Below are 60237 nucleotides of genomic sequence, written 5' to 3'. Positions count from 1 at the left end.
ACAGAGTTCATTGTGAACAAATAGACTGACCGCTTGCGTGGCCAACATATGCCTACTCAGGACAGCTAGGGTACCAAACTGTCCCACCACAAACGCCCACGTGGATCATTATGGATTTCTTTGGGCTTTATCTCGCAGTAGTGAGGTGCAGCATGAATGAGACTCTGGCAAATAATAATGCAATGGCTACAGGAGTTCTTAATGGTTTTGGTCAAATTTCTGAAGCTGAAGTGGTTCAGAAGTGGCTGCAGTAATTTATCATCCATTAGTCAGATCAAAGTCTAGGTCTTATTAGAATTGACTAAACCTCATTACATTAGTAGGGGTGAGTAGCCAAGTCTTACCCTTTGTTTCCTTCCATTCAGCTGCGCTGTGTGAAAAAAGTGTCCCAGTGAAAGCAAACACCTCTGATACAATATTGGCCCCTGGGAAGACCCATCTCTTGGCATCGGAGAGAACATTTAGCAGTTTTCAAGCAAATCTCCTGCAATTCTACACATTTTGCCATGAGGCAGAGAGAACACTGCAGTTTTAAAACTTAAATTACAGTGCATTTATGTAAAAAAAGAAAAAAAAGAATTGGGGGAATACAAGAAGTATTGAGTTGAAAAATATATAATTGGTGGAGTACTGTGGATACCAATATCTCGGTGAGCCTCCCAGGCCCATGGTTAAGAACATAAATTGTAGATTAAGATGAGGGAGGACTATTGTATTTTTTTATGAGCATGGCCTTTTTTCTATTACAGCATACTGGATGACTGTCATTCATATTCCATTCACCCAGCTCAATGTAACATTGATAGGTTTAGGCTACTACATGATACTCAACTTAACCCTATACACATCATGAGGTTGCTACAACCTAGCCTATTAATTAAAGTTTAAAATGTAGGTGCACAGGTCGAGAGAAATGTGAGTAATCAAGGTGAGAGATAATGACACATTAAATACCGCCTTGCCTGCATCTAGCTAATCTAGGGTGTAATCTGATCTGGTCCCACGGGGGACCAGTATGAAAAAATGTATGCACTCACTAACTGTAAGTCGCTCTGGATAGGAGCATCTGCTAAATGACTAAAATGTAAATGTAATCATTAGTCCAACAATTGCAAACAAGAGTTTCTATTGGACAAATTCAGGTATGTTTATCCTCAATTATTTCCATTTGCTTCTGTTAAATAATATTGTATTACACATTGTAAACTTATTCCATGGATCCCTTTGCCAAATGTAAAAAAAAATAAAAATACATTTTTAGGCATTCAGGCTGGCCTAGAGCCAGATAGCCACTTGAGACATTTTGAGAAGGGGCATTCCATGTAGAGAGCAGGCCCCAAAATCTCAAACCAAACCTCAATCATAACACCATCTGCTAGTCCAGACAAAGTGACATCAGGGGGGAAATCCCAGAAGATGGTGACCAATGACTCTCCAATGAAGGAAATGTACATCCTCAGCATCCTTAAACCCTCAAACAAGGGGCGGGGTGAACGACCCTGGTGCTCAATAGTGTAGTTAGTCTGCTAACATTTTGAATTCCTGCTTGCAGTTACAACACCAGGAAGTTTGCATAAAACAGATGCCGTCAGAGGTCAACGGAATTGACTGAAGTTACTTTAGAAAAGTATTTAATTTAAGTAAATAACACATACCATAAGTAAATACATGTCTGAGACAGATTACCAAGTATAACTTTTTATGTAAAATTGCATGCATTTTGAAAGCAGGCCTTTAATTGGGACGTCTATCTGGCCAGCAGAAAGGATGTTTTACCCTAATTTTGAGAAACCACATTAACATGGCAACTGGTTAAGTCTTCAGTCAAACTGTGGTGAATGACAACCAAATTCCAAAGAATAAGCACCTCTTCAAGCCATAATAACAAACATCCACTGGGGTGTAACACTGATCACACAAATATGCACAAACAACCTCACTGAAAGTTACCACAGTTTACAAACATTTCTATGCACTATGCCTAACTACCTATATTCCCAGCAATCTCAACAACCTCAAGAATGGCACAACACCAACCTCGAGAATGGCACAACACCAACCTCGAGAATGGCACAATGGTATTTTGTTCTCCTGTTGAATGACACGTTGAAAATGAAAAGTAGAGGAAGAGGCAGTGACTCAACATAACCCTCTGCTAACTCCATATCAATATCATAGTTGTAGGGCATCAGTGCCATAACTTGAATACTCAAGATACAGGTCAAATGTCCTAATACCCCTGTCACAACATTGACTAATTGCCTTACTAACTAATAGTAATGCACAAAAATTGCTTATCAATTAAAAATAACATTGAAATCAGTCTGATTTAACCAGGTCATTATAATTCCTAACATGAAAATGGCCTTTCAGAACATGCTATCACATTCACATTTTATATGACCTTGTGACAAGCCCAATAATAGGTCTGAGGTGAGTGACCACATCAAAAGCATGCACCAAACAGACACAGTAACTTCCTTACTTCAAGAATTGGGGGATGATTTGCTCTGTCCTTCATATCAGAGGTTGAATGGTTATTCCTTTACCTCTACTACCACTCAGGAAAGGTCAGCATGACATTTTGGCCACATCCAGGTGGACCAGCAAACACAAAACCAGTTTCCTTCTGTTTTCTTTGGCATTTAATCTCCCGGAGTGCAAATAATCTCAAAGGGAGGGATATAGACATGATTCATTCATACATAAAATAGATTGATCTTACAATCAACCTCTGCATATCTGATTGGCTAAGCCTTATAGCCGTTTCCAAATTCCGTCCATGAGAGCAGACTGAAAAACAAGACCCAAAAGGCCTATTGTAAAATGAAAGCCAAAATCAGAGCGGACTTCGTTATCAAATTTAACAGTAAACTATGCTAATATTGTTAAAACTCACTGCTCCTTTGCCTCTCCCACATTAAGTATAACAGACAATGTGACAAGGCATTACAAGAGATTAAAAAAACACTTTATTTACAAATTTGTCTGCCTCCGTTTTCTCATGACTAATAGAGAATGCTATTTCTCTTCTAAAGTGTGGCTTTTCCTTCGCTATTGTCCACAATCCTGTCATCCTGTGTAATAGATATGGACAATTTGTCCATCAAAGGAACTCACTTTTTAAGCACAAAATAAACAGCTGCTGGAGACTCAAACATTTTTTAGGATTCAAATCGATACAGAAAATTAAAAGAAAATCCATTTCATTTGTGGCACTCAGTTAAAGCAAAAATACTTCAAACGGATCGCTTAAACAAATCACACAATGCAAAAACAGTTGAGCTAATTCTATCAAAGGGTTTACTAGGCCATGCTTCTCACGCTTGAAAACCCAGCGACTGCTCCTGTATGAGACCGTCTAAAGCACTGATGCTAGACGCATGATAAATTCTAAAGAATCCAGCTAGGTTTAAATGACATGTGAGTGAAAACCATGGGGTAAATATTCACCATAGACAGTTAACACCATTCACCACAATTAGTGACGTTTTTATAGGCCTAATAAACATACCAGGGCCTAAAGATAGATTCAGTGTTCATAGATGGTGAAGAGGCAAGGAAACTATGTTCTGTCAACTTTTCGGCAGGAAACTAAGAAAGCTCTCACCTGCTCCTCATGTTAACACAACGCAGCACAGTCTCAAAATGTAAGTTGTTGTAAATTACAGTTTGTGTATGTACAGTACATGAGGGTTCTAGAAAGCATAGCGTGTGCGGATGTCCTCCAGTTTTTTTGAGACCTCAGGGGGGGTACGGTCCAGCTCCTCAGCAACACTCTTCTGCTTGTGGGGGTCCATGGAGTTGAACTGCTCACACAGATCTCCATCTATCACATTCTGCACACACACACACAGACAGGAGAGAGGGTCAGACACACTAGGTAAGACTGTCTGGATGGCCAAAGAACAAGGCTTCTGATTTCCGCAATCCTGTTCAACAGAGACCGCATGCAATCTGTTAATAATTCACAGCATGTCTACTGAGGTCTCTTCACAGTCCCTAAATCCAGAACAGACTATGGACGGCGCACAGTACTAAATAGAGCCATGACTACATGGAACTCTATTCCACATCAAGTAACTCATGCAAGCAGTACAATTAGATTGAAAAAACCCCAGATAAAAATACACCTTATGGAATAGCGGGGACTGTGAAGCAACAAACATATTCACACACGTTATAGATATGTGGTAGTAGAGTAGGGGCCTGAGGGCATACACTTAATGTTGTGAAATCTGTTATGAATGTATTGTAATGTTTTAAAAATGTAACACTGCCTTAATTTTGCTGCACCCCAGGAAGAGTAGCTGCAGCAGCTAATGGGGATCCATAATAAATACAATACAAAAACTGATCCAGCCAAATGTACTGGACTTGAAGAGACCACACGCAATAGTAGGTTCCTGGCATAACTTTTCACCCAGAATATTTGGTATCAGATTCCATTTGTAAACATATATTGGTGTCCTCTGGACACATTCCCTCTACATCGCTGGGAGTATAAAGTGTGTCTTTCTTTGCCCCACCATCCTACGGGAATAGTAATGCAACCTATTCAGGTAGTACCCACCTTTACAGGGAAGTAGTAGGATCGGAAGCTGAGGTGGTCCCTGCCACACAGAGGGGGGAACTCTGAGCGCATGTGCATCTCTAAGTGCTGGAAGAAGTCATGATCCTGAGGACAGAGAGGCACACCATCAATTAATTTTCGCCATCAATTAGGCCTGTCCTGACAAAAAATTATAATTGTCGGGCTAAAGTCGTCTGTTCTTTCGAACAATCGATTAGTTGAAATTGTAAAAGGTGTATTTTTCCATATATTCAGAAAGTATTCAGACCCCTTGACTTTTTCCACATTGTTACGTTACATACTTATTCTAAAATGGATTAAATTGTTTTCCCCCCCATCAATCTACACACAATACCCCATAATGACAAAGCAAAAACAGGATTTCCAGAAATATTTGCACATTTATTAAAAATAAAAAAACTGAAATATCACATTTACATAAGTGTTCAGACCCTTTACTCAGTACTTTGTTGAAGCACCTTTGGCAGCAATTACAGCCTCGAGTCTTCTTTGGTATGACGCTACAAGCTTGGCACACCTGTATTTGGGGAGTTTCTCCCATTCTTCTCTGCAGATCCTCTCAAGCTCTGTCAGGTTGGATGGGAAGCATCGCTGCACAGCTATTTTCAGGTCTCTCCAGAGATGTTTGATCGGGTTCAAGTCCGGGCTCTGTCTGGGCCACTCAAGGACATTCAGAGACGTAGCCTGAAGCCACTCCTGCGTTGTCTTGGCTGTGTGGTTAGGGTCGTTGTCCTGTTGGAAGGTGAACCTTCGCCCCAGTCTGAGGTCCTGAGCACTCTGGAGCAGGTTTTCATCAAGGATCTCTCTGTACTTGGCACCGTTCAGCTTTCCCTCGATCCTGACTAGTCTCCAAGTCCGTTGCTGAAAAACATCCCCACAGGATGATGCTGCCACTACCATGCTTCACCGTAGGGATGGTGCCAGGTTTCCTCCAGACGTGACACTTGGCATTCAGGCCAAAGAGTTCAAATCTTGGTTTCATCAGACCAGAGAATCTTGTTTCTCATGGTCAGAGTCCTTTAGGTGCCTTTTGGCAAACTCCAAGTGGGCTGTCATGTGCTTTTCACTGAGGAGTGGCTTCCTTCTGGCCACTACCATAAAGGCCTGATTGGTGGAGTGCTGCAGAGATGGTTGTCCTTTTGGAAGGTTCTCCCATCTCCACAGAGGAACTCTGGAGCTCTGTCAGAGTGACCATCGGGTTCTTGCTCCCCTCCCTGACCAAGGCCCTTCTCCCCCGATTGCGCAGTTTGGCCGGGCGTCCAGCTCTAGGAAGAGTCTTGGTGGTTCCAAACTTCTTCCATTTATGAATGATGGAGGCCACTGTGTTCTTCGGGACCTTCAATGCTGCAGACATTTTTTGGTACCCTTCCCCAGATCTGTGCCTCGACAAAATCCTGTCTCGGAGCTCTACGGACAATTCCTTCGACCTCATGGCTTGGTTCTTGCTCCGACATGCAATGTAAACTGTGGGACCTTATATGTGACTAGTTTCAGGAAACTAGGCATATCTTGCACATCACTACTTCACATTAGAGGTATTTGAATGTAAACATTTTTTATCAAACATTTTTGTATGTATTTTTTGGCAGAAATGCCTTCTGGAACATGTGAACTTTCATGTGCCTTAATATCAAGCTTGTATTACATCCATAAATACAAATAAAATTGTTAAATTACGAGCCTAGTTGGTTTAGCCATGGAAAAATATAGGAACCTTCCCGCTAGTCATGATTGGCTGAGATAATGGATGGGCTGGACATGCCGGGAGATGAGTTTGGATTGGTCTGCATGCTTCTGTTTATATAACGTGAGCTGCTCAGTATGTGTTGATAGTCCTTTCAACCTCGTTTTTGAAATATATAACATTAGCCACTGAGAACTACAAAAGTTTTGCTACTTTTCTTAACATTGATGCCCTGAATTTAGCAGGCGCTAATCAACAGATCAGTTGGATAAAGTGATTTGCTACTTTCTGCACACTCCACGGTCAGTGTGAACCAGAGTGACTTGACAACGCTTGCCAAACAATATGTAGCTACAAACAAAACTGAGTTAAATGGTTCCAGTCTGCCATGAAGCGTTCATCCATGTATAAGGGTAAGAGTCTAGCTAAATTTTCAGATATTATACGTTTCTAATTTTGACAGGAAGTCATTTTCATTGCAAGTTAAAGCGTACTGTTAACTAGCTAGCGAACGTTAGCTTGCTGGCTCGCTAGCTAGCGTTACGGGTATGATCTGTGTAGTAATATTATTCAATTCAGAAAACCATTTGCATTCTTAGTTATAGCCTAATGTTAGCTAGCTAACATTGAACCTGGTTGGTTAGCTTTAGCTACCTGCAGATTCATACTACAGCTATGACAATGTTTGTATTGGTTGGTAGTAGTAGGAGTTGGGATTATGCCAGTTCATTGTTTAGCAAGCTAGCTACATGTCTAAACAAAATACATCTCTAAACAAAACTCTTTACCAGATGATTACATGACCCATCAAGTTAGCCAGGTGTGTCTGGGGGTGATTACGGCCATCGTTTGTATTTAATGAACATGTGTGCATGTCTAGACAATAGTGACCCATCCACTTAGCTAGATGTTGGTTGGTTATAGCATTTCCTTCACATGACCCATCAATTTAGACAAGCATGTCAGGTAAGCGTCATGTAATAATTATAAAATATTTGTATCTAGACACTTTGTTTTTGATATTACTACTATGCAAGTAACCATTTCACTGTACTGTTTGTATCCAGTGCATGTGGCAAATCAACTTTTTATTTGATTTGCTATAGTGTGGGTTTACCAGAGATGGTAATGTGAAGAACATGACATGCACCAAAGTCAGATTAGGATATTGGCCAATTACTAGATAGTGTATTTTTATCTGGAGTTTTTCCTTATTGTAGGCTACTACTTTCACCACTTTGTCTTGAAATATTTGGTTGTTTACTAAACTAATCACTCTGTTTAGCAAATGGCCTCACATGTGAATCCTTAAAGAGATGGGTGGGGCTAAGGCTTAAGAGGGTGTGAACGATGCCGAATGGGTGTTGACAAAGAAGAGCTCTCCAGTAGGTGTACCAAAACATTCAAGGACCATTTTCTCAAAAGTGGGGTTACAAGTTTATCAACTTTCAAAGCATAATTATTTTCCCATTGTTCTTCAACTGCAGTCTATGATATACCATTTCTAGCTCTGAGCCTCTACTTTTATCCAATGTAAAAAACACAATTTCAAAATTTGCTACATTAGATCGAATCGAGGCGGTCGGTCACATAGACAGGTGTGTGCGCCTTTCCAATCAATTGAATGTAACACAGGTGGACTCCAATCAAGTTGTAGAAACATCAAGGATGATCAATGGAAACAGGATGCACCTGAGCTCAATTTCGAGTCTCATAGCAAAGGGTCTGAATACTTCTGTAAAAAAAAAGGTAATATTTGCAAACATTTCTAAAAACCTGTTTCGCTTTGTCATTATGGGGTAGTGTGTGTAGATTGATGAAGAAAACAATTAATGGGTGGCAGGTAGCTTAGTGGTTAAGAGCGTTGTGCCAGTAACCGAAAGGTCGCTGGTTCTAATGACTAAAATGTAAATGTGATGCAATCCATTTTAGAATAAGGCTGTAAAGTAACAAAATGTGGAAAAAGTCAAGGGGTCTGAATACTTTCCGAATGCACTGTAGACACACCTTATGTGTTTTAATAAAATCAACTATATATGCATTGAGCTTGTCGGATGCTTTAAGCGCACTGTTTGATGAAATAAGACACAAATGACTCGAGGGAGCCAGAGATCAAGATAACCAGAAGAAAAAAACGTAACCTGACCATCCTCCTGCCGCTCCTATTGGCTTTACTCTCCTGAAGTTGCCGGTATTAGGTTACATGAGGACTCTGCATCCTTTCTCATGTGGAATGCCAAGTTTTTTCACAGAAAATCAAATGAGATTCAAGTCTGGGCTTTGGCCACTCAAGGACTTTCACATTCTTGTTCTGAAGCCATTCCAGCATTGCTTTGGCTGTATGCTTGGGGTCATTGTCCTGTTGGAATGTAAATCTTGGCCCCAGTCTAAGTTAGTTTGAACTCTGAAGCAGGTTCTGATCAAGAATTTGCCTGTATTTGGCTCCATTCATTGTTCCCTCTATCCTTACCTCCCTCTATCCTTACCAGTCTCCCAGTCCCTGACGCTGAAAAGCATCCCCATTGCATGATGGGCGGCAGGTAGCTTAGTGGTTAAGAGCGTTGTGCCAGTAACCGAAAGGTCGCTGGTTCTAATCCCCGAGCCGACTAGGTGAAAAATCTGTAGATGTGCCCTTGAGCAAGGCACTTAACCCTAATTGCTCCTGTAAGTTGCTCTGGATAAGAGCGTCTGCTAAAATGACAAAATAAAAAAAATGCTGCCACCAGCATGCCCCACAGTAGGGATGGTGTTAGACAGGTGATTATCTGTGCCTGGTTTTCTCCAGACATAACGCTTTGCATTCAGGCCAAAGAGTAAAATGTTTGCCGTCTCAGACCACATAATCTTTACCCTTATGCTCTGTCTTTCATGTGCCTTTTTGCAAACTCCAAGTGTGCTGTCACGTGCCTTTTTATCAGGAGTGGCTTCCGTCTGGCCACTCCCATAAAGCACAGATTGGTGAAGTGCTATAGAGACTGTCCTTCTGGCAGGTTTTCCTATCTCAGCCAAGGAACTCTGTAGTTCTATCAGAGTGGTCATTTCTTGGTCATCTCCCTGACCAAGGTCCTTTTTGCCCGGTTGCTCAATTTTGTCGGACGGCCGGCTGTAGGCAGAGTTTGGGTAGTTCCATATTTTTTCTATTTCCCAATGGAGACGACTGTGCTCTTGGAAACATTCCAACACTCTAGAAATTGTTTTATACCCCTCCCCAGAGAATTGTGATGAGTCATATATATCTAGGTGATCTACGGACAGTTCCTTTAACTTCATGGTATAGTTTTTGCTCTGACATGCACTGTCAACTGTGGGACCTTATATTGACAGGTATGTTTCTTTCAAAATCCTGTCCAAACAATTGAATTGGCCACAGGTGGACTCCAATCAAGTTGTAGTGACGATCAAAGGAAACTGGATGCACATGAGCTCAATATGGAGTGTCATAGCAAAGTGGTGTGAATAGATTTACATGTTAGTAATTTAGCAGACGCTCTTATCCAGAGTGACTTACAGTTAGTGAGTGCATACATTTTCATACTGGCCCACCGTGGGAATCGAACCCACAACCCTGGCGTTGCAAGCGCCATGCTCTGCCAACTGAGCTACACAGGACTGTAATTTACATATTTCTGTATTTCATTAATAATAAATCTGCAAAACTTTCTCAAAACACGTTTTCACTTTAAATATTTAATCCATTTTGAATTCAGGCTGTAACAACAAAATGTGGAATAAGTCAAGCAGTATGAATACTTTCTGAGCGCACTGTATGTGTGTGAGTGTGTGGTGTGTGAGGTACCTCGTGGGAGGTGAAGGGCACCAGGATGCCGATACCTCCAGACAGAGTTGTGTAGACCAGAGACTCCGAGCCTCCGGGAATCAGTGTGGTCTTCTGCAGTGACAGCACCGTCTCCCCAATGTGGTAGTTCATAATCACTTCAGCCTGACACAGGGGAACAGACATGGAAAAGGGTCAGGCACAGACAGGGGTTTACAGAACAATTCTCACTCATGACACAACCAGAAAACATTGCTTATATGCACCCTTTTTACCAATTGCCCACAATAAGCCCAAGTGTAGGGAATTTCCCACTGACTACCTAAACATCTTCTAGCTCTTAAAATCTTCCAATAAACAGCAAAATGGAAAACAGCAAATTGGCCTGGAGAGCTTCCAAGGATTGGAGAGCAGGTCTGGGATGAGGCAAACCACAACTCCACCAAGACACAAACAGTGATCCAGAGAGCGAGACAGACAGACAACAGTTCTCCCATGATCCTGTCTCTATAGAGCTGTGATGCTGTGACAGAGGAGCAGAAAGCCTGTACCTTCTGAGAAGCTCCGTTCAGCAGACCTCTATCCCACAACGCTTTGTTCCCAGTTGGGTCCTCATCCACATCGTCGCTGGTGTTAGGGGGAAGGCGCACCTGAGGGGGTACAAAATGTAAGTTTAAAAGCCTTCAAAATGTTTGCGGCATCATTGAAATATCATAAATTGGATAAAACTGTTAATGAGTCGTCTGGCAAACACTTCCTTTTAGAGAAAAGGTAGTATCCGATATAATACCCAACACCTTTGTCAGAAAGGAACAATAAAGAGTGTACACGTACAATGCTAATGTTGCCAAACTTGTCGGCTGAAGCCATTGTGTCGTAGTCCAGCAGGCAGGCGGTGGTGACCCATCGAGGGTGGGTGTCGTCAGCGAAGATGATCAGCTGATTCTCGTTGCGCTTGTAGCGCACCCAGAACAGACTCTCCTGTACGTCAGTCACTATGACCCGCTGACCGATGGTGTGGATACCAGTCACCAGGTTGGGCACATGCTGCAAACGAGACGGATGACATCAACTGAACACCTCTGTCCTCAATGGACTGCCATATGGATTTTATTTGAAAGTTCTGGAACCTAAACAAACGGTGGACAGTGGTAAATTGTCCTTTGGTACAATGGATGATGGATGGATGATGCTGTGGCCTTTTATCTTTGCTTTTAGAAGGAGATTCTTACAAATCAATCTTCTCCCCAACTTGACTGCTGCACTTAGATCGCTAATAATTCTAACAGTGGTTAACTTAATTCCTTTGAGACCTTAACCTGAAGTGAGTATTTTAGGTTAGTCAAACTAGGCTGGGTGGTATATTGTATTTTACTATACACACCGGTATTTATCCACACAATGGTGTGGATTTTAACTGTACCTTCTCTAATGGTATTTAAAAGTTTGATTTGTTACATTAAATAATTCGCTAATGACAAAATATATAGCAATCATCAGTTTTATCAGCAGTAAGAAACTGCTAACAGCTGAGAACAACTAGCGAACTTGCAAGCACAAGTCAACAACTTTGGGAGTAGAGACCCCTGGAAAACATCACACTGCTGTCTCGTGGCGAAAGTAAAAACTGCAATTTAATAGAGGTCAAAGAGGAGAATAATTATTCTGATAAATAAATAAATAGAGGCATACTAAGACAAAAGAAATGTGACAGTGTGTACATGATAAATTAGTGCAGGAAATGAATTGATTACATTTCTGGAAGTTAATGCTGGAATTAAATAACTATGCAAACGGTAACCACTGGTTGAGTTTGTGGCTACAAAAGACGATTTATATGCAATGTTCTACAAATAAGACTACTTCAACCAAAAATAATTGGACAAAACTGACAGTGAAGTTTGGTTGAACAGAATAAAGCAATCAGAATGGAGAAAGCCCATTAAAACCACTTACAATTAATTTGCACTGCTCATAAAGCATATTTAGAACTATTATTATTCAGAATCATCAAATACCATCATAAATGGACACTGCAAGCATAATACAAAAAGCAGCAGTAAACAAATCAATTTTCACTACATGTCAATAATATGTCATAATAAAGCATTTAAAAACATGAATAAGGCAGTTACCTATGTCTAAAAATCCTAATACTGTAAGTTATGAACTGTACACGATATGAGTGCAAATGTAAAGGAAGTGCCGTGCTAAGAACATTCAACTGAAATATAAAAAGGTAAAACATTTTTCTTTCGGCTACATTGAATTTTCACTGAAGCAACTGTGGCGAGAGGCAGCATGCGCGCATTGGCTGTATTGTGCCAGCTGCAAATGTTGTGATTGATGGTTGAAAACTACCAGAATTCTGTGGCTACAGCCCTACAATCGATAAAAAACATAGCTAAATACCAGTGAATTGAGAGCACATTTGACAGAGTATTTTGTGTAGATCGTTGACAAAAAATGATAATTAAAATAATAAAAAAATGCTGAAATAGTCAAGGGGTGCAAATACAAAAGACAGCTGCAGGAGCATCAATCTGACCCCTTGACAATTCCTGGTCTGAGAGCTTGTTAGCCTTCCTAACCAGCCACTTACCACACTGCCAACTGGTCAGGTGTTTACACAGTAGAGTCAATAGTTTCTTATACATCCTTGTGTGTTTGTGTTTTTCTGTGTGTGTGAGACGTCAGGCTCCCTGTCTCACCTTGTTCTCACACTTGCGGAGCAGCTTCTTCTTGCCCAGGTCATAGATGCGCAGAAGTTTACCAACGCCCACCAGCACACGGCCCTGGAACGGAGCGATTGCCAGAGGAACGTCCTCCACTGGAGTCTGTCAAAACAACATTCCTTTACCATATAAAAAACAACTGATCTTGAAGGTCATTAACATACTACCTTGAAAGGACATTCTGTAGAGCAAGTCAAAACATACATTTCTGGGAGTTTGGGTGGATGAGAAGTTGAGCTTCACCACCCATTGGGAGAACCTTGTCAGGAAACTCGAGCTGCGTATTGGGTTTTATTACCTGCAAAAAGCTTGTTTTTCCCTTGCCGCCAGAAAATAGATGATTCATTGTACTTTTACATTTTAGTCATTTAGCAGACGCTCTTATCCAGAGCAACTTAGTTAGTGCATACATCTTCATACTTCTCTCTCTGTGTTGGTCTATGGTGATACTATTTATGTGCAAGCCTCAAGGCTCTACACGGAAGGCTCTTAACTCTGTATCACACAGCCTTTTGTTTTGAACTGACCATGGACAAAGGCCCTTTCATTACTCAGCCCCCTGGTCTTGGAATTCCCTCCAAGCCAACCTAAAACACCAGGACCTGGTGTCCACTGGAGAAGTTCAAAGGACAAATAGATGAACAGGTTGTTGAGACATGTAGTTGTTTGTAGTTGTCACTAGTTTGGGTTGCCTTATGTAAGGAAGCATGTTGTTTAACTTCACACACACCACACGCATGCCTGCACACACACATCCACTGTTTGTTTGCTGTTGTATTTGTGCTGTTGCCAGTGTCTTCGGTCTGTGTTATCAGTTTTGTCTTTGTATTTTTATTTGGCCACAGGAGGCCTTTTGCCTCTTGCGTCAAACTCAATCAGCGCAAGGGCCATATTAAAAAAACAATGAAGTCACTGGCCAGACATAGCCGCCTATGTTTTTAGTTTTTACAAAATAACTTGCATACAACTACGACCCAAACTGGCTAATGTTTTATTAGAAAAAATATGGCCCTTTATAATGTCCACTTATGTACATAAGATGCTGTAGATAGCATTTAACATATTAAAACAAAATTGATAAATAATATTTGTCCAGCCTTTGCTGCGATGCTTGCAAATAATATGCTGCAAAAAAAGTATTTAACTCCAAATAACAAAAATGTAGCTAGTTTGTTGTAACAAACTTATTTTTTTGCTTTGCATGGATCACCGGTGCAGTTGAATGCAGCATTGCTGTATGGTGCACTTAAAATGTCTTATAGTTGAGTAGCCAGCCTAGGCTATTGCTCAAATGTTGCTGTAATAGGCCTACTTGGTTCTCCTTTGCATGGTGTTTTGCTGCAGGTTTTGTTTTTTGGTAATTCATTGTCAACCTTTAAAAACAGAAGCCAGACTGCAACATTTTAGTAGCCTAGCTAGGACTGTGGTATGTGTCTACACTTTCCCTCCGCTTCTTGCGGTAAATGAGACACACGACAGCAGCACAATTGAAGATTGAAATCTTTTTTTTTTTTTTTTACCGATGCGAGCACATCAGGCTGTAATTTCATAAAGTAGACGACTCAACTGTTGACTCATTTATACTCTTGTGTACTATTGTCCTTTAGTAGTCATTTATACCTGCATGTGAATCCTTTATCTTATAACTTTTTGACAACCAAGATGACATTTTGTGTAGGCCACAGCAATGACCCTTTGGAACGGAAACTTGGCATGGACATTTAGCCTACATCATGTTTAAACTTTCGTTCCGGTAGAAGATTCGGTCAATGCCATTAGTGATGATGATATGATACAGTGCACTGGCTGGCTCATGTGTGGGTCTGGGAGGAGGGGTGGATCTGTGGGTGGCAATGCACTGCCATTTGGCATGCAGCATGTTGGCAGTGCTTGCTGTGACTTGTAGTGCAGCGCATCCTGGGCTGTATGCAGGGCCGGATTAAGAAATCATAGGCCCTGGGCCTTTTTATTTTATTGTTTTGTTATAGCCCCCCCCTCCCCTCCTCGTAAACAAATCCGTGCAACAAGATGCATTTCGATGCATGGTAAATTTACTTTAGAAGAAAAGGCCTCTTCATAATAAAGCCATAACGTTTGCCGTGTGGCATAGGCTACAGTTGAGCTGAGAATTTTTGGGGATTTCCACACATGGGTAACATAACTTCACAGGGTCTGAAAAAAAATCTACCTTTTAAAAACGCATTTCATGTAATTCTACGTCATTTCCATGACAGAAGACAATAGCTGAATCTTTTTTAATACCACACAAATGACAAACGAGTGGCTACTCTGACTGACAAACAGCGACCAAGCTGGTCTTGAATTCAAACAAACAATAGCCCAGGCCAATGAAGCGACACACAGATTGTACAATATTAGGAGGAAATATATATACAGTATATATCATAGGCTACAGTAGGCTACTAAATATAATTTCCAGTGGCACACACTCACCTAATGATGACGATGACACCTAATGATGAAGATGAAGCCATAGGCTACGCACGGTGATGGCCGAAGCGCTCGTCGTGGCAAAAGCCTATCTCATGATGAGCTACTTCGAAAAACGGTGCTGCTGTTAGCTAAACATTGTTTCTATTGGTTCTACAGAGAGATTAGTCTTCACTTTTCAGCAGTAGGCATTTGCTTTCCAAAATGTACGTTTTTCCCACGATTGTATTTTTAATCTGCACAAGGCAAACCGACAGCCACAACCAACCATAGAAATATAATGCATAGATGGCAGTTCCCATTCAAGTCAGGACTGGCATCCATTGTTAGTGTATCCATCAGTTTAACAGTCAAATTGCAAGGGTAAGAGGTTACAAAACCCTTCTATGGATTATATGTCTATGGCCACAAGGCAACAAGCTGTATATTTGGCTCGCATGCTGCCCAAACTGCGGCCTACCCGAATCTAGGCATACCGGTAACTGCCAAAACAAAGGAAACACTTGAGTAAATGAGGGATACAAAGTATATGTTATGGTGTGGGGTGCATTTTCCTGGCATTGTTTAGCTCCACTTGTAGAATCTATGCCAAGACGCATTGAAGCTGTTCTGGCAGGCTATGGAAGCGGGACAAAATTATTTGACAACTCAAATCATTGCGAGGGCCGGACAGAAATGTGTCACGGGCCTTGTGTTTGACACGTGACATAAAGGCTTCATAATTCAAAAATGTAATGCTGACATATTATAGGGCCCTATAAAATCTGGTTTTATTTTTTGCCTGATTCCATTTTCAGTTTTTCCCCCAAATTCCCTTTTCTCGGTTTTGTTTTTCCAGGTTTCCGTTTCCCCCCATTGTTTTCAGGTTTTTGCTCTCAAAATAACACCTTTTTAAATAAGAACTTGTTCTTAATTGACTTGCCTGGTTAAATAAAGGTTAAATAAAAAAATGTAAAGTCTAAAATACAGACAAGACCCGCTGAGACTGGAAAGACAAAGTTCTGTCAGTCAGACTGCGTCCCTCAGGGAGTTGGGTAAAGGGGAGGGGGTGGAAGCAAGAATGAGAGTACTCTGACTCTCAAGGGGCAATTATGACCATTCAGAAATAACAGTCTGGGAATTCCTGTGCACACAGCTGTGGTCAACAAGACCCAGAAACCACTGGATTAGTCATATCCTCTGTCACTCACTCACCTTGTGCATAAACTCCAGTTTGTCCCCTCCCCCTCCCAGCCGATAGGTGTAGATGAAACCGCCTCCCACAGAGCGGGGGTTAAGGATCATGTCCCGGGCCACCCCCACCAGCACATACCAGTCATCACCTCCGCTGGCAAACCGACAAACAGCCACACTGCAGGGACAGTCCACAAAGGGAAAGTAGGAGAGAGAGGGAGAGGGGTATTAGCATGTGTTACAAAGTATTATTCCCCATGTCAATCTCTACATTTTGTGTGAACTGTGTTAAATGCTAAAACCAGAGGTGTTTAAAGCGCTCTCCATTATTATTAAGTCAGAGAAGAGACATGGAGACTCATCACTTCAACAGCACAACATCCCTCTCCTCAAACCTTGCCCTAAATGACAGGATGACCAGCTCTTATGCAATTACACAGAGAAAATCTTAACAGGAAAACCAGCAAAGCCAATTATAACAACAACATCCTCCTAGTAGCCTTATAGAGAGCAATAACATTTTTGTAGGCACTAACGCAGGCTAACTCCGCCATGGCTCGATGGCCAAAGCATATGGGAAATTGAATGTTTTTTTGGGGATAAACGCAGAAAGTAAGGTCTGTGTTAAACACAGGCTTAAGAGATCTTATACATTTTGTTCTATGAGATAATCTTCATCAGCCAACATCACTTGTGAATTTTGAAGCATTTATGTAATCAAAACAAGCACATAAAGGCTTCATAATTCATAAAGGTCAGGTTAACTGACTGATATTATAAGGCCTTATAAAATCAGTTGAAATTTAACAGATATTTATCTTTGGTTTTTCCAGGTTTTTGCTCTCAAAATCATACCTGTTTAATAGAAAAACAACTAAATTGGATGTTCTAAGTCCACAACAATGCTTAAATCACATCAGGAGACCACTTTTGAGGTCTGGGAAAAATCTAAGAAATTCAGAAATGTGGGTGCAGTTACCCTTTAATGGAAGTGTGCACCAGCCAGAAACCTTGTGATTGCACAAAAAAATGCCAATTGATTGATGCAAATACTCATATTCTGTCCGTACTGTGAGACGCCTAAGACAGCGCTACAGGGAGATAGGACGGACAGCTGATCGTCCTCGCAGTGGCAGACCACGTGTAACAACACCTGCACAGAATCGGTACATCCGAAAATCACACCTGCGGGACAGGTACAGGATGGCAACAAAAACTGCCCGAATTACACCAGGAACGCACAATCCCTCCATCAGTGCTCAGACTGTCCGCAATAGGCTGAGAGAGGCTGGACTGAGGGCAACATCACCGGCAACAACGTCGCCTATGGGCACAAACCCACCGTCGCTGGACCAGACAGGACTGGCAAAAAGTGCTCTTCACTGACGAGTCACGGTTTTGTCTAACCAGGGGTGATGGTCGGATTTGCGTTTATCGTCGAAGGAATGAGCGTTACACCGAGGCCTGTACTCTGGAGCGGGATGGATTTGGAGGTGGTGTCATGGTCTGGGGCAGTGTGTCACAGCATCATCAGACTGAGCTTGTTGTCATTGCAGGCAATCTCAACGCTGTGCATTACAGGGAAGACATCCTCCTCCCTCATGTGGTACCCTTCCTGCAGGCTCATCCTGACATGACCCTCCAGCATGACAATGCCACCAGCCATACTGCTCGTTCTGTGCGTGATTTCCTGCAAGACAGGAATGTCAGTGTTCTGCCACGGCTAGTGAAGAGCCCGGATCTCAATCCATTTGAGCACATCTGGGACCCGTTGCATCGGAGGGTGAGGGCTAGGGCCATTCCCCCCAGAAATGTCTGGGAACTTGCAGGTGCCTTGGTGGAAGAGTGGGGTAACATCTCACAGCAAGAACTGGCAAATCTGGTGCAGCCCATGAAGAGGAGATCCACTGTAGTACTTAATATAGCTGGTGGCCACACCAGATACTGACTGTTACTTTTGATTTTGACCTCCCCTTTGTTCAGGGACACATTATTCAATTTCTGTTAGTCACATGTCTGTGGAACTTGTTCAGTTTATGTCTCAGTTATTGAATGTTGTTACAAATATTTACACATGTTAAGTTTGCTGAAAATAAACGCAGTTGACAGCGAGAGGACGTTTCTTTTTTTGCTGAGTTAACATTTAATTGAGAAGGTTTTTGGGAAAGCCTTTCCATCTACCAGCAGATGGTTATCATTAGCATTATCACCAATGGCTACACAAAGTGTAGACTAGACATATATGCACAACACACAGACGGGCATTCCTGTGCTGCTTCAGAAGGTTCCATCCAATTGAATCTACATTTCCACCAACTGGACTTGTTGTGGATAAAAATCAGTGTGTGATGATGTAGTCCCCACAAAATCTCATTTTTCTCTTAAGTTTTCAAGTACTGAATAAAAATCTAAAGTTCAATTGCGTTTCCATCGCATTTTTGTCAGTTAAATAGAAAATGTGCCTACTCTGGTCTTGGCACCTGTGCTCTAGCCAACAGCTGGCAGATACAATGCAGGTAGGTTGTGCGGGTTGTCTAGTCTACATGACGAGGTTATTAAGTAGATTACCGTGGATAGGAGCGAGAATATTGTTATTTGTCAAACGAAAGTCAAGCATCGATCATCATGTCACCAGAATAAGACCCTCAATCTTTTTTGGGAAAGGAGCATCAAGCTCATCACTGTGCACTTTCACCACCCTGTGAAGTTCATAACTTTTCATTTGTAGCCTAATAAACTGCATGATTTCCCGAGTGGAAGTGGGAGGACCACACAACATATCATCGTGTGACTCCAAATGTACTTCGATATGATGATTATTATATCAATATTTGCGCATAAAGGCCTTTCCACAGCCATTTCTCGCATAATGAATTTGATCAACACAGAAAAGATCCCACCATCTCAAATAAACAAATGATATGTCTGCATTTATAAAATTACTCGGAAACGTCCTGTTTCCATCACAGATGTTGTAAAAAACAAATGGTATATACGATATGACTTTACTCATAAAAACTATGGATGGAAACGTAGTTCATGATGCATTTTGTTCATGTCTTATGTTTAACTTGGGCAAGTTAATAAATGTTCTCATAAGTTCAATACATTAAGTTGATTTTCTATTAACTTCAATAAATTTTTGAATATTGTTGAATTCCGTTTTGTCAGGATTCTGTGATTCCGTCCACTTTTTCAGCAACGCAGATTTTATAGGGCCATAATATTATCTCATAGAACAAAACGTATGATCTGACGTTATTTTGGGCGTTTATCACAAAACCACATTCTTTCCCCCTATAGGAATGGCTGAAAGAACCAGAAGTAACTCATTTCCGTTTTTTAGGACTACAAGCTGGCGAGCTCTATTCCATCCATCCTTATCCTCTCCTCTGTCCTCACCTGAAGGCAGCCTCATTCTGCTCCAGTTGGACCAGGTCCAGAGTGGTTCCCTGGATGGGGTTGACCAGACGCACCAGAGAGGCCCACTGGCCAGACCCGGCCTTGGGCGCCCCAAAGATGGCCTCTGGCAGGTTCTCATTGAGGAAGGCAGCAGCCATCTCTGCTGCCAGCTCCCTCTCATCCTCACCAGCTGCCTCAACCATCTCCTACAGAAGGGAACAACACAGAAGTGGTGTCAGTTACAAACAGAGACAAAGAAAAGTAGGGAGGAGGGGGTGAGAGAGATCTACATAAGTGTAAGCAAAGTATTTCAAAGTATCAGTCTAATTCCCTATGTCAATGTCTACATTGTTTGTGTAATCTCTGTATATATGCTGGGATCAGAGGTGTTTTAAGCTCTCCATTATTATTCTGTCAGAGAAGAGACATGAGAAACTCATCACGTCAACAGCATAACACCCCTCTCCTCAAACCCTGCCTTGAATTAAGCTTCTTCGGGTTTAGGAAAGTGCTATAAAAAAACAATTGTAAATTATTTCTATTGAAGTTTTGCCTATAGCTACACTTTCATAATATCAGGCCACACAATTTACACAGCCTGGGTATACAACATATAGCCTCAGCCCTCTCTCCCTCTTAGTCCATTGCCCCGTTGGTCAGGACAGAACCATACCTCTGCCATCTGCTGCTTGCGCTGGGCCTTGGTGGCCTCTGTGTAGGCATTGTGATCAGTCTCTATGAGTATCAGGTTGTTTGTCTCTGGGTGAATGACAAACTTGCGAGGTGTATACTGCAAGGGGAAGGCCACCTGGTTAAACACGGCACCCAGCTTCTCCAAGGCCAGAATCCTAAGAGGGAGACAAAGGCAGTGTCAGAAGATGTGTACCACGTAACAGGTGTGCCATGCCACAACTCGGCCATAATGGGAACAGAAATAACATTTCAAAAAGTAAATGGGACATGTCCCTCATAAGTTAAATATCAGCGTTATAATTGAGAATGAGGATGGTTGAGGGAAATGAGAGAAAAATGAGATGTGATCTCTGCCTATATGCTGAGATCAGAGGTGTTTACACTCTCTCCATTGGTTTGTCAGAGAAGAGACATGAAGACTCATCACTTCAACAGCATAACTCCTCTACCTTCAAACCTTGTCAATGAAGACATTTCCTCAATATATACTGAGTGTACAAAACATTAAGGATACCTTCCTAATATTGAGTTGCCCTAATTTTGCCCTCAGAAGAGCCTCAATTCGTCAGGGCATAGACGACAAGGTGTCAAAAGCGTTCCACAGGGATGCTGGCCCATGTTGATGCCAATGCTTCCCACAGTTGTGTCAAGTTGGCTGGATGTCCTTTGGGAGGTGAACCATTTTTGATACACACAGGAAACTGTTGAGCGTGAAAAACCCAGCAGCGTTGCAGTTCTTGACACAAACCAGTGCACCAAGCACCTACTACCATACCCCGTTCAAAGGCACTTCAATATTTTGTCTTGCCGATTCACATCTGAATGGCACACATACACAATCCATGTCTCAATTGTCTCAAGGCTTAAAAATCATTCTTTAACCTGTCTCCTCCTACACTGATTAATGTGGATTTAACAAGTGACATCAATAAGGGATCATAGCTTTCACCTGGATTCACCTGGTCAGTCTATGTCATGGAAAGAGCAGGTGTCCTTAATGTTTTGCACACTCAGAGTAGATGTGTTTACTTTCATGTTCTGTGTGTACCTCAGAGTGTTGGTGGAGATTGCCACAATGCCCTCTGGACACTGTTCAGAGGCGAAGCCAGAGGCATACTCCAGCGTCTCATAGGACAGGGGCGTCAGATGGAATCGGGACTGGTAGGAGTAACTCAGCCAGGAGCGACTAGACATGGCCAACACCTGAAGGAGATGGAGAGTTCAGAGATCAAAGAGAATAGTAATACACACAGCCTCAATGTTATGTTTCAGTTCCATAAAACCAACTAATCGGATTTCACTTACAGCTTCCTGTCCCTGCATCCTGACACGGAAGAGCTTCACAGGTCGCGACCCCAAGTACCGAGTACGAGTATCAGACAGGTCTCCAGTCACTGGGTCCAGCACGGTCCTGAGCAACACACCATTCTGAGGAAAGACAGACATGTTAATGTCACAAATAAAGCTCTAGCATGTCTTCCAACAGAGCACAAAATATCATGTAATACAGTGCCAGAAGTAAACAGGCAGTAACACAGATAGTGTATGTGTGTGTATATACTGTATGCTGAGATCAGAGGTGTTTTAAACTCTATTATTTGTCAGAGAAGAGACATGAAACTCAGCACCACAATATCCCTCTACTCAAACCCTTCCTCAACACATCAGAGGACACATGCACTATATATACAAAAGTATGTGGACACCCCTTCAAATTAGTGGATTCGGCTATTTCAGCCACACCCGTTGCTGACAGGTGTATAGAATCGAGCACACGGCCATGCAATCTCATTTTACATTTACATTCTCCATAGACAAACATTGGCATTAGAATGGCCTTACTAAAAAGCTCAGTGACTTTCAACGTGGCACCGTCATAGGATGCCACCTTTCCAACAAGTCAGTCTCAAATTTCTGCCCTGCTAGAGCTGCCCTGGTCAAATGTAAGTGATGTTATTGTGAAGTGGAAACATCTAGGAGAAACAACGGCTCAGCCGCAAAGTGGTATGCCACACAAGGTCAGTGAACAGGACCGCCGAGTGCAGAAGCGCGTAAGAGTCGTCTGTCCTCGGTTGCAACACTCCCTACCGAGTTCCATACTGCCTCTGGAAGCAACGTCAACACAATAACTATTTGTCAGGAACTACATGAAATGGATTTCAGTGGCCGAGCAGCCGCACACAAGCCTAAGATCACCATGCACAATGCCAAGTGTCGGCTGGAGTGGTGTAAAGCTTGCCACCATTGGACTCTGGAGCAGTGGAAACGCATACTCTGGAGTGGCAGTCCGACGGACAAATCTGGGTTTTGGCGAATGCTAGGAGAACACTACCTGCCGAATGCATAGTGCCAACTGTAAAGTTTGGTGGAGGAGGAATAATGGTCTGGTGCTGTTTTTCATGGTTTGGGCTAGGCCCCTTAGTTCCAGTGAAGGGAAATCTTAACGCTACAGCATACAATGGCATTCTAGATGATTCTGTGCTTGCAACTTTGTGGCAACAGTTTGGGGAAGGCCCTTTCCTGTTTCAACATGACAATGCACCCGTGCACAAAGCGAGGTCCACACAGAAATGGTTTGTTGAGATCGGTGAGGAAGAATTTGACTGGCCTACACAGAGCCCTGACCTCAAACCCATCGAACACCTTTGGGATGAACTGGAGCGCAGACTGCGAGCCAGGCCTAATAGCCCAACATCAGTGCCCGACCTCACTAATGCTCTTGTGGCTGAATGGAAACAAGTCCCCGCAGCAATGTTCCAACATCTAGTGGAAAGCCTTCCCAGAAGAGTGGAGGCTGTTATAGTAGCAAAGGGGGGACCAACTCCATATTAATGCCCATGATTTTGGAATGAGATGTTCGACAAGCTTTTGGTCATATAGTGTATTTTACCTGCAGTCCAATGTTGAGGTAGAGGAAGCCGACAGTGCCCTTCACTCCTAGCTCATCTTCCTTCTCCACTCCTCCCATCTCCACTATACACAAAGACTCAGGCTGGGCTGGCAGGGCCTGCATACTGAGGGGCTGGAGACAGTCCTACACCACAAAAACACAGAGGGGTTAGTGGCACATACACAGCTTCGAGAGACACAAACGCATGCTAAAGAGACGGCAAATATCCACAATGGCATGGTGTTATTTGGATTTGAACAGTCCAAGAACATCTGGTGCTTGTTACAGACTCGCAGAGCAGCCAGTATGAATCAGGTCCATTCTAAACAGATGGACAAACAGATCGCACAGTGAGTGTCGTACCGAGGGGTCCAGGGAAATGATGCGGACGGTGTTGTCCACCAGCCCCACCGCCAGGAAACGGGAGCGCTGCTCGCCAGGGGGGACATTGGCCAAGCTCATACACACCACGTCAGCTGACATCTCCTTCCTCTCCGTGTACTCATTCAGCTGGCCAGACTGGGGGGAGAGACATGGAGATAGAGAGAGGGGAAGGTTATCATAAAACATCTACTGTCAGAAGATATATAAACTTGAAACTGAGCAGGAGAGACTTCTGGATATCCGCAAAAAGCAGATAAAACTGGGTCAAACTGAAACAAGACCGAACTTGGCTGAGAAAATAGACACCCAGGGGATGAAAGTATACTCACAGGGTCCATCTCAAAGTAGACCAGCTCTCCTCCGGTCAGAGCGATGACCACCTGCCTCTGGTTGACTGCACAGCGCACAATGGTCTTCTTCCCCGGAGTCTTCCACTCATTCACACGCTTATCAGCACGGATGTGACGGATCCCATCAGGATACACCTGTACAACAGGGTTATTCAGTTTATACAGGGCTGGGGAAGGGGCCTGGCCTGGGTGTCTAATGTGTGTGTGAATAGTGCGGAGATCAGAGTTGTTTAAGCTCTCTCCATCGTTATGTCAGAGAAGAGACATGAAGACTCATCACTTCAACAGCAATATTAAATCTGTCATACACTTAATTTCCCTTTTACCATCAGCATTGTATTCCCTCCAGAACATAAGGTGCATAGGTGCATATTCAGGCCCCTGTGAGAGGCGTGTGTAGTGTGGGTTTTAGACTGACCTGCACCAGAGCATCCTCCCCCAGCAGAGAGCAGGAGAGGGTGGGGGTGGTCCCAAGGAAGCCAGAGTCTGTAACTTCCTCTACGGTCTCACCAATAGACAGAACCAGGGTGGCGTTGACGAAGGACACGATGATGTAGGCGTCAAACTCATCTGGAGGTGGAGAGGTGTTTAAATGAGTAGGAGTTTCACACCAAGGGGATTTCTGGACCGTTAGTTTTATTCAATAAACCATGGTTTAGTATTAATCTGATACATGAAGCAATTAATCAATATCATAAACTACATTTATTTATTCACAAAGTATGTATAATGCTGAGATCAGAGGTGTTTAAACTCTCTCCATTGATATTTCTGTCAGAGAAGAGACATGAGAAACTCATCACTTCAACAGCACAACAAACCCTGCCCTGAAACTTCAGAGGAATCTGTCCTAATCTGATACATGAAGCAATTACTACCATTCTTATACCCTTATTTTGGTTTTTCACTAACCCAGAGTATGGCATTACAATCTTTAAATCTACGTCTGTAACCCAGTGTGTAGAAGCTACAATGTCTGACTTGTGCAGGCTAACCAGTTGGATGAGCCAAGTGTTCTGTGTAATGGATGAATGTCAGAGTGAAAGTGAAGTCAAGCCTGCACAGCACTGTCTCTACCAGGCAGCTGCAGAGGAACTAAGCCACTGCACTACACCATGACGGGAAAAATCTCTGAAATCACATGACTTCTGGGAATAGTCTGGCAGAGTGACTTTGTCCCAGAATGCAAAATATCATGCACTCTGATGCCAGACTGCAACACACTTTTGATAAAAACAGTATTAAGATTAAAACAATGCCACTTTACAACCATGTCATACACAATAACTGCAACCAAACACTGCAGAAGTAGATTGTAATGAGGTAGAAGGCAGAATAACTTGCAACTACAGAAAAACATTGATGTATTCATTAAATAAATTAACAAGTACCTTCAATGTGTCTGCGCACAGTCCACACAGCATTTGGGTTACCGGGCAGCTCAGACACAGCCATCTCTGATACCTGGAGGGAACAATCACTGATCAGACTCATTTTAATCTAACCTAAGCATTTACCAGTCTGTTACCTGTGCATTAACATGTTAAGATCTGCTGAGATCAGAGGTATCCACATTCTCTCCAGTGCTGTGTCAGAGAAGAGACATGAATATCATCATTTCATACAGCTTCTTAAACACTTTAAATATGAGCTGGTGTGAGAGAAGCAACAGCACCAGAAACTTAAAACCCAAACTCTGTCCCAACTCGGGTTTCTGGTATGCATGTGAGTGAGTATCTGCATGACTTTGTTAAAATGTTGCCGTTGTTCAAATACTACTGTGGCATGTGCCACACCGAGAGAATGTGTGTGTGTGTGTGTGTGTGTGAGCACTTTCTGGGATGTGAATGTGCGATGGGAGTAGGAATAGCAGTACACATACCTCCAGTCCATGTCTGAGGACTCTGAGGGTGGATTTGGGTCCCCTGCCACAGGCCACATACAGCTGGGGAGTGTCCTCATTAGCCAGGTCAGCAATCTACACAGGGAGAGAGAAATAGATGAGGCGAGTGAAAGAACGGGCCAGCGGTGAGTAAGAGATCAGTATGTATTCTAATAGAGGACAGAATATAAGAAGTAATACAGTGCCAGAAATAAACAAGGCAGTCTCACATGTGGTGTCTGTGTCAGGTTATAATGCCAAGATCAGAGGTGTTTAAACTCTCTCCATTGATATTTAGTCAGAGAAGAGACATGAGAAACTCATCACTTCAACAGCACAACATCCTTCTCCTCAAACCTTGCCACAACACTTCAGAAGCATCTTTGTGTGTGTGTGTGTGTGTGTGGGGGGGGGGGGGGGGGGTGGAAGGTTAATGCAAATCCTTCTAATAAAAATGTGATTAAAAAAAATACAAGAATCTTTGTACTCCAACTAACTCGCATTCAAGCAAGTCAAAATCAGGTTCATCGTGCCAAAAATAGTGGGAAAACATCTCTACCCCAGCTAAAGCTGTTACAGTTCGGTAGAACAGAGGAAAAGGTATGTCACTCCACAAAGTTAATCCATTACATAATCCATGATAATCAAAAGCTAAAACCGTTGCACACACACCAATCACACAACACAGAGATTCACACACACACACACACCTGGCAGGACATAATGGGGGAGAGGTTCTCCTGCTCGTCCACCAGCACCAGGTTCTTGAGGGGGCGTGGCTGGAAGAAGAAGGTATCTCCCTCCTCCAGGGGCATGGCAGAGGAGAACTCTGGCTCCTCATCGTCATCTCCCAGATGGGCTATCTGGTACAGGTAACTAGCAGAGCGAGAGAAGAGAGAAGACAATAAACACAGGAGAGCAAGAGACATGGACAAAGATGGGATGTGTGTGGTATTGAGAGGGATTACAGTGTAATGAATTACTTACTGGTTGCCAAACTCTGAGGACACAAATAAGAAACCGGTCTTCAACACGCACATGGCTGTGGCTACAGGTATGGTGTCAAAGTACTTCATCCTGATCTCTGTAACCTGGGGGATGCAAACGTTTATTTGAATGAGAAGGAATCCCAGAATATCCCATCTTGTGAACACTGACCTGAGTTAGTGTGTGTGTGTGTGTGTGTGTGCATGCTGAGATCAGAGGTGTTAATGCTCTCTCCATGTTTTTGTCAGAGAAGAGACATGAAGACTCATCACTTCAACAGCACGGTTCTATTTCTATCTCCCACACATCAGATGACCACCGCTGCAACCTTCCCCCAGTTCCCGTCTCAGACTGCACCCTGCTGGCCTCACCATCTCCTCATCTGTCTCCAGGGTGACCTTGAAGATGTCCCCCTGCTCCGTCTGGGCCAGGAAGAAGAACATGGACTTGGTCTTGTGGGTGGCTGAGCAGACGAAGATCATGCCTCGCTCAGGGTCATCCAGGTCATTCTGTGCTCAGGCAAAATAAAAAGGATTGAGGGCACAGTGCGGATAGTATCAAATCAACTGTGATCCATACAAACATTCACATTGTTAACATGTATGACCATGTCTGGTTAGCCAAGTTATTTCAAAATCCATTTTTGCATTTACAAAACGTAACAGAAACTCACCCTCCTGCGTGGGATGGGACAGCGGATGTCAGGCTGGTCCCCAAAGTTTTTGTAGGTGATGTAGTTCTCTGAACAGATGAGAACTCCACTAGGCCCATCAGAGCCTCCAGGAACTAGAGAAGACAGGGGGAAAGGGTAATGATCACACAATAGGTTTGCACTGTAGCGTAAAAAAAAAAAAATCCAGCCTTAGAGACCACTAGCAGAACAGTTACGACAGTGGGATTGCTTGTGTTGAGATCAGAAGTGTTTAAGGGTCAGAAAAGAGACATGATAATCTCATCATGTCAATACAAACATTTTCTGCAGTGCTGTTTTATCTCTATAGTGGCAATATGAGGACCTATCTTCACCCCAGCAGCAGGAAGAGAAGAGCTAGTGCCTTCGGAAAGTATTCAGACCCCTTGACTTTTTCCACATTGTTACGTTAAAGCCTTATTCTAAAATTGATTAAATAAATACAAATCTTCAGCAATCTACACACAATCCCCCCCTTAATGACAAACCAAAACCTGTTTTTTAGAAATGTTTGCTAATTGTAAAAAAATATATATATATGTACATAGGAATTCAGACCCTTTGCTTTGAGACTCGAAATTGAGCTCAGGTACATCCTGTTTCCATTGATCATCCTTGAGATGTTTCTACAACTTGATTGGAACCACCTGTGGTAAATTCAATTGATTGGACATGATTAGGAAAGGCACACACCTGTCTATATAAAGGTCCCACAGTTGACAGTGCATGTCAGAGCAAAAACCAAGGCATGAGGTCGAAGGAATTGTCCGTAGAGCTCCGAGACAGGATTGTGTCGAGGCACAGATCTGGGGAAGGGTACCAAAAAATCTCTACAGCATTGAAGGACCCCAATAACAGTGGCCTCCATCATTCTTCAATGGAAGAAGTTTGGAACCACCAAGACTCTTCCTAGAGCTGGCCGCCCGGGCCAAACTGAGCAATCGGGGGAGAAGGACCTTGGTCAGGGAGGTAACCAATAACCCGATGGTCACTCTGACAGAGCTCTAGAGTTATTCTGTGGAGATGGGAGTACCTTCCAGAAGGCCAACCATCCCTGCAGCACTCCACCAATCAGGCCTTTATGGTAGAGTGGCCAGACAGAAGCCACTCCTCAGGAAAAGGCACATGACAGCCCGCTTGGAGCTTGCCAAAAGGCACCTAAAGACTCTCAGACCATGAGAAACAAGATTCTCTGGTCTGATGAAACCAAGATTGAACTCTTTGGCCTGAATGCCAAGCGTCACGTCTGGAGGAAACCTGGCACCATCCCTAAGGTGAAGCATTTGTGGCAGCATCATGCTGTGGGGATGTTTTTCAGCGGCAGGGACTGGGAGACTAGTCAGGATCGAGGAAAAGATGAATGGAGCAAAGTACAGCGAGATCCTTGATGAAAACCTGCCCCAGAGCACTCAGGACCTCAGACTGGGGCGAAGGTTCACCTTCCAACAGGTCAACGACCCTAAGTACACAGCCAAGCCAACACAGGAGTGGCTTCGGGACAAGTCTCTGAATGTCCTTGAGTGGCCCAGCCAGAGCCCGGACTTGAACCTGATCTAACATCTCTGGAGAGACCTGAAAATAGCTGTGCAGCGACGCTCCCCATCCAACCTGACAGAGCTTGAGAGGATCTGCAAAGAAATGGGAGAAACTTCACAAATACAGGTGTGCCAAGCTTGTAGCGTCATATCCAAGAAGACTCGAGGCTGTAATTGCTGCCAAAGGTGCTTCAACAAAGTACTGAGTAAACAGTCTGAATACTTATGTAAATGTGATGTTTTTTATTATTTTTTAACTGTTTTTCCTTTGTCATTATGGGGTATTGTGTGTAGATTGATGAGGGGAAAAAACAATTAAATTTTAGAATAAGGCTGTAACGTAACAAAATGTGGAAAAAGTAAAGGGGTCTGAATACTTTCCGAAGGCACTGTTTGTGCAAGGGTAGACCATATCAGTAGAACACAAGCGGGAAGGCTGCAAACAACTCATAACCTGTCTCTGGCCACCCTCTACTGGAAATAATGTACACTGAACAAAAATATAAATGCAACATGTTAAGTGTTGGTCCCATGTTTCATGAGCTGAAATAAAAGATCCCAGAAATTGTGCACAAATTTGTTTACATCCCTGTTAGCTAGCATTTGTCCTTTACCAAGATAATCCATCCACCTGACAGGTGTGGCATACCAAGAAGCTGATTAAACAGCATGATCATTACACAGGTGCACCTTACACTGGGGAAAATAAAAGGCCACTCTCAAATGTCACACAACACAATGCCACAGATGTTTCAAGTTTTGAGGATGCGTGCAATTAGAATGCTGACTGCATGAATGTCCACCAGAGATGTTAATGTTAATTTCTCTACCATAAGTCGCCTCCAACGTCGTTTTACAGAATTTGGCAGTACGTCCTCACAACCGCAGACCACATGTAACCACGCCAGCCCAGGACCACCACATTTGGCTTCTTCACCTGCGGGATTGTCTGAGACCAGCCACCCGGACAGCAGACGAAACTGTGGGTTTGCACAACCGAAGAATTTCTGCACAAACTGTCAGAAACCATCTCAGGGAACCTCATCTGCGTGGTCCTCGTCCTCACCAGGGTCTTGACCTGACTGCAGTTCGGAGTCGTAACCCACTTCAGTGGGCAAATGCTCACCTTTGATGGCCACTGGCATGCTGAAGAAGTGTGCTCTTCACGGATGAATCCTGGTTTCAACTGTACCGGGCAGATGGCAGACGCGTGTATGTCGTCGTGTGGGCGAGCAGTCTGCTGATGTCAAAGTTGTGAACAGAGTGCCCCATGATGGCGGTGGCGTTATGGAATGGACAGGCATAAACTACAGACAACAAACACAATTGCATTTTATCGATGGCAATTTCAATGCACAGAGATACCGTGACAAGATCCTCAGGCCCATTGTCGTGCCATTCATCCGCCGCCATCACCTCATGTTTCAGCATGATAATGCATGGCTCCATGTTTTCTGGATGCTGAAAATGTCCCAGTTTTTCCATGGCCTGCAAACTCAGACATGTCACCCATTGAGCATGTTTGGGATGCTCTGGATTGACGTGTACGACAGCGTGTTCCAGTTCCCGCCAATATCCAGCAACTTCACACAGCCATTGAGGAGGAGTGGGATAACATTCCACAGGCCACAATCAACAGCCTGATCAACTCTATGCGAAGGAGATGTGTCACGCTGCATGAACAAATGGTGGTCACACCAGATATTGACTGGTTTTCTGATCCACACCCCTACCTTTTTTAAGGTATCTGTGACCAACAGAAGCATATCTGTATTCCCAGTCATGTCAAATCCATAGATTAGGGCCTAAATTGGTGGTCTGTTGATATCCTTCTAGTGGTGGGGGGGCTGTGCTTTGGCAAAGTGGGTGGGGTTATATCCTGCCTGGTTGGCCCTGACCGGGGGTATCGTCGGACGTGGCCACAGTGTCCCCCGACCCCCCCCTATCTCAGCCTCCAGTATCTATGCTGCAATAGTCTATGTGCCGGGGGGCTAGGGTCAGTCTGTTATACCTGGTGTAATTCTCCTGTCTGCTCTGGTGACCTGTGTGAATTTAAGTATGCTCCCTCTAATTCTCTCTCTCCCTCCCGGAGGACCTGAGCCCTGTTATCAGGACTACCTGGCCTGATGACTCCTGGCTGTCCCCAGTCCACCTGGTTGTGCTGCTGCTCCAGTTTCAACTGTTCTGCCTGCGGCTAAGGAACCCTGACCTGTTCACCGGACATGCTACCTTGTCCCGAACCTGCTGTTTTCGACTCTCTCTCTACCGCACCTGCTGTCTCGACCTCTGAATGCTCGGCTACGAAAAGCCAACTAACATTTACTCCTGAGGTACTGACCTGTTGCAACCTCTACAACCACTGTGATTATTATTTGACCCTGCTGGTCATCTATGACCGTTTGATCTTCTTGAAGAACAATCTGTCCTTAAATGGCCATGTATTCTTATAATCTCCACCTGGCACAGCCAGAAGAGGACTGGCCACCACTCAGAGCCTGGTCCTCTCTAGGTTTCTTCCTAGGTTCCTGCCTTTCTAGGGAGTTTTTCCTATCCACCGTGCTTCTACATCTGCATTGCTTGCTGTTTGGGGTTTTGGGCTTCTCTATAGCACTTTGTGACATCTGCTGATGTAAAAAGGGCTTTATAAATACATTTGATTGATTAATATATGCATTTCAATTTATTGATTTTCTTATATGAACTGTAACTCAGTAAAATCTCTGAAATTGCTGCATATTGCGTTTATATTATTGTTCAGTGTTGCTACCTGTGATGAGGAAGTTGCCGTGCTCTTCCAGGGCCTCGCTGTACTTGCGCACCACATGGTTCAAACCCAGGTCCAGCTCATAGAAGGTCAGGGTCTGCTGGGTGTTGGCTGCAGCCTCGCCAGTGGGGTCATTGTCAGCTTCCTGGAAGGAGGGAGAGGTCATAGGTAACATACTGTGGGTCAGTGGAAATGAAGAGGACAGGATGAGGATTTACAGGACATCTTTAGTAGCAGAGCAGCTACAACAGTGGGATTGTGTTGAAATCAGAGGTTTTTAAGCTCTCTCCAGTGTTTCGTCAGAGAAGAGACATGAAGACTCATCATTTCAACAACACTTGGTGTGTATAGAGAGAATAAAGCAGCAGCACATCAGAGCCTGTGTAAGCCTAGATTAGATTAAAGAGGTCCAGTTATGTTGTACATAACAAGAGTGCATGAGCAAATTCACAAATCATAGGGGTCAGTGTTGGGCTCTCACCTCATAGTCCATCTCCAGACAGGCGAACATGGGGTTTTCAAAGCCCACATCCACTCCTACCACATGGTAGACCAGTGTGTTAGCCTTGTGTGCCTCCAGAGGAGAGGAGATGGTGAGACGCGCTGCTGCATCTCTGTTCAGGATGTATACCAGCTTCTGCTTCTCAATGGCACCTGGAAACACAGAGGTAATCAGTAAACTACACAGACATTGCAATAGGGGATTATCTTACCAAATCAAGGATTTTTCAACTTTAAACTTTTTTGAATTTTCAAACCATTACCAACTCTCTCCACAACATTATATCTCTCAGTTCTCTGTTCCCTGAGATTCTTTACCTATCATGACTGCTCTGCCCTTGGGGTCAACGGCGAGGAACTGTCCAGGGACGATTCGACGACACCCACTCTTGCCAAAGGTCTCCTGGTGGATCTTCTCGAACATGTTCTTGGAGGGGTGGTACTCAAGGATCACGATGCGGCCTGAGTCACTGCCCACCACAATGTAGTCTGGGGATCAAAATCACAAATGTCTCATAACAGATTTAAAATAAGAGCTTTTCAACCACACACACAGAGAAAACGTGCATCTACATTACACACTAGGGTTGGGCGATGTCAACTTCTGTCCTATCGTGATTATGTACCCATAAAACATTGTGATATGATGGTATCGCCTCCCAATGACAAAAAAAAGAAGCTAAAACGACCATTGGGCTAAAGCAGAAAAATGATTTGCTACAACTGGACGAATCATGACGAAGCCTGGGCAGAGGCTAAGTGCAGGCTCATCTTTGATAATATATTTTCTGGTGGAGGAGCTTCAGCATGGAGCAGGTTTGTGTCTGTGTTAACATCATACCCAAGAAGCGCTGTATATGCACCAAAAAGCAATCTCAGGTGTACATGCAGACAAACATATATGCTGACACACACACATACATCTCATAACACACCTTTAGTTCCTCCTGTCAGCCTGAAGGCCATGAGCGAGCGAATGATGCCAAACACCTCCATGGTAAGCAGGGTGTGAACCTTCCCTGTGTTGGCATCTGGACGCAGCAGCTCAATGATCTTCCCCCTGGAAACAACTATCTCCTGCATCTTGGTTCCTGCAACGATTCCCAAACCAGATCATAGGTAACATTATCCATGTTATATAGACTCAGGGATGAGAGAGTCCAAGAGAGGAATGTTATGTACCTGAGAAGTTTCCATGGATGGCGTGGGTGATGCCAGTGGCACGCTGCAGGGTCAGGTTATACAGAAACATAGTGTCTGTTTCTCAACCTTCAGGTGCAGGTCAAAGAAGCCACAGCAACACCAGGTTCTGATGAAGAAAGGAGGAGTACATTTTAGCATTACTGCAAGCATGTCAGTGTTTTAACATAGCTAACTTAGCGAGGTAGCTGGCTAACTATTGCAAAATAATATAATGGTTGTCGTGGATACTGCACACACATTATACATCCGCAAGCAAAATCATTGTTAACTCAGTTGATGATAGCTCGCTAGTCAACATTGATTACGAACAAAACCGCTGTCAAAGACACGGGTGCCGCTACTAGTTACCTAGCTAGTAGGCTAGCTATCTAGTTAACTACAACAGAGCCCAACCTAGCCAACTTTGTAAAGTTGATTCTACACAAACCCACTGGTCGTTGTTGCAACCAGCCAGGTCCAACTTAACCACAATAATAACAGTAATGTTAGCCCACCATTACAAAACATTTTAACGAAATAGACAATGTACGTTTGCAACACAAGGTTTGCTTGTTCGCGTTTGCTAGCCTAGCACTCGCAGTTGTTTTCATTCATTCACTCCGTATACCCACAAGCGCCCATCTTAAAAATTGAGGAAGACGTAAAAAAAAATATTGATATATATTTTGTTTTCTATATTGTATTGTGCGGACACTGTATGAAAATGATTTACCGATGTATCAGTTAGGATGAAGCTGATATCAACTAGATGATGATTTTCAGTCGCCGCGTCAATTTGTTCATACTTTTGCGGGCAAACGCTTTCCTGTCGATCATGGGTCCTTCATGATCTGCGACGTCATCAAAAATCGGTCCACAATGTGCCTGAGACCTAGCTACCCAATTATAAGGGAATAACATGAAACTCACAGCGGTTACGCCATAGAAGTTGTATTTCATTTATCTAAAATGGAAAATCTACATATCACTTGCCTTGAAATTATCAAAAAAATATAATGAAAAGTTGCATTGAATTACAGTTGACGAGCTATTCCACTAGGGGGTAACAATGCCCATGCTTTGCTTAGAAGTTGAGGGGGCTCAGTTGGTCAAAAGATAAAATCAAATTGTATTTGTAACATGCGCCGAATACAACAGGTGTAGACGTTACCGTGAAATGCTTACTTACAAGCCCTTAACCAACAATGCAGTTCAAGAAATAGAGTTAAGAAAATATTTACTAAATAAACTAAAGTAAAAAATAAAAGTCACAATAAAATAACAATAACGTGGTGTGGGGATCTAGATGTGATGACTAGCTTAGAAATAATGCATTAATGATTAAACATAAAAGGTTTGTACTGTACTGATATAAATTGTTTCACCTAACAAGCTGTGATTAATGTGAGGAGCTGTTTTAGGGAGTAGGGGGAGATAAGAGCTTGTGTCTCAAAATACTACACTACACTGCCTCTTTGTGATCTGTGAACCGTCCAAGGACGTAGGTACAGGGGAACAGTGTCTATGGGTGCTGACTCTACAGGTTGTGATGATAACAACTTATGCCTGGCAACAGTGTGCAACAGTGAAGCGCCAAGGGTCTGGGACCAGCCTGTGCGCCAACGATTGGCTGAGTAAGTCTAAACCACGCTCAGTCTCTACTCTGATTGGCCAGCAGGGAGCGGGAACTATCTCTGTCAGAGTATTTTAAGAAGAACTCAGAACAATGGCTTAGTTCTCTGAGTGCCCTGCGTGGTATTTCAGTGGACCCGTATATACGAACATCATATTTACCATTGAAGCTTTTGCATTAATTAAAATACTAGTCTATTTTAGAAGACGTGTATTGACCTCTTTTGTTCCTAATACCAGATTTGAATTGACGCAACTTAACAGTGGCTATATACAGGGGGTACCTTACCGAGTCAATGTTGGGGGTATAGGTTAGTCGAGGTAATTTGTATATGTAGTTAGTGGTAAAGTGACTATGCATAGATAATAAACAGCGAGTAGCAGCAGTGTAAAATCAAATGTGTGTGGGGGGGGGGGGGTCAATGTAAATAGTCTGGGTGGCCATTTGATTAATTGTTCAGCAGTCTTATGGCTTGGGGTTAGAAGCTGTTAAGGAGCCTTTTGGACCTAGACTTGGAGCTCCGGTACCGCTTGCCGTGCGGTAGCAGAGAGAACAGTCTATGGCTTGGGTGACGAGTCTTTGACAATTTTTTGGGCCTTCCTCTGCCTAGTATATACAGTGGCTTGTGAAAGTATTCACCCCCCTTGGCATTTTTCCTATTTTGTTGCCTTACAACCTGGAATTCAAATGGATTTTTGGGGGGTTTGTATCATTTGATTTACACAACATGCCTACCACTATGAAGATGCTAAATATTTTTTGTGTGTGAAACAAACAAGAAATAAACCAAAAAAACAGAAAACTTGAGCGTGCATAACTATTCACCCCCCCCCCCCCCCAAAGTCAATACTTTGTAGAGACACCTTTTGCAGCAATTACAGCTGCAAGTCTCTTGGGGTATGTCTCTGTAAGCTTGGTACATCTAGCCACTGGGATTTTTGCCCATTCTTCAAGGCAAAACTGCTCCAGCTCCTTCAAGTTGGATGGGTTCCGCTGGTGTACAGCAATCTTTAAGTCATACCACAGATTCTCAATTGGATTGAGGTCTGGGCTTTGACTAGGCCATTCCAAGACATTTAAATGTTTCCCCTTAAACCACTCGAGTGTTGCTTTAGCAGTATGCTTAGGGTCATTGTCCTGCTGGAAGGTGAACCTCCGTCCCAGTCTCAAATCTCTGGAAGACTGAAACAGGCATCCCTCAAGAATTTCCCTATATTTAGCGCCATCCATCATTCCTTCTATTCTGACCAGTTTCCCAGTCCCTGCCGATGAAAAACATCCCCACATCATGATGCTGCCACCACCATGCTTCTTGGGGTGATGAGAGGTGTTGGGTTTGGCCAAAAAGCTCAATTTTAGTCTCATCTGACCAGAGTACCTTCTTCTATATGTTTGGGGAGTCTCCCACATGCCTTTTGGCAAACACCAAACGTGTTTGCTTATTTTTATCTTTAAGCAATGGCTTTTTTCTGGCCACTCTTCCGTAAAGCCCAGCTCTGTGGAGTGTACAGCTTAAAGTGGTCCTATGGACAGATACTCCAATCTCCGCTGTGGAGCTTTGCAGCTCCTTCAGGGTTATCTTTGGTCTCTTTGTTGCCTCTCTGATTAATGCCCTCCTTGCCTGGTCCATGAGTTTTGGTGGGTGGCCCTCTCTTGGCAGGTTTGTTGTGGTGCCATATTCTTTCCATTTTTTTTATAATGGATTTAATGGTGCTCCGTGGGATGTTCAAAGTTTCAGATCTTTTTTTATAACACAACCCTGATCTGTACTTCTCCACAACTTTGTCCCTGACCTGTTTGGAGAGCTCCTTGGTCTTCATGGTGCCGCTTGCTTGGTGGTGCCGCAGACTCTGGGGCCTTTCAGAACAGGCGTATATATACTGAGATCATGTGACAGATCATGTGACACTTAGATTGCACACAGGTGGACTTTATTTAACTAATTATGTGACTTCTGAAGGTAATTGGTTGCACCAGATCTTATTTAGGGGCTTCATAGCAAAGGGGGTGAATACATATGCACGCACCACTTTTCCGTTATTTATTTTGTTAAATTTTTTGAAAGAAGTTATTGTTTTCATTTCACTTCACCAATTTGGACTATTTTGTGTATGTCCATTACATGAAATCCAAATAAAAATCCATTTAAATTACAGGTTGTAATGCAACAAAATAGGAAAAACGTCAAGGGGGATGAATACTTTTGCATGGCACTGTAGCTCCTGGATGGCAGGAAGCTTGGCCCCAGTGATGTACTGGGCTGTACACACTACCCTCTGTCAAGCTGTATAACTTTTTGAGGATCTGGGGACCCATGCCAAATCTTTTCAGTCTCCTGAGGGGGAAAAAATATGTTGTCGTGCCCTCTTCACGACTCTCTTGGTGTGTTTAGACCATGATAGTTTGTTGGTGATGTGGACACCAAGGAACTTGAAACTCTCGACCTGCTCCACTACAGCCCTGTCAATGGGAATGGGGGCGTGCTCGGCCCTCCTTTTCTTGTAGTCCACGATCAGCTCCTTTGTCTTGCTCACGTTGACGGAGAGGTTGTTGTCCTGGCACCACACTGCCAGGTCTCTGACCTCCTCCCTATAGGCTGTCTCATCATTGTCAGTGATCAGGCCTACCACTGTTGTCTCGTCATCAAACTTAATGATGGTGTTGGAGTCGTGCTTGGCCACGCAGTCGTGGGTGAACAGGGAGTACAGGAGGGGACTAAGCACGCACCTCTGAGGGGCCCCCGTGTTGAGGATCAGCGTGGCAGATGTGTCGTTGCCTACCTTACCACCTGGGGGCGGCCCGTCAGGAAGTCCAGGATCTAGTTGCAGAGGGAGGTGTTTAATCCCAGGGTCCTTAGCTTAGTGATGAGCTTTGTGGGCACTATGGTGTTGAACGCTGAGCTGTAGTCAGTGAATGGCATTCTCACATAGGTGTTCCTTTTGTCCATGTGGGAAAGGGCAGTGTAGAGTGCGATTGAGATTGCGTCATTTGTGGATCTGTTGGGGCGGAATGCGAAGTGGAGTGGGTCTAGGGTTTCCAGGATGATGGTGTTGATGTGAGCAATGACAAGCCTTTCAAAGCACTTCATGGCTACCGATGTGAGTGCTACGGGTCTGTAGTCATTTAGGCAGGTTACCTTTGCTTTCTTGGGCACAGGGACTATAGTGGTCTGCTTGAAACATGTAGGTATTACAGACTCGGTCAGGGAGAGGTTGATAATGTCGGTGAAGACACTTGCCAGTTTGTCCGTGCATGCTCTGAGTACATGTCCTGGTAATCCGTCTGGCCCTGCGGCCTTGTGAATGTTGACCTGTTTAAAGGTCTTGCTCACATCAGCTATGGAGAGCGTGATCACACAGTCGTCCAGAACAGCTGGTGCTCTCATGCATGCTTCAGTGTTGCTTGCCTCGAAGCGAGCATAAAAGGCATTTAGCTCGTTTGGTAGACTTGCGTCACTGGGCAGCTCGCAGTTGGGTTTCCCTTTGTAGTCCGTAATAGTTTGCAAGCTCTGCCACATCCGACGAGCGTCAGAGCCGGTGTAGTAGGATTCAATCTTACCTACTCGCCAACAAATTCTCACAAGGCACCCCGATCTCCACCCCCTGTATTTCCATATTTTCTTCACGCAAATGACAGGAATTTGGGCCTGGTCTCGGAGAAACAGTATATCATTCGCGTCGGACTCATTAAATAAAAAATATTTGTCTAGTTCGAGGTAAGTAATCGCTGTTCTGATATCCAGAAGCTCTTTTCGGTCATAAAAGACAGTAGCAGCAACATTATGTACAAAATAAGTTACAAACAATGCGAAAAAACACACAAAATAGCACAGTTGGTTAGGAGCCCGTAAAACGGCAGCCATTCTGACATTGCAGGTGCAGCCGTGCAGGTAGTCAGTCAGTGCAGACTGCAGACTCAAAGAGAGATAATTTCTGATTGTTAATTTCCCTTGTTTATTTCCCTTTTGTTTATTGTGTATTTCACTTGCCATGGCAATGTTAACACATGTTTCCCATGCCAATAAAGCCCTTTGAATTTAATTTAATTTAATTGAGAGAGATTTCCCCCCAAAAAGCATACACAATGTGTTAGAATAAAGTCACTATAGCTCACAAAAACGAAATTATGTAAAGATTCTGAACTGAAATATGTCTAGCAGCATATACATTTTTGGAATAAGTTGTGCAAAAAGTGAGCACGAGAGTGGGGTGACCTGGGGAGTTCTGATGTAGCGGAACACATTAGTAAAAAAAGCACCTTTAAAATAAAGCATTGCATGTATATCATCGCATTTGCGTAGTGCACTAGAGCAGTAGAGTAGAGCCACTTATTGAAGTTGCACAAATGGGGAACATTTTTAGAAGTTGAACACATGGGGAACATTTTTAGTAGCCTAGGGTCCGCTAATTTTTGGCCTTTTATAAACGTATTTCATGCAATTCTACTACATTTTACATGACTGGAGACTTTGGCATAATCTTTTTTAATACCGCACAAATTATCGAAATGGCAGGCTACTTTGACACTGACAAATTGATAATCTGAGATCAATAAAAACGACCTTGTCTTGAATCCATCAACAGCCTAGGCCTAGGTGTGTGGAGACATATTGTAGGCTATATGAGGAGGAAATTATAGTCCTAAAAATGCTTTCCAGTTTCACTGACTCACCCAATGATGCGCAGCTCACTCCCTGGTGATGGCCGATGTGCTCGTGCCAAAAGCCCCTCTCTCTCTCTCTCTTTTGTAAAACAATATTTGGAAGTTGATCAAATCTTTTGCAGGAGCCATTTGCTTTCCAATCTGTGTTTTCCCTCGATTGTATTTGAAATATTGCAAAAGGCCTGTTTTGTCTGGGTGCTCTTTTTTCACTGACAGATTTGGCGCACGTTCCCGACTGTAGGCTTTTCCTTGTTATTGGGCTGCAAATTATAGGCTATTCTGTAGGCTATTCTGAATTATTTCATTTATTTATGAACAGACAGCAGTAATTCTATAACTTTGGCAAATGTATTTAAATTGATCAGGGGTACTGCAGTTCGTTCAGAACCCTTCGCGTGGCTATGATTCTTTAAGGAAATAAATGATGAAGTGCAACGCTGGAGAGATGAGAGTTGCAGGCTCATGTCTATCAGAGTAGAGATAGGGAGCGAGATCATAGAAAGTGAATCTCATTCTAGTTATGTGAGACATAATGACGCGCTTCTCACACAGCCAACGCCAAGCGTTGATCTCAAACATAGGTTAGTTACAATATTGCGCAAACCATAAACCCGGGCTGGCCCATCCCAAATCAACTCTTAGAATATTAGGCCCGGGATTAAAATCAACTTTTTCACATAACCTTTTTTTTTTGTGTGGGCAGGAGAATTAACCAAGAGGCAACTCGAATGAATTGATCGCTTATATTCTAATTTTTACATTGCAAAAAGTGACAATTATTTTTCATGCCAGGAGAGGTACCGGATCCGGCCAAATAGGTTCCGGAACAAAACAGTCCAAAACGGAGAGGTGCCAGGATCCAGGTCAAATTAAACACTGAACTGTTACAGATAATCCTGCACTGTGTAGTATAGATCTTGCACATGCATTTAATCATAATCATTCATCTGGCATATGAGCGCGTGCCTGTATTTTCGACACGGTGCCCGAGTCTTATTATGATGAAACGAGAGTTCCCTTGAAGCACACCACCTTCCATGGATTTGCTGAATTCACGCGGCTGTGGTTGTGGTATTGAAATGGGTTTATATGACCAGAAGGACTACAAATCCCAAAGCCCTTTTAGAGGGTTTGAGGAATGCGGATTACCGTTCTCCTAGCAGCAGGATATCATACTGGTGGCACGTTCAACATTTTCAAAAATAAGAGTCCCCCTGCAAATACATCCTAAACTGGGAATATCGATTTTTTTAAAGCACTTTAATGCGGTACAATCGTTTTTTCACAGCATTGTCAAAAAATAATGATACTTTGACGTACTTTTATTTTACATATTGTATTATTTATACCAGCATTTCTATAGAAAGTTTTAGTTTACACCAATACTGGTATGTTGAAGCTATTGGGTACGTTCAAGTGGGTCACTTTTGTCAAGACATTGACTAACATTGGTCACCGCCTTTCAAAGTGTGTTGCATTATGGGTATAACAATTGTCCGATTTGGGACTACATGTCGACTGCATGACTTCACTACAATCATGTGATCAAAGTTCATGAACTTTCGACTGTAGTCGACTGGACATTTCTGCAGTTCCTCCTCATTAACTGCAACTTGAAGTCGGAACCAAAGAATTGTGGGAGACAACCTTCTTCTGTTTTATTGGAAGCAAAAAGCACTACATGCTCATAAATGGTTGATGTCGCCACCTATAAATAGGCAGGTTTCCATTGACCCAGGTTTATTCAACAAAATCAATGTCAGCAAAAAAAATCTTTCTGACGTGTAATGGAAACAGCAGACATAAGAGACATTTTCTAAAGATCGACAACATTTTTATCAGTTTGACGGGTGAATTCTTATTTTGTCTAACTTTCTTTATTGCGACAAACAGTCTACAGTCAGCTACTTTCGGCTTACCAATCAAACACGCCCATTGTGTAGGCTATATTTAACTGGGCAAAAATAGGCTAGGTAAAATCAACGTTGTTTCCTCGTCATTTAAACAAAACAATTCAACGTGATCAACGTAAGGGAATTTCCACCTAACTTTTAGCCTAAATCCAATGACATCATGAAATGTGTTATTGATTTCAAATTGAATTCTTGTTAGTTGATGACTAAGCCACATTTAAATCAAAACTAGACTGAACTGACGTCTGTGCCAAGTGGGTTTTAATAAAATACAAATATACAGTATGTAATTGGAATTACTCAATAGAGTCTGCAAAACTGAAATTGGTATCATATGCTGACCAACAGGTTTAATACACAGTGCTGGTGACTCCTTGATCCACCCACTCCATTTATTGCAATGCACTAGACTGTATGAACTACATATTGGCTTATAGAGAAATATTTGCTGAGGTAAAAGTGGGGTTGGGAATACTCAGTAGGGTCTGTAGAATATATATTTGGTGTTATTTCTTGGGAAACTGTCTAAATACCCAGCTGCACTTTCTAGTATTCCCAACTCCACTTTTACCTCGGCACATAGCCTAGTTTATTCTCTACAGCCCAATATTGTGAACATACCAGTCTGAACATTGTATTTTTTGATAGTGGTCCTAACATTTTATTTTTCTAAGCATATTTGTAATTGTTTCCATAAATTCCTTCTTGCATTTGCTTATAAGCACAACACAAATTGACCTTATTGTAATATATTTTGAGTGAATTATCCACATTGCTATGTTTTAAAATGTGGGCTTTCATTTGGAATGATTCGTCATTACCATGCAAAGTGACGTTTTCGTTTGTGCTGCTGGCAGAATACTAGTGGAATGCGGGGTCTCTATTTTTCGGGAGCTGCCACAGTCATTGGGCTTTGGCTGAGAAACGGTATCCTTCCTCGCTGAAACACTACCCTACATGTCGAATTTAATGCAGGGATGCGCTTTTACCAAGAAAAGAAACTGCCTCAAAATATTTTGTCTTTTGCCTAGACTACATATCACAATATAGTCTCACATCTGGATTCGTCACAGCACAGGCTGAATACGATATATCATGATGAAATCTGCCTAATGCTCGTCGGACTGGTTCATCTCTCACTTTGATACAGTCATTGTAGCTTAGAGTGGAAATTAATTTACATTCCTACAACGTGAGTACATAGAGGCAAACACATAGCCTACCGTTAGATGCATACGACAAATAAAATCAGAAAATCTTTTTTTGGGGGGAGACTCAGCACAGATAGCTGATGGCTTTCGAGGTTTAGAAGCTGGCCAAATCAGTTTTACAAGGTAAGGCTTTCAAGAATACTGCTTGAATTACATTTTCATTAGACTATTGTTGGGGTTGAATGAAAATATTTGTGAAAGAATGACGAGATGTTGGGGATATAGTCTATTTCTGTTGAATGCATCGGTTTGGTGGTCCCTCACCGTTTCTGCTCCCCCATGCAGGAGATGTCGTTTCTTTGTATCTTGATCTCAGCTCAGTTTTAAACATGGTCTTGTTCCATTTCTGACCTACCTTAATCGATCTGCCAGTGTTGCTAAGATACAGCAGTGCTATGAAGGATGGAGGGCAAGTGCTCGGGTGAAGGGTTGTAGGGACACTGAAATTAATAGTAATAGCCTATGATGCATGCATCTCAACTGGTTCCTGACTGGTAGGCAACAATGTTTTAGATCAAGCGTGGCGGCTCTGGCTCGGTTCCTTTGTTGCACCAGGAACTGGACGTTTAAGTTTATGGGCACATAACATAGCCTACTACTAGGCCTACACGTTTGTATTGTCCATTTCAAATTCACTTCATTTAGAATCATGCATTTGAGCCTTAGTTTAAATTGTTATTGTCATGTGCACAAGGACAGTGAAATGCCTTTATTGCAAGCTCTAAACCCAACAATGCAGTAATCAATATCAATGTTGCACTAAAAAATAACATAAGGCAGAACAAAAACACACAAGAAATAAAAATAAGAAATAAGAAGAACACGAGAATACCATACTTACAATGTGCAGGGATACTGGAGTGATTTAGATATGTATAGGGGTAAGGTGACTAGGCATCAGGATGTATGATAAACAGAGTAGCAACAGCGTAAACTAAGATTGTATGTGTGTGTGTGTAGAGTCAGTATAAATGTGTGTGCATGTTATGTGTGTGTTGGAGTGTCAGTGTGGGTGAGTGTGTAGAGTCCTGTCAGTGTGCATAGAGACGGTGCAAAAAATTTAATCAAATGCAAGGGTCAACTCAGTTAGTCTAGCCATTTTGTTAGCTATTTAGCAGTCTTGTAGCTTGGGGATAGAAGCTGTTCAGGAGCCTGTTGGTGTCAGACTTGATGCACCGGTACTGTTTGCCATGCGTAAGCAGAGAGAACAGTCTATGGCTTAGGTGGCTGGAGTCTTTAACGATGTTCCAGGCCTTCCTTTCACACCGCCTGATATAGAGGTCCTGGATGGCAGGGAGCTTGGCCGCAGTGATGTACTGGGCTGTCCACACCACCCTCTGTAGCGCCAGGCGATCGAGGGCGGTGCTGTTGCCATACCAAGCAGTGATGCAGCCAGTCAAGATGCTCTCAATGGTGCAGCTGTATAACTTTTTGAGGATTTGAGGGCCCATGCCAAACTTTTTCAACATCCAGAGGGGTAAGAGGCGCCTTCTTCACAACTGTGCACGTGTGTGGACCATTTTAAGTCCTTAGTGATTTGGACCCCGAGGAACTTGAAGCTCTCATCCCGCTCCACTGCAGCCCGTCGATGTAGATGGGGATGTTTCCCCCCCCCCCCCCGTTTCCTGTAGCCCTTGGTCTTACTGACGTTGAGGGAGAGGTTGTTGTTCTTGCACCACACTGCCAGGTTACTGACCTCCACCCTGTAGGCTGTCTCATCGTCGCTGGTGATCAGGCCTACCATCGTTGTGTCATCAGCAAACTTGAAGATGGTCGTGGGTGAACAGGGAGTACAGGAGGGGACTAAGCACACATCCCTGTGGGGCCCCCGTGTTGAGGGTCAGCGTGGCGGAGGTGATGTTGCCTACCCTGACTGGTCGGCCCGTCAGGAAGTCCAGGATCCAGTTGCAGAGGGAGATGTTCAGTCCCAGGGTCTTAAGCTTGGTGACAAGCTTGGAGGGGACAATTGTGTTGAACGCTAAGCTTTAGTCAATGAACAGCATTCTCACATACGCATTCCTCTTATCTAGGTGGGTGAGGGCAGTGTGGAGTGCAATTGAGATTGCGTCGTCTATGGATCTGTTGGGGTGGTATGCAAATTGGAGTGGGTCTGGGATGATGGAGTTGATGTGTGCCATAACCAGCCTTTCAAAGCACTTCATGATTACAGATGTGAGCGCTACAGGCCGGTAGTCATTGTGACATGAAGCCTTAGTTATTGGGAACAGGAATGATGGTGGTCATCTTAAAACGTGGGGATTCCAGACAGGGACAAGGAGAGGTTGAACATGCCAGTTAATATGCCTGCCAGCTGATCTGCACATGCTCTGAGAACCTGCCCTGGAATACCATCCGGCCTCGCGACCTTGCGAGTGTTGACCCGATTAAAGACCTTACTCACGTTGGCCTTGGAGAGCGAGATCACCCAGTCTGGTTCGGTGGGGGCCAGAATAGTATAAAGAAGATATAAAGGATTCGACATAATCATTTTTTATCATTGGTTAGGCCTACATAAAGGGTAAGTGTACCTATTAAGCCCACTTCCATCTTTGTATTCAAATAAAAAATATTTGAATACAAAGACTATTTAATGTTTCAATGTGGTTGTTGTATCCATACTAGTTTTTATTCTAAGCCAATCAGATGTTTTATTATTAAGTTATTGACAGTTATGTGTAAGTTCCTATTGGTAGCCAATTTCAAAGTTGCAAAAAAACGTTGGTGTGGAGGTGACTCTCAGATAAACACATTTTTCAGATATTTTTAGTATCTTCTCAGATAAGTGACCATACTTAATGTAGAACTAATAGATTAATGTGTTGATATGCACATGATAGCATACTATATGGGTATTAATGACTATTTCTTGCCAATTGAAAAGATTGGTTTTTCTTGTATCTTTGTAGTGACTGGGTGTATTGATACACCATCCAAAGTTTAATTTATAACTTCACCATTCTCAAATGGATATTCAATGTCTGCTCTACCGATAGGTGTCCTTTGCGAGGCATTGGAAAACCTCCCTGGTCTTTGTGGTTGAATCTGTGTTTGAAATTCACTGCTCGACTGAGGGACTTTACAGATAATTGTATGTGTGGAGTACAGATTGGGTGTCATTTAAAAATCATGTTGAACACTATTATTGCGCACAGAGTGAGTCCATACAACTTATTATGTTACTTGTTAAGCACATTTTTACTCCTTAACTTATTTAGGCTTGCCATAACAAAGGGGGTTGAATACTTATTGACTCAAGACATTTCAGCTTTTCATTTTTAATTAGTTAGTACAAACAACATCTTAAAAAAACATTATTCCACTTTGACATTATGGGGTATTGTGTGTAGGCCAGTAACAAAAACTCTCAATTTAAACCATTTAAAATTTAGGCTGTAACACAACAAAATGTGGAAAAAGCCGACAGGTGTGAATACTTTCTGAAGGCACTGTAGATTTGACATTTATCTCAGGTGGGCTTAAAGGGTACAGTAACACAAAAAACACCCTCTCTATACAGAATGGAAGTGGAAATAAATAAATATTGTTCAATATTATCAATACTAACTTTGCATAATATTGTAGTATATAGTGTATATTTATACCCCAGACCATTGGTTCCCAAATATTTTATGAGAAAATGTAGCTATTCTGTATTTTTTACCATAAATCATCATTGCTGTTCCAATTAAGCACAGTAGACTCCTATTAAGCCCAGTTTGCATTGAAACACATGGGGATTGTGTGTTGATATCCCTAATATTCAATAAACCTGAGCATAATTTTTTTTCCTTCAGATTTAAGTTGATTAAAATACTCAAACTAGAGTTATGCATATCATGTATCTATCCATGTTGCCTTTACCTAGATTAAAAGCAATTAAGAACAATTCAAAGCCTCTGTACTCTCTCCAAGACGTTTGAAGTGGACAGGTAGTCATTGATGCAGAGACAGAAGAATACGATTAGGGTTGAAGGATATCAGGGATAAAAGACCTACAAGTGGTGGACAAAAATGCATTTTCATATTGTTGTCCCTCATTCATCCAGGTGTTTCTATTTTTTGGTTCACCACATGTACATTTGTCATACAACAGGAGAGAGGGAGATTTGAAACTGTATTCAGACAGGCTTTAGGAAGACAAGTTGAACTAATTAACAAGAATAGCAGTACAGCAAATGTGAACCAGCTTTCAGTTAATTCATTAAAAGTTGTTTGTGTTATGGTCTTTGTGCATGGTGTCTTAGCCACAGACGGCCGGTGCAGGTTTTTGTTCTAACCAAGCAGTAACACACCTGATTCAACTAATTGAAGTCTATGATTAGTTGAATCAGGTGTGTACTGGTTGGCAATAACAAAATCCTGAGCCCAAATTGATCTCGGCGGATATGAATGCTTCTTCCATGATGAATAGTAATGATCAATTGATTTTAATACGTTTAGGGGAGATGATTATAATTTAAGCTTACATAAGAAATGTCAGTTTGTGCGTTTTTAACGTTTGAATATGAATTAAAATGGATTATTTAAGAGGTGGGCTTATTTGGAACACCCATGGGTTTACAGGGTACATTCCCTACTCATTAAGCCCAGTTTGGACTTTTCACGTTTGATCAAATATTTGTTATCTCATATAAAAAAATGGTGTAAGCAAAGTCATAACTTCCCGAGAGATGAATATGTTTTATGAAAATTAGGTCTGTATACATTAGAAGTGTCTAAATAGGTACACTTACCCTACCGGTAGCCCTAATTACACATAGCCTTAATAACCATAGGTGTTGTGGCAGAGGAAGTGTAGCTTAGTGAATTGGATTTCCACTTAACACTCTAGGAATGTATGTATAGCCTAAACATTCCGTGAGGAGCTTTGAAATACAAATCCCTGTTGCAAAATTCTTCGAATGTCAGAGCCTAGGCTCACGTGCATCCGGCTCAATGGTCCAGATTGTGTCAAAGATTGGCTCTCACTCAAATAATGTTTACATCAATTAACAGTTACGTTGTAATTAGCACACACACACACACACACAATTAAAACACATAGTAGCAGTAAGCTGTGTGTATGAATGTATTATTGAGATGTGAATAAATGTTGATTTCATTGGACATGCATTTTCTTCAGCCTAGTTAATTAAATCTACTCTCACTGATATGAATTGTGATTATGTAACCGACAGAATTTAGGAGTCATTCAGCCCATGGTTTGTTGGAATAAATTAGATAAGAGACGCAATGAGCCAATTTGAGCCTGTGCTCATTGACCCATATAGTGCTGAGGTCTCGGCTCAAATTCAGTATCCGGTTCTGGGACTACACTGTCAGTGATACTGCTGGTAATATCTCCCAGGACCTATAGAGCATCCAGCTATCTTACCGTAAAGGACTATTAACTGTGCAGTCATGAATAAACCTTATTTGGCAAGCACCAAAATGACAATCACGCACCAAACGCTTACTTCTCTTAAATTTTGTGCACAAATTAGTTTACATCCCTGTTAGTGAGCAGTTATCCTTCGCCAAGATAATCCATCCACCTGACAGGTGTGGCATATCAAGAAGCTGATTAAACAGCATGATCATTACACAGGTACACCTTGTGTTGGGGACAATAAAAGGCCACTTTAAAATGTGCAGTTTTGTCACGCAACACAATGCCACAGATGTCTCAAATTTTGAGGGAGCGTGCAATTGGCATGCTCACTGCAAGAATGTCCACCAGAGCTGTTGCCAGATAATTTAATGTTCATTTCTCTACTATAAGCCGCCTCCAACGTCGTTTTAGAGAATTTGGCAGTACGTCCAACCGGCCTCACAACCGCAGACCACGTGTATGTCGTCGTGTGGGCGAGCAGTTTGCTGATGTCAACGTTGTGAACGGAGTGCCCCATGGTGGCGGTGGGGTTATGGTATGGGCCAGCATAAATTACGGACAACAAACACAATTGCATTTTATCGATGGCAATTTGAATGCACAGAGATACTGTGACAAGATCCTGAGGCCCATTGTCGTGCCATTCATCCGCCGCCATCACCTCATGTTTCAGCATGATAATGCACTGCCCCATGTCGCAAGGATCTGTACACAATTCCTGGAAGCTGAAAATGTCCCAGTTCTTCCATGGCCTGCATACTCACCAGACATTTTACCCATTGAGCAAGTTTGGGATGCTCTGGATCGACGTGTACGACAGCGTGTTCCAGTTCCAGCCAATATCCAGCAACTTCACACAGCCGTTGAAGAGGAGTGGGACGACATTCCACAGGCTACAGTCAACAGCCTGATCAACTCTATGCGAAGGACATATGTCGCGCTGCATGAGGCAAATGGTGGTCACACCAGATACTGACTGGTTTTCTGATCCACACCACTACTTTTCTTTTAAAGGTATCTGTGACCAACAGATGCTTATCTGTATTCCCAGTCATGTGAAATCCATAGATTAGGGCCTAATGAATTTATTTCAATTGACTGATTTCCTTAAATGAACTGTAACTCAGTAAAATCTTTGAAATTGTTGCGTGTTGCGTTTATAATTTTGTTCAGTATACATATGAACTAATATTTAGCTCACTATAATAAACCCCTTTACAATCCCCTTAAAGGGTCATTTCAACCCCAAAATTAAATGTGATGATGTTGAATCTGTCACGATCGTCGTAATAAGTGGACCAAGGCGCAGCGTGCTATGCGTACATCTTTTAATGCGTACTTTGCACACTACAACAAAACGAAACGTGAAGTCCTCGGTCATACAACACAAACCTAAACGGAACAAGATCCCACAAATGACAAGTGCACAACAGGCTGCCTAAGTATGGTTCCCAATCAGAGACAACAAGACACAGCTGCCTCCGATTGGGAACCACCCAGGCCAACACAGAAACACACGATCTAGAAAAGAACACATAGAAAACAAAACATAGACACTACACATATAAACTAACACCCTGGCTCAACATATAAGAGTCCCCAGAGCCAGGGCGTGACAGTACCCCCCCCAAAGGCGCGGACTGCGACCGCGCCAACTAAACCCAACAGGGGAGGGGCCGGGTGGGCATTCCGCCTCGGCGGCGGATCCGGCTCCGGCTCCGGGCGTGACCACCACCCTCTAACTAGCGCCCCTGGTCTGGTCCCGCTGGCTGGAGCTGGACTGGACATTGGTGGAGCGGATTGCTTAGGCTCCGGTGTGGAGCAGCTGACCGGTACCTGACCAGGCACCGGTGAAACAGGCACGGGCTGTGCCGGACTGACGACGCGCACCACTGGCTTGGCGCGGGGAGCAGGAACGGGCCGGACCGGGCTGACGACGCGCACCACTGGCTTGGTGCGGGGAGCAGGAACGGACCGGGCTGGCGACGCGCACCACAGGCTTGGTGCGGGGAGCAGGAACAGGCCGTGCCGGGCTGGCGACGCGCACCACAGGCTTGGTGCGAGGGGCAGGAACAGGCCGGGCCGGGCTGGCGACGCGCACCACAGGCTTGGTGCGAGGGGCAGGAACAGGCCGGGCCGGGCTGGCGACGCGCACCACAGGCTTGGCGCGGGGAGCAGGAACGGGCCGGACCGGGCTGACGGCGCGCACCACTGGCTTGGTGCGGGGAGCAGGAACGGACCGGGCTGGCGACGCGCACCACAGGCTTGGTGCGGGGAGCAGGAACAGGCCGGGCCGGGCTGGCGACGCGCACCACAGGCTTGGTGCGAGGGGCAGGAACAGGCCGGGCCGGGCTGGCGACGCGCACCACAGGCTTGGTGCGAGGGACAGGAACAGGCCGGACCGTACTGGGAACACACACCACTGGCCTTGTGCGGGGATCAGGAACGGGCCGGACCAGACTGGTAACACACCCCAGTACCTCTCGTCGTGCCTCTACACTCTCCTTCCCTCTAATGACCAATGGCCCCTGTAACCTGGTGGCCTTCTCTCCTAGTCCACAATCTCGCCCTGTAGCTGCCTCCAGCAGCCCCGTCGTCCATGCCGTGTGCCCCCCCAAAAAAATGTCTTGGGGTTGCCTCTCGCCTGTCCGACGACGGCCCGGTTGGCGCCGCTTCTCCTCTCCTGCCTGGGTCTCCCCCTTCATCGCCCTCCGGTAACGGACGGCCTCCTCCTCCGTTATCCTCCCCCAACCGAGGAGGACATCTACCAACGTTACCTCCGGCGTTTGCTCCTGGAAACGCTGCTTGGTCCTGTTTTGGTGGGATCTTCTGTCACGATCGTCGTAATAAGTGGACCAAGGCGCAGCGTGCTATGCGTACATATTTTAATGCGTACTTTGCACACTACAACAAAACGAAACGTGAAGTCCTCGGTCATACAACACAAACCTAAACGGAACAAGATCCCACAAATGACAAGTGCACAACAGGCTGCCTAAGTATGGTCCCCAATCAGAGACAACAAGACACAGCTGCCTCCGATTGGGAACCACCCCGGCCAACACAGAAACACACGATCTAGAAAAGAACACATAGAAAACAAAACATAGACACTACACATATAAACTAACACCCTGGCTCAACATATAAGAGTCCCCAGAGCCAGGGCGTGACAGAATCAACATGGAAAACTGAATGACATTTTTCAAAAGTCATCAACTTAAGGGAATTTCATATTTTATTCACCCAAATTTGAACCTAAATCCAATGACGTTACATTTTTTGTTGATTTCACATTAGTTGACTACTCAACCAAATGTAAATCAAAACTAGACGTTGAACTGACGTCTGTGCCCAGTGGGACAGGTTTTTCCGTTGCACCATTCAGGACATTTTAAAATATTTGTTATGGGGCTAGACATGTAGACATTAGTCCACTCTGAAGTATTTTCCAATTGAGCTCAACAACATTCATCAATTTGATATTTTACTAGGTTAATAATATGCTACCCAGGGAATTCAAAGTGCCAGCAGAAGTCCTATAGACACAGCTGTAACTAGGTTACTCACTTCTAAGGCCATACAGAGTGTTGTTAAAGTGTGTCCAGTGAGAGTTCTAAGTAGGTTACTGTACGGAGCATCCTCCATTACAACCTCAAATAGGTTACTCACACAATGATTCAATTGCGAAGTAACCTACTGTAACATATTTGTGCACAAGGACCACTGTGAGTGTGCCGTAAATAGGCATGTTGTCATGCAGACAGATGTCCAATAGAGAGGAAGAGAAGATATGTTGATGTTGGGCTCATTGAGAAAGCGTGTGGTGCAAGGCAAACTTGGTTGCATAGCTATCTGTAACAACATGTAGTTGGACTAGGACATCCCTCCTTATTCCACTCTAGGAAACCCCTTTTTGAAGCAAAAAGTGGCAAACTGTATATATTTTATACCCATGCCCATCTTCTTTAAAAGAAAAGTGCTTCCAGTGTGTGTGTGTGTGTGTGTGTGTGTTTTCACGCTCAGCTACTGCCGTAACTGGCTCTGGATTCCTAACAGATGGGATAGTCTCCTGGCAGAGACAGCCATCACATCAGCTTACAGAAAATGTGATGGCTTTGTGCAGTCAGGCTTTTGATCCTGTCAGTAACAAGTTTGTCCTCACCCGGGAAATGTGGTGTGTGCTCAACCCTGGCAGGAGTAGAGACGCTTCCTGAATCTAATATCCCATTTCTCCCACACACACACTTTTTATTTGAGGGGGACTTCAGACCTTGATATCCTATGCACCCCATCTTGTAGCCTACCACTATTTCCCTTTTCATTGGGTAATTGTACATATTTAGTCTCTTGGGTTTTTACGGCATTCATTGCATTTGCATATCCCTCCTGTTTTAGGGTAATCCAGTATATCTGAGCTGTTTTACAGGTAGGCCGCTCATAATTTGCCCACTGTATCCTAAGTGGTAGTAAGTGAGCCAGCTAGGGGTTAACTGGGTTAACTGTGTCAGACCAGCCCAGACTAGCTGAGGCTGCGTTCCAGTACTATGTCACCCCTGCTATCCACTGGATGGATGGGCTCTGTGGCGGACCCTGGCAACATGCCCCATACCTGGGAGTCTGTGAGAAGCTTCAGTGGTCACACACTGGCAGGAAGAGAGGCACAGGGAGAGAGCGATGAAGGAGCAATATTAGATTGCTGTATTGAGTAATGAACATAGAAAGGAATTGAGTATGGCAAAGGGACAGAATGTGACACAGTGAACTGATTGAGAAATGTGATATGGGGTGAGGATCGACAATGAAGAGGTTAAAGGGGCCACTCAGGGTTGAGAGAGAGAGAGAGAGAGAGAGAAACAGGACAGCAAGGGAGGGGTAATTGACCTTTAAGAGCCCTCTGTGTGAAACCTCAATTTATTCTCAATGAATTCTCTATTCAGCTGTGCTTTATTGCCATGCATAAGTTTCTGAAATGTTGTCAAGGACAGCTAAAAATAACACAACCCTCTTTCAACAACAATGAAATGCCAATGATCCTTAACAATGGAACGCCTGCCTTGCATTATTGCTCATTGAGCACCCACAGTCACCATCGGTTGAATTTTATGAAATGATGATAATATGTGGAGACTCGTGAAATTAAGTAGGTAATTTTACATTGTTGGTATTTAACAAAGTGAGTCAGTACACTCTGGCTATCTGAGGGTATCCATTGTCCTCCTGCTAAGTGGCCTCTCCTCTGACAGTGGCCAGGCAGCATTACAGTGTTATGGCCTTGAACAGAGCAGGGAGCTGAGCTGACTCACACACTCAGCAGTAGCTGGTCAGTCCTCAGTGAACAGACTTCCAAGCTAGGACTTATTGAATAGTAAGCACTGTGGAGGGAAGAGGAGAGGACATCAGGGCTACAGAGAAAATGTACGGAGTTTCAAAATCTTAAGTCTAAAGTCAGTTTTAAGCATATCCATTATAAAACGGCTAATTAGGAAATATGCATACGGTGCCATATTCCACAAATAAGAACTCATGTATACACAGACATTATATTACTTCTCACTAACTCACAGACTGTCTCATCTACTTTGTATGATCTGAGCACTGTTACTGCTTCAAACAGTTGAACTGGTGGTCCTATTTGTGGTAGAGGATGTCAGTATTCTCTCAGCAGAGGGTCTCTGAATCAGCACTGAGACTCCGTAACAATGCCATAGCCAAGGGTCATACAAAGACCTAAAACAGACAGCACAATACTCCTCTGGAGCTGTGTCACTGTGACGATGTCACTGTGACTGCACTGTAAACTCTCATTCCACAGAATAAGGCATCCATCATAAAGCTCTGTCTCCAACAGCTTTGCCTGCGCTTTCTTAAGGCTGCTACACAACGTCTTCCATTGAATCATTTTTCTCATCACTTCTTTTTGCTACAATGCCATGGCAGCCAGCAGTGAGGCAATGTTTCCAGGGCAACAGAGGCACCTCACGCCTCCAGACCCCCACAACAAGATCAGAACAGATATGGAACAAAGAGTCTTACTCTGTGTGTGTGCACGTGCACACATGCATACATGTGTGTTTATAGAAGCGTGTGGGTTAACGTAAGAGACAGGTGAGGGTGAGGTCACTCTCGGACTTGACATGCACCACGAGCACTGGGTCATGCAGGAGCAGTGAGTGGGTCCAGAGCCAAGCCTGTGGTTGTTGCTTGTACTGTATGTTGCTGTCACGGGAAGATAGAGATAGTGTATCTCTCTACAGGTAGCAATCACTCAAGTCTCAATCCTCTCTCCTGAATCTCCCTCCAACTTCCACGCTCCTTTCAATCTCTCTCCCTCTCCTTCCCTCTTTCTTGCTCTTTTTTGATGTCCCTGTTCTCAAGGACACTTACAGTGCCTTGCAAAAGTATTCACCCCCCTTGGCGTTTTTCCTATTTTGTTGCATTACAACCTGTAATTTAAATGGATTTTTATTTGGATTTCATGTAATGGACATACACAAAATAGTCCAAATTGGTCAAGTGAAATGAAAAATATAACGGAAAAGTGGTGTGTGCATATGTATTCACCCCCTTTGCTATGAAGCCCCTAAATAAGATCTGGTGCAACCAATTACCTTCAGAAGTCACATAATTAGTTAAATAAAGTCCACCTGTGTGCAATCTAAGTGTCACATGATCTCAGTATATATATACACCTGTTCTGAAAGGCTGCAACACCACTAAGCAAGGGGCACCACCAAGCAAGCGGCACCATGAAGACCAAGGAGCTCTCCAAACAGGTCAGGGACAAAGTTGTGGAGAAGTACAGATCAGGGTTGGGTTATAAAAAAATATCAGAAACTTTGAACATCCCACGGAGCACCATTAAATCCATTATTAAAAAATGGAAAGAATATGGCACCACAACAAACCTGCCAAGAGAGGGCCGCCCACCAAAACTCACGGACCAGGCAAGGAGGGCATTAATCAGAGAGGCAACAAAGAGACCAAAGATAACCCTGAAGGAGCTCCAAAGCGGAGGTTGGAGTATCTGTCCATAGGACCACTTTAAGCTGTACACTCCACAGAGCTGGGCTTTACAGAAGAGTGGCCAGAAAAAAGCCATTGCTTAAAGATAAAAATAAGCAAACACATTTGGTGTTCGCCAAAAGGCATGTGGGAGACTCCCCAAACTTATGGAAGAAGGTACTCTGGTCAGATGAGACTAAAATTGAGCTTTTTGGCCATCAAGGAAAACGCCAATTTCTGGTGCAAACCCAACACCTCTCATCAACCCGACAACACCATCCCCACAGTGAAGCATGGTGGTGGCATTATCAAGCTGTGGGGATGTTTTTCATCGGCAGGGACTGGTAAATTGGTCAGAATTGAAGGCGCTAAATACAGGGAAATTCTTGAAGGACCCCTGTTTCAGACTTCCAGAGATTTGAGACTGGGACGGAGGTTCACCTTCCAGCAGGACAATGACCCTAAGCATACTGCTAAAGCAACACTCGAGTGGTTTAAGGGGAACCATTTAAATGTCTTGGAATGGCCTAGTCAAAGCCCAGACCTCAATCCAATTGAGAATCTGTGGTATGACTTAAAGATTGCTGTACACCAGCGGAACCCATCCAACTTGAAGGAGCTGGAGCAGTGTTGCCCTGAAGAATGGGCAAAAATCCCATTGGCTAGATGTGCCAAGCTTATAGAGATACCCCAAGAGACTTGCAGCTGTAATTGCTTTAAAAGGTGGCTCTACAAAGTATTGACTTTGGGGGGGTGAATAGTTATGCACGCTCAAGTTTTCTGTTTTTTAGTCTTATTTCTTGTTTGTTTCACAAAAAAAAATATTTTGCATCTTCAAAGTGGTAGGCATGTTGTGTAAATCAAATGATAGAAACCCCCAAAGAATCAATTTTAATTCCAGGTTGTAAGGCAACAAAATAGGAAAAATGCCAAGGGGGGTGAATACTTTCGCTAGCCACTGTACGTAGGCTCCGCAGTTTTAAGGAACAAATGCAATGCTAGCTGGTGAATATGTAATCTAAAATTATTTTTTTCTAATTGGGAACAAAGCAAGGCATCATTGGAGCTTTAGCTCTACGCCCACACATGAAATCTCAGTGCCTATAATTGAATCTGAAGCTGAGGCAGCAGCATCCAGCAGCAGCAGCAGTCTGCCATAGCCACCTGTTTTGTTCAGTGGAGCTAGGCTGTTCGACTGCCATTGTGTACTTTACTGATCTCTTCTTCCTGAGTATTAGTGTGTGTGGTATGGTGTTGTTCTCTGTCTTTTTTGGGATGGTTCCCAAGCTTTTTGGAAGCATTTTGGCAAGCCCAGGCTGGCCCATTTGTAAACATTGAAATGTTTGTGGCTCAACAGTCTTTTCTGTATGTTAGTCTTTCCTTGTCTTTCTGTACATTTGATTCAGTGAGCGTTACACACATCTCTGCTGAATCGCACAAAGAAGCAGTCCAGTCTATACTGTTGGTAGTCATGGAAACCTGAAGTCTCCTCTTTGGTGAAAGCCATAGTGCCAAAGTTAATAGAGTACAGACACTGATACACCCCTTACCAATAGCGCAAACATTGTAATTACAACAGGTGTTACTGCACAACCATATATCTATGTAGGGGGTAAATCCATTTTAATTCAATCACTATTTGACAGCATCCCTTTTGACTTAAACAGAACTTACCATACATGTTTGCCCATGGAAGAAGTGGTCAGAAAGTTGACCCATTTTGCATACCCCACCATACCATGAGACATGCATCTCTTCATCACTGGAAAAGATAAATGGTTGAGTTTGATATAATTTAAACGCTTACAAACACGGTTGTCAAACTATTGGTAAAGAAATTGGGGGGAATCATACTTTTCTTTACCTTTCTTTACCTTTACCTACGTCAATGATCTAAAAACGCGTAGACTCTACTTTACATCATCTGAGGTTTTTGTGTTGTGCCACCATCAGTTCAGACACATCATGCTCTGGAATACAGGGTGGGTGTCATTTCAATCATAGAAATATATTTAATAGAATGGACCTATCCCTTCAGACCACTGCAATTTAGCTGGTACACCATTGAAATTGAATTTACATTTTTACTTATAATTACTACCAAAATGATGGCCGCCGGTCCACCCACCTTCGAATGTCAACTTAAATGGTCATGTCTATTCTATTATCTATATTTCTATGATTTCAATAGGCTTCCTATGGTCCAGTGTTGCTCAGTTGGTAGAGCATGGCGCTTGCAACGCCAGGGTTGTGGGTTTGATTCCCACGGGGGACCAGTATGAAAATGTATGCACTCACTAACTGTAAGTTGCTCTGGATAAGAGTGTCTGCTAAATGACTAAAATGTAAGCAATTTGGGTAAAAAAAATGGATTTTCACATAGTCAAATGAATTTATTGTGTTAGAGGTTTCATGATGCTTGTATCTAACTGAAGTAGATCCTTTTAAGATTGTTCTATACATCAGTTGGGGTCTCTATAAGCTTGAATATGAGGTCCTAAAACTAGCATGAAAGTGCATCCTTGTAGCTGTGTGGGCTAATATAGTCAAAATGTTTGCCTTGGGGTAAGTTGAGCCAATGGAAAGTGTTTTTATGTGTTTTCTTCCCAGGCGTAATGCAAGGCATTATCGCTGGGATATGAGGTAACAACAGGCCTGGCCTATGTTAAAATAAAAATACAAAGTGTTTGTTTGGTGTTAAGCTTGTGTTAAAGGATGCTTAAATTATTAAAAGACAAAAAAGCGATTGTGTTGAATTGTGTTTGCGAAATAAAGATAGACATGTAAAAACTGTAGTGTTTACATGAATTCTGATTATTTCCAGGGATACACAACATCTTGAAATATATGGAGATATCTTTTGTTAGGAAGAATACTATATTTCCCTTGACGGAGTGATGCTGAATGTAAAAAATGGCTCAATTTACCCCACTCTCCCCTATGGAAGGTTTCATCAAATCAAAAGGGTTGCTGTCAAAAAGTGATTGAATTCAAATTGATTTACCCTTCCTACATTGTTGCTCTCTGTGAGCGCTGTATTGTATTGTGATTGCATAATTGCCAGCATATTATGGTTGAGTCACTGTGTAACATTATTTGGTGATTGTCCCTTTCTTTCTACATGTCATCTCTGGTCTTTGTCAGCAGAGTGCCTTAGCCCTACTGCAGAGACTCTCTCTTTTCATCTATAAGTTCTGGTCCCCAGAGAGGCCTAAAGATAGAAGCACATCCTCTGTTCTGTCCTCAGAGACAGGCCTGAGAGGGAGAGGGAGATGAGGTCTTTGGGAGGAAAGAGGAAGTCAAAGAGCATGAACAGGTAGAGATGGAAAGTGGTTTTAGGCTGGAGCAGGGGAATATGGGAGATGGAGAATCTGCTATACTGTGAGAACAAACTCTAATTCTGTTCAATTAGATAAGCTCCTAATGAATTGGGCTTTGTTTTGTTTTGGATAGTTTTTGTTTGGGAATATGGTAGCTGAACAGACTTGACAAGCACCAAATCACAAATGTAACATCTGATAAACATAATTATTGTGTGCCATTCTGTGTCTGGTAGGGTAGGCATGATAAATCATATTTTTCAGTAGGTTTGTGTTTTGTGTGTGTATATATAAAGACCAAGGGAAAGAGTAAAGGCCGAGAGGGGCTAAGACAACAAGGAGGCTTTCTTCACAGCCGACACAATATCTTGAACGACACAAAAGCTTTAAAATCAAAAATTGTCATAAAGTAAAATACCAAGGTAAATGTCAGTATCTCTATTCCTGGGAATCACCACTGCCTGTGTGTTATGAATGCACTATTGATTCACACCCTCACTGCTTTTATCTCCTCTCTCCAGGTGTCGACTGCTTCCTGAAGAGCAGTGTGTTGGTGTCTCAGGGGGACAGGGATCTGGGAACCAGGAGCTGTAGGAGCTGTAGGAGCTACAGGGCCCATGCTGTCTATCTGCTCCTCTGTTCCCCTGTGAGGCTGTCTTTGTGTCAGGGATCGAGAGGTGGACACACACTTACAGCCAAGAACTGGCTAACAGCGGGACTAAACCACTCTGAAGGGCACTGGAGGGCCACTGGGCAGAAGGTTGGCATCTGGCTGGCAGAGAGCGGGCACTGTGGTGGGCAAGCAACGCAGCATTGAGATTACAGATTAGGAGATTAGAGAGAACAGCAGGTCAGGGCACATTATCCTGACAAAATCTGTACTTCCACCAACACCACACCGCAGAATTCAATTAAACCCTACAGCTCCTGCTACTGACAGGCAGTGGCCCATCCTCACACACACATACACATATACACAAAGAATCTCCACTGTTTGACAGCTACTGAGCTCCCCCATCCCTTCCCTCCTGTCCTGTTTGACGATCAGCACCAGATGGAGTGATGGGACTTTTTTTCAATCCAGTCACTCATTGCCTCACGGTTCCTTGGAGATCATTCATTGGTAAGCCGTTTTAAGGTTGTCATATCTACTTTTCTTAAGACTCTGGGGCAATCCCCTTTGTCATTATGGTCAGAATGCTTTGATTACTTTGGGGGTTTTACTATATTCTGTTTCTAATCTGGCTGAAAACCACTGGAATTTAGACAGACAGAACCTGGACCCAGAGCATTAGGAGGGCTGGTAGATGCTCAGTCTGCCAACACAGGGACACACACCACTCACAACCTAAATAAGAACAAGACTACAGGGCACCAGGCCCTATGTTTCAGGGGAGAAGAACACAAGGTCCTGAGTAGCTCTGCTAGTCTCAGAATCTCTGAAGTGGT

General features: G+C 43.3%; 1 protein-coding gene across 1 annotated transcript; it reads right to left on the bottom strand.

The window, feature by feature from the left end:
- Nucleotides 1-1684: 1684 nt before the first annotated feature.
- On the bottom strand, nucleotides 1685-34526 carry sf3b3 (splicing factor 3b, subunit 3). The gene is made up of 27 exons (XM_084168770.1): nucleotides 34407-34526; nucleotides 33674-33800; nucleotides 33427-33582; nucleotides 32810-32980; nucleotides 32472-32644; nucleotides 31994-32135; nucleotides 27674-27786; nucleotides 27372-27509; nucleotides 27001-27104; nucleotides 26724-26889; nucleotides 26014-26109; nucleotides 25523-25595; nucleotides 24550-24701; nucleotides 24111-24266; nucleotides 23761-23916; nucleotides 23398-23541; nucleotides 21813-21935; nucleotides 21556-21710; nucleotides 20488-20662; nucleotides 19815-20020; nucleotides 16434-16590; nucleotides 12765-12890; nucleotides 10888-11100; nucleotides 10605-10703; nucleotides 10075-10218; nucleotides 4574-4678; nucleotides 1685-3839 (listed from the first exon to the last, which is right to left on the bottom strand). Exons 2-27 carry the CDS (start codon nucleotides 33741-33743, stop codon nucleotides 3699-3701), a joined length of 3654 nt encoding a protein of 1217 aa, XP_084024896.1. The 5' UTR covers nucleotides 33744-33800; nucleotides 34407-34526; the 3' UTR covers nucleotides 1685-3698.
- Nucleotides 34527-60237: the final 25711 nt, after the last annotated feature.

Source organism: Coregonus lavaretus (assembly GCF_964263955.1).
Source record: "Coregonus lavaretus genome assembly, chromosome: 9".
NCBI classification, from domain to species: domain Eukaryota; kingdom Metazoa; phylum Chordata; class Actinopteri; order Salmoniformes; family Salmonidae; genus Coregonus; species Coregonus lavaretus.
The sequence above is the reverse complement of the archived record's forward strand: the minus strand, read 5'-3'. Positions and strand labels throughout refer to the sequence as shown.

Excerpts from the sequence above, each read along its gene's own strand:
- sf3b3 (XM_084168770.1), bottom strand. The coding sequence starts at position 33,743 with ATGTTTCTGTATAACCTGACCCTGCAGCGTGCCACTGGCATCACCCAC. Across the intron at positions 12,891-16,433 it reads AACTGGAGTTTATGCACAAG|ACTCCAGTGGAGGACGTTCC; the intron begins GTGAGTGAGTGA and ends TTGTTTTGACAG. Across the intron at positions 3,840-4,573 it reads CCTACTACTTCCCTGTAAAG|AATGTGATAGATGGAGATCT; the intron begins GTGGGTACTACC and ends GTGTGTGTGCAG.